At 37.9% G+C, this 72089-nt stretch overlaps 1 pseudogene; it reads left to right on the top strand.

Moving 5' to 3' along the window:
* The first annotated feature begins 25953 nt into the window (after positions 1 to 25953).
* LOC113923644 lies at positions 25954 to 55806 on the top strand (annotated as a pseudogene).
* Positions 55807 to 72089: the final 16283 nt, after the last annotated feature.

Below are 72089 nucleotides of genomic sequence, written 5' to 3'. Positions count from 1 at the left end.
GGTCTGTTCAGGGATTCTATTTCTCCTGGTTCAGTTTTGGTAGTTTATACCTCTCTAGGAATGCAGCCATTTCTTCCAGATTATCTAATTTGCTGGCATAGAGTTGCTCATAATATGTTCTTATAATTGTTTGTATGTCTTTGGTCTTGGTTGTGATCTCTCCTCTTTCATTCATTATTTCATTTACTTGGGTCATTTCTCTTTTCTTTTTGGTAAGTCTGGCCAGGGGTTTATCAATCTTTTAATTCTTTCAAAGAACCAGCTCCTAGTTTCGTGGATCTGTTCTACTGTTCTTTTGGTTTCTATTTCATTGATTTCTGCTCTGATCTTTATTACTTCTCTTCTCTTGCTGGATTTAGGCTTTATTTGCTGTTTTTTCTCTAGCTCCTTTAGGTGTAGGGTTAGGTTGTGTATTTGAGACCTTTCTTGTTTCTTGAAAAAGGCTTGTATTGCTATATACTTTACTCTTAGTACTGCCTTTGCTGCATCCCAAAGATTTTGAACAGTTGTGTTTTCATTTTCATTGGTTTCCATGAATTTTTTAAATTCTTCTTTAATTTCCTGGTTGACCCATTCACTCTTAGTAGGATGCTCTTTAGCCTCCATGTATTTGAGTTCTTTCTGACTTTCCTCTTGTGATTGAGTTCTAGTTTCAAAGAGCATTGTGGTCTGAACATATGCAGGGAATGATCCCAGTCTTTTGGTACTGGTTGAGACCTGATTTGTGACCTAGGATGTGGTTTATTTGGAGAATGCTTCATGGGCACTAGAGAAGAATGTGTATTCTGTTGCTTTGGGATGGAATGTTCTGAATATATCTGTGAAGTTCATTTGGTCCAGTGTGTCATTTAAAGTCTATTTCCTTGTTGATCTTTTGCTTAGATGATATGCCCATTTCTGTGGGGGGGGGTGTTAAAGTCCCCTGCTATTATTTTATTGTTGTCGATGTGTTTCTTTGATTTTGTGTTTAATTGGCTTATATAATTGGCTATTCCCATGTTAAGGGCATAGATATTTACAATTGTTAGATCTTCTTGTTGGATAGACCCTTTAAGTAGGATATAGTGTCCTTCCTCATCTCTTATTATAGACTTTGGTTTAAAATCTAATTTGTCTGATATAAGGATTGCCCCCCCAGCTTGCTTTTGGTGTCCATTTGCATGGTAAATGGTTTTCCATGCCCTCATTTTCAATCTGGAGGTATCGTTGGGACTAAAATGAGTTTCTTGCAGGCAGCATATCAACCAGTCTTGTTTTTTATCCAATATGATAGCCTGTGTCTTTTGATTGAGGCATTTAGCCCATTTACATTCAGGGTAACTATCAAAAGATATGAATTTAGTGCCATTGTATTGCCTGTAAAGTGACTGTTACTGTATATTGTCTCTATTCTTTTCTGGTCTATGTTACTTTTAAGCTTTCTCTTTGCTTAGAGGACCCCTTTCAATATTTCTTGTAAGACTGGCTTGGTGTTTGCAAATTCTTTTAGTTTTTGTTTGTCCTGGAAGGTTTTTATATCTCCTATTTTCAATGACAGTCTAGGTGGATATAATATATTTGGCTGCATATTTTTCTCGTTTAGTGTTCTGAATATATCATGCCAGTCCTTTCTGGCTTACCAGGTCTCTGAGGATAGGTCCTCTGTCAATCTAATATTTCTACCATTGTAAATTACAGTCCTCTTGTGCCAAGTTGCTTTCAGGATTTTCTCTTTGTCTCTGAGACTCGTAAGTTTTACTATTAGATTTCAGGGTGTTGACCTATTTTTATTGATTTTGAGGGGGAGTTCTCTGTGCCTTCTGGATTTTGATGCCTGTTTCCTTTCCCACATTAGGGAAGTTCTCTACTGTAATTTGCTCCAATATACCTTCTGGCCCTTTCTCTTTTGCTTCTTCTTCTGGGATCCCAATTATTCTAATGTTGTTTCGTCTTATGGTATCACTTATCTCTCGAATTCTGCCCTCGTGATCCTGTAGTTCTTTATCTCTTTTTCTCAGCTTCTTTATTTTACATAATTTGGTCTTCTATATCACCAATTCTCTCTTCTGCCTCATTTGTCCTAGCAGTTATAGCCTCCATTTTTTATTGCACCTCAATAATAGCCTTTTTGGCTTTTGACTTGGTTAGATTTTAGTTCTTTTATTTCTCCAGAAAGGGTTTCTCTAATAACTTCCATGCTTTTTTCAAGCCCAGCTGGTATCTTTATAATTGTCATTCTGAACTCTAGTTCTGACATCTTACTAATGTCTGTATTGATTAGGTCCCTCGCAGTCAGTAGTGCCTCTTGGTTTGTTTGTTTGTTTGTTTGTTTGTTTTTTTGAGGTGAGTTTTTCCGTCTTGTCATTTTGTCCAGAGGAGAATAGATGAATAAGAGAACAAAATGCTAACAGGATAAAAACAATTCCAGAAAAATATAAACAAATCAGAAGAGACCCAAAACCAGGGAGGGGTGGCAGGGGGGAGAAGAAAGGGAAAGAAAGGAAAAAAAAACAGAATATGATCAGGCTGGTGAATAGATCAGAGCCACACACTAGATTTTGGGCATATTTTGGTCTGTTAGAAGAAACTGCCTCCCAAAATTTTAAAGAAATAAAAACTTGTATATGTACAAATATAAGAGTAAATATGTAGAAGGGATCGAATATGACTGTAAAGATGAAACTTTGAAAGACTAAAGAAATATGAGGGAAAAAAGCCATGAATTCTACGTGCTGTATTCCCCTAGTGCTGGAGTTTTGTAGTTCTCATTGATGGATAAACTTGGTCTAGGCTGACTGTTCTTGCTGATCTTCTAGGGGGAGAGGCCTGTTGCAAAGATTCCCAGATGCCTGAGGCGGAACTGCCCCGCCCTTGTCAGGGGCCAGGCTAGGTAATCTGTTTGGGTTTGGAGGAGAATGAAAATGGCAGCCTCCCAATCTCCACCCCTGAGGAACCGAGAGCTGGGGACCCCACTCTTCAGTGAGCCCCCAGAGAAAAGCAGTCAATCACTCCTGTCTCCCTGGTCTCCCACTGCACTCCGTGCTCACTTGGCCTGTGACCAGGCATTTCTGTCTCTGGCACATGACCCCATTTGGAGTCTCCAAACCCAGCAGATTCCTCGTGCACACCCACGCTGCTCCTCCCAGGGGAGGAAGGGGAGTCTTCCTGGATCTGCCGCTTGTTGGGTCCTTGCTGAAAGAGCAGTGGCCCAACTGCACCATGGATCACAGTTTATGGCAACCCCAAGCCGCGAACCCATTCCTTGGCTCCATCTTTGCAGCTGGCTTCCCTGCTCCAATACCTGGGAATTCTGCTGCACTCAGGCACCCCTGGTCTTTCTGTGACACCAAGGTTCTTGAGACCACACTGTCCCAGCGAGTGTTCCACCCCCAGCTTAGCCACTGGAGCGACGTCCCTCAGCAGAGCCGACTTCTAAAAGTTCCAGTTTTGTGCCCCGCTGCTCTATCATTTGCGGGTAGCTGGCTGAAAGAGGCTCCCTCCTCCCGTGGTCTATCTTTCTGAATATCACCTCAGATTCACTTCTCCGCACATTCTACCTTCCAGAAAGTGGTCACTTTTCTGTTCATAGAGTTGCTGCTATGCTTTTCTTTGATCTCCTGTTGAGTTTGTAGGTGTTCAGAATGGTTTGATCCCTATGTAGCTGAATTCCTGGGACCAGATGAAATTTAGGTCTCCTACTCCTCCACCATCTTGCTCCTCGAAAATTATAATGAACTTCTTGATAATGTGAGACTTCCAAGGGCACAATTATGATGTCATGGCACAGAGATGTTTCTCAGAGTTCTCAAAACAGTTTGGTTACTATTTTTAAGAATTAGGATATTTTACATAGATGTCTACAGATTTTATGTTTTTCTTTAAAATTTTGCAGAGCTTGAGTTGACACATGGCAACAATCAGACTACTGGACAGAGCAGTTGTTGTTGTCTCAACAACAGCAGTGTCCCTTGACTCATTTTAGCTATCTTGACCTGTGGGCCCTAGTGTTCACTCCCCACTACAGCAAAATGTGTGTTATCATATCCAATGATGAAGATCACACTGGTGAATCATATTTTTTGGCTTAAGTGGCAAAATCCCAGAAATATTCCAATATTCCATCTCTGGATGACAAACCACCAACTCTACTTCAATAGGACCGAAGTCATAGTAAGTATGTACCATCACCCTTAAAACAGAATTGTTTAGTAACCAAGAGAGCATTATGTAAATTAGACTGTAAAGTGCAAATCAGTATGCATATATAAGGCATTATTACAGTGTTGTCATTAACAAGCATTCTGGAGTTGTGCCAAAGAATCTCGACTATTTGATGATAATGACTTTGGTACAGCAAATACAGCCCAGGAGACCCTAGATTAGGTACAAGCCATAATGGGAAAACTGAAAAAGCCTAAAGACATTCATTTAAAAATAGCATTTGGAACCGCTTGTAGTAGAGAGTATCCAGCCTTCCCAGCACATTGTTAAGTAAAAGCATTAATTTTGAAATATAGGTTTTTAATTTTAGTGCATGGATCTGTGTTTCACAATGGCTATGGATACTTTAAGTAAAATGATGTCTTCAGTCCTTCTGGCATCTCTGTTGATTTTGTGGTTTAAATGAACTCTCATTTTCACACAAGGTAAAATTGAAACAGAGGTATTAAGCAACTGGTTGAAGGTTACACAGTGACTTGATGCAGAGAAAAGATGAACTGTGTCTCTTGATTCCCACACCAATTTTATATTGTGACCTAATTCTTCCCAGGTACCAAGACCCAGCTAAATAACCTTTTCATTTTTCATTTTATAGGAATTGATTAAATAATGACTCAAGATTGTCACTGAACTTTTATTATTTTAATTGCATTGCTATCAATAGTTATGTAGAGAAGATTGTTCTTGATGTGATGTAAGAATCGATTTTCTTTCAGACAACTGATCACTCAGAATTTTGAATGTGGAAATCTTTTAGAACTGTACTTTGATTTCTTAATAGGATTATGTTTTATCTCTTGATGAATAGTAATGCAGAATCCTTTATTCTTGGCTTTATGTTAAATAGTTCACTTTGTTACACTCTCTTATGACATGTTTTCTCTGGCTCTGTCAATAACTACAAATATTGAACAGCCTGAAGATCTCTCTCACTGGCCTACTCTCTGACTGAAAAGTATTAGTACAAATAAAATGAACAGATAAAAACCATTTGCTATTTGGTATAAGATAAACTCACCCTAGGAGATAAAAGAGACAATTTACAAGATTAACGAAAAATCTACTTTCCTGGACATTTTTGGCCAGGGATAAGCTATAAAATAATTTATCATCTCTGAGTCTTGTAGGTTTTACAAAATCTGGTAAGAAACAAAAATGGGACAGTGGGAAACAATAATTGAGACAATGATAAAAACTGAAATTTGGAACTGTGTCTTGTCTTTGTTTCAGCTGAGACGCAGCTGAGATTTTCTGCTAAGTGTAGTGGGAAATAGGGAAAAGGAATTATTGCCAAAAAAGTAAATACAGTGATGGTTGAATATATATATTAAATTATTTTCCAAGGAGCTTTTGTGTGAAAGCCTGTCTGATAGTGCACTTCAATACATTTACATCTTGGAATTTTAAAGGGTCTCTCTATCAGTGTGCTTTCTGAATGGGTTTTCAATTGCACAAATGGTCTCTATCACATGAAAAGCAATACTGTTTTTTGAAAGGCAATGTACTTATTGTGCTACCCACATGGGACTATCAGTGCCTATTGGCTACCAACAATTACCTTTGAAATGAAAAATATTGTTTGTATCAAAGAACTGTTTGAGTCTAAAGAAAAAGCTTTGCAGCCTGCCAATCATCCCCATATCCTGAGGATTATATTGTTGGGATTTTTATACAATTTACATGCAGAACCTGAAAATGACACTCCAGTGAGTTATATAACCCCATGGGGTGTTTTCACTCTGGTTAGGTTGCATTTCCTGACACTGCTGACATCAGATTCTTTTTGTGAAAGTAGGAACCAATGTCCTTCTATTTTTAGATATCTGTAGTCTGTCCATCGGTGATTACTTGGAATGCCTTTTTCCTCCAGAAATTTCAGAAAATCGCCTTTATCAGTTCATCTGGGGATTAAGGAAAACAGTTATTATAAATGTCTCCCCAGATTACTGGTTTGGAAAAGCAGCAAATAGAATAGTGAGTGTCATCTAGATTACCAGAACAAGTTACCAGTGCTACTAAATTTCCAGTAACTAAAACAAGTTCAGGGATCTTTGTAAATCAGTATTTTAGAATTGTTTTTTTAACCAGAGTTTTTGAAAAAGTTTTATAATTCATTTTTTTAGATCATGGAGCAGAGCCAGGCTGTCATTCCAAAATTCATTCCTTGCTCAAAAAAAAAAAAAAAATGCATCTATAATTTTTTATCATGTGTGGATGCCATGGCAGGAAACTGCTCTAGAGACAGAAGACATGCCAATGTCATTAAACAATCCATATGTCTGCCTAATGCATGAGAGTGACTTATTGTAAAGCTTGATATAAACAGATATGTTATATGATAAATATATAATAGGATACTTAGTGAAGATTTAAGTGTTACCAGACACTCATGGGGTCTCCTAGGCATATTTCCAAAGGAACTCTAGTCTTAGCTCTGTCTGAAATTAATTCTGATTATTAACAGAAAGAGAATTTTTATTTTAATCAAAAACATACAATCTTTATATTTCAAAACCTAAAAAGCAAAAAGAGGTAAAGGGAAAATAATCATACATAATATATGTAGTATAATAGATATGTAGTATAAATATAGATAGTAGATATCTATTTGACATGTTATGTCATCATTTCATCATATTCCCAAATTATCAGGAGACCACAGTGCAACCATAAAAATCCCAAAAACCCTTTAGTCCTTGGGAACCTGCTTTTAATTTCATATAAATCCCAAACCACAAACATTGGTAAAGTCAAATCAATGAATATTTATTCACTGGCCTATTGAGTGCTTAGGATTTTGCTGTGTACTATGACTAAAAGAAGACATTAAAATGAGAAAATTCAATCCAGTCATTTAACTTTTGCTATAACAGAGAAAGATTCCCATTCTTTGTAGTTTGCAGTGGAACACCTGGGCACTAGTGAGAGAGAAGCAAAATATGAAAGCCATTGTGGTAAGTAATGAATTTTGTGGATTTTTATGTGGAGAGGATAGAAAATTATAAAAGCAGGTCTTTTTGATAGCAAGTGGGTATGGATGCTGCAGACCATGGGTGGTAGCCTAGAGAAAAGACAAGGTGGCTGGGAGGTCAAGTGTGGGTCAATGTCCAAAGCAGAATCAGTCAGGAGAGTAAGAATCAGCAACAAGTAGTTTAACTGAATCATCATGAATGCAAGAGAAACAGAGTCTGTCCCATTCTGTCTCCTTATTGACTTTTGTTTATTTATCTACATGTGACCTTCCTGATTTCTGAAGACCTTCCTGATTCCTGAAAGAGGTGTTTACAAAAGTAATGAGGTCAAGACAATTTTGGGATGCAAGAAAAGACTGGGAACATTTAACTTCCATGTTCAAGGTGATGAATGGGCAGGGAAATTTGGCATCTGGTCAGGATATTGGTAACCAAGTAGATGGCAAGAGTGGGAGGAACAGAGATGAACCAGAAAAGCCAGGGAGATTAGCCTGGCACTTAGAAACCCAGGAGGTGGACCCCAAGTGATCAGAAAGAAGACTGGACTACAAGAATGTGGCAACTCTCACTCCTACCTCTTCTTGGCAAGTAAGAAGTCTGAAGTTGAAGCAATGCGTTGGTTCAATCCAGAACATTTGATATGCTTCCTGCTATGTCATGGAAAGACCTTCAAGCCTGCTGGCATTACAGGCAAGACAAATAGATGTATCTGGATGAAATGGGAAAAAAAAAATGGGTACAGCAGTATTCCTAGAAGGAAGAATAGGTGGGAACAGGAAGAGATTGATGGCAAGGATACAGGCATAAACTGATGAGAGTATAAACCAAGAGGTGAGCAGTGAGAATGGAGTAGAAAGGAAAAGGAAATCTAAATGAGAACATGATATCAGCACTGAAATAGAATTCAATTAATCTAGAAAAGGTCAAGAATCAAGCTCGTCTCCATTTGATCTTTTGCTTACTTTTAACACCCTTGACTTTATTCTCATGAAGGTTGTCCTAGAACTAATTGTTCTGTTCCCTTCTCTTCTATCACTTTGTCCCCTTGTCCTACTGTTGCTTAGGACCTTCTGTGACAACTTCAGAGCCACTGGCATTTCAACATCTGAATACCTAAGGTGAAGTGTTTGTATATCACAACTGCTAGGGTTTATTAACAATGATAGTTTTTAAATCCTAAACATGAATCAATGTCTTACAGTTATTTACATAAGATGACATTAAAATATATATATTCTACACAGACCTGCCTTTTCTCCATTCTCCATCAATGTTGCTTCTTCATGGTGGTCCATAGCCTCAAGAATTTCTTTTCATGCTTTGCTATACATACAGCATGATTTGAATGAAACCAGAAAATTTTGAAGCTAATTAAAGGAAAAACAAACTTTTTCATGTTTTGAGTCACCTCAGATATTTAAATTGAAGGTATTTTCTCACTCTCCCCAACCATCATTCTTTTTTTTTTCAGTATTTATTAATTTTGTACATTTTTCCAGGTCCTCTGTGGGGTATAGGGGTAGTTTTTAAAAAAAAAAAATGCCTAGTATCTTCTCCCATTCAGTGTCCCATATATTTAGGAAGAAAGAAAATTAAACAGATCATTACAACTTAATAAAGTGCTATCAAAAGACAACGCTATGGTAGGGAGTTGGAGAGCAGAAAGATCAAGATAGACTTTCTCCAAAAAAGTGTTGTTTAAACCAAAAGTAGTAGACAATAATTTTACCAAGTTGGCATATTGGGAGAGAGTGAAGCTCAGAAGACCTTGCCAGGAAGAAGAAACATGTAGATGTGTGAAAGTAAATTTATCCAAAGAACGGAAGGAGATTCAAATAGAACAGGCTGTTGATTGTGATCATTAGGTGCTATTGTAAATGGAATCGATTCTCTAATTTCTCTTTCTACAGTAACATTGTTAGTGTATAAGAAAACAGCTGATTTCTGTGCATTGATTATGTATCCTGCCACATTACTGAATTGCTGTATGAGTTCTAGTAGTTTGGGGGTGGAGTTTTTTGAGTTTTCCACATAAAGTATTGTGTCATCTGCGAAGAGAGAGAGTTTGACTTCTTCTTTGCCAATTTGAATACATTTTATTTCTTTTTGTTGTCTGATTGCTGTTGCTAGGACTTCTAGTACTATGTTGAACAATAGTGGCAAGAGTGGGCATCTTTGTCGTGTTCCTTATCTTAAGGGAAAAGCTCTCAGCTTTTCCCCGTTGAGGATGATATTCGCTGTGGGTTTTCATAGATGGATTTTATGAAATTGAGGAATGTTCCTTCTATCCCTATACTCTGAAGAGTTTTAATCGGGAAAGGATGCTGTATTTTCTCAAACTCTTTTTCTCCATCAATTGAGAGGACTATATGGTTCTTCTCTCTCCTCTTATTAATGTGTTCTATCACATTGATTGATTTGCGAATGTTGAACCACCCTTGCATCCCGGGGATAAATCCCACTTGGTCGTGGTGGATGATCCTTTTCATGTACTGTTGGATCCTATTAGTTAGGATCTTGTTGACAATTTTTACATCCATATTCATCAGGGATACTGGTCTGAAATTCTCCTTTTTGATGGGGTCTTTGCCTGGTTTTGGGATCAAGGTAATGCTGGCCTCATAGAATGAGTCTAGAAGCTTTCTTTCTGTCTCTATTTTTTGAAACAGCTCCAGGGGAATAGGTATTATTTCTTCTTTGAATATTTGGTAAAATTCCCCAGGGAATACATCAGGCCCTGGACTCTTGTTTTTTGGGAGGTTTTTGATCACTGCTTCAATCTTGTTACAGGTTATTGGTCTATTCAGGTTATCAATTTCTTCCTGTTTCAGTCTTGGTAGTTTATAGGTTTCCAGAAATGCATCCATTTCTTCCAAGCTGCTTAATTTACTAGCATATAGTTGATAACAATTTCTGATAATTGTTTCTATTTCCTTGATGTTAGTCATGATCTCTCCCCTTTCACTCATAATTTTATTAATCTGGGTCCTTTCTCTTTCCTTTTGGATAAATCTAACCAGTGGTTTATTGGTCTTATTAATTCTTTCAAAGAACCAGCTTCTAGTTTCATTGATCTGCTCTACTGTATTTCTGGTTTCTGATTCACTGAATCTTTGCTCTCATCTTAATTATTTCTCTTCTAGTGCATGGCTTAGGCATCATTTGTTGTTTTTTTCTCCAGTTCTTTAAGGTGTAAAGTTTTAATTCATGAATTCAGGATTTTTCTATTTTTTGGGTAAGGCTTGGATGTCTATGTATTTCCCCCTTAGGACCGCCTTTGCAGTATCCCATACGTTTTGGACCGATGTGCTTTCATTCTCATTAGTTTCCATGAATTGTTTAAGTTCTTTGATTTCCTGATTGACCCAAACATTCTTAAGCAGAGTGGTCTTTAGTTTCCAAGTGTTTGAATTTCTTCCAAATTTTTTCTTGTGATTGAGTTCCAGTTTTAAAGCATTATGGTCTGAGAATATGCAGGGGATAATCTCAGTCTTTTGGTATTGGGTGAGACCTGATTTGTGACCCAGTATGAAGCCTATTCTGGAGAAAATTCCATGTGCATTCGAGAAGAATGAGTATTCTGTTGCTTTAGGGTGGAATGTTCTGTATATGTCATTAGGGTAATTGGCAAGAAGTGAGACTGGAGAAATAAGCGAGAGCCAGAATTACACCAGGAACATGAGGATGGTTTGATCTCCAAAGGTACATTAATATAATACACAATTTTTAACCATAAAAGAGAAAGCTCAGTATTAGATAAAGATATTAGATAAAAGTTAACACTCATTCAGGAAAATTTCTTAGCAAACTTGGGTTTTTCTCAATAAACCTAAAGAAACATCTTATGTGGTACTAAAACATAAGAAGCACTTCTTTAAAGTCAGAAAGAATGTGCTTTCTATCACCACTATTCTTTTACATTATAATGGCAATTGAAGCCAAACAATTCAAAATAAAAAAGAAGAAAGAAGTAAGAATCGGAAAAATAGAACAGACAATGCTTTGCTGCCTGCAAAATTTCCTTTCCAGCTACTAAACAACTGATTGTATTGTGAAGGATTAATCCAATTTTTCTATCAATTGAGATGCTAATTAAAGCAAATATTTCAACCCACCCAACACCCCAGTTGATAATACAACTTAAATGTGGCAATAGTTTTGTGTCAATGAATTACTAATCGAAGTAAATGGTCTGTGTTTGTTTTTCTTCAATATCTTTTACTATCCAATCTGTCTTCAATTTTCTTGCCAGTTGCATTTCAGTAGTTACTTGATGTGTGCATGCAAACTGTAAATGATTGCAGGAACATGCCTTGTTAGGGTCATTTTTTTCTTATAATGCACCCAGTATCTGGTTAAAAATTACAATGGGCATGAGATTTTTATATCAATAAAGCCTTTTAGGCATAACACAAGAAATTTTATAACAACTGTCCTTCCTTAGATGCAAATAACAACAAAACCCATCCTAAGCAATGGTTTTGAATATTAACAATTATCTTGAATATGTAAATACCACAAAGGATATTTCTCTAGGCATCGCTGGCCCTTTGGCCTCTAATTAGTTTTCTTCACCTTATTAACTCTGCTGGCATTTGTCACAGTGAGGCCAAACTTCACAGTAAATACTGTACATCTTAATGACACATGTACTTTACATTTTATATAAATAATGTTAGGTTTATAAAATTATATTATGAGAGCAAATGTAGTATTATATGAAACCATGGGGTTATGCATTTCAACTCCTTGCTATACTACTTATGAAATCTGTAATCTAAGCAAGATTTACTTAACTTCCTTAAGGCTTAGTTTATCTGTACAACATACATGATAACACCTACTTTATGTGAATCTTGTGAAGACTAAATGAGATAAGCACAGCCGAGGCCACAGTAGCTGCAACTTGGTGCTGAGTAAATGGAAGTCCCTTCCCTTTATTATTTCTGTCTATAATATCAAATGATAACTCATGCCGTGGCATCAGACCCTTAGCATGCTTTCTAACCTCTCAAACTATCCACTGACATAAAGAGAACAAAGCATAATACTCAAAACTGGGGTCATCATTAGGAAGAAAACCTCCAAAGATATATTTTCGTGAGGTTAGGGACCATGTCTTTTTGTTCATTATTTTGTCCTCAGAATAGAACACATTGCCTCTTACATAGTGAAGTCTTAATAGAAAATTACTGAATAAGTGAATGAATGAACAAACTGTGAGGGATCTTGAATATCATCTAACACAACAACCATATGTTTTGAGATAAAAAGCTCATAAAACAAAATTTACTACTTTATTTTGAAGTGTAGAATTCAGTATTTAGTACATTCACATTGTTATACAACCGATATCACTATATGATCCTGATCACTTTCATCACCTCCCCAAAATAGACCCTGTACCCAATGAACAGTTCCACTCCCCACTCTGCCAACTCCTAGCAATCACTACTCTGCTTTTCACCTCTATCAACCACTTTCTATTTAGATGAAGGAAAGCTGAGGTCTACAGACATCACATGACTTCCCAGGTTGCAGAGTCAGTAAACCTCAGAACTGGGGCATCAGTTAATTTCAATTTCCTCTCTAGAGCAACATTATGCATTACTTCACATACAGATCATTTGAGCAGCTTCTTCATTAAGTGTCACTCACTATCCCTCTCTTTTTCAGGGATGGAAAGACAATACTATTTATCCTGAATTTCTCTGCTTAACTGGATGATTGGAAGAAGGCTCTCCATTTTCTAAAATGAGTTCAAAGAGTACCTAAAACACTGTCCCAGGCACTATTCTTTTTCTTCATTTTTAATAATTTTTTTAAATTTTTTATTGTTGTGTTAATCACCATACATTACATCATTAGTTTTTGATGTAGTCTTCCATGATTCATTGTTTGTGCATAACACCCAGTGCTCCATGCAGAATGTGCCCTATTTAATACCCATCACCAGGCTAACCCATCGCCCCACCCTCTCCCCTCTAGAACCCTCAGTTTGTTTTTCAGAGTCCATCGTCTCTCATGGTTCGTCTCCCCCTCTGATTTACTCCCCTTCATTCTTCCCCTCCAGCTATCTTCTTCTTTTTTTTTTTCTTAACATATAATGCATTATTTGTTTCAGAAGTACAGATCTGTGCTTCAACAGTCTTGTACAATTCACAGCACTCACCATAGTACATACCCTCCCCAATGTCTATCACCCAGCCACCCCGTCCCTACCACCCCCCCACCACTCCAGTAACACTAAGTTTGTTTCCTGAGATTAAGAATTCCTCATATCAGTGCGGTCATAGGATACATGTCTTTCTCTGATTGACTTATTTCATTCAGCATAACACCCTCCAGTTCCATCCACGTCGTTGCAAATGGCAAGATCTCATTCCTTTTGATGGCTGCATAATATTCCATTGTGTCTATATACCACTTCTTCTTTATCCATTCATCTGTCGATGGACATCTTGGCTCTTTCCATAGTTTGGCTATTGTGGACATTGCTGCTATAAACATTGGGGTGCACGTACCCCTTTGGATCCCTACATTTGTATTTTTGGGGTAAATACCCAGTAGTGCAAATGCTGGATCATATGGTACCTCTATTTTTAACTGTTTGAGGAACCTCCATACTGTTTTCCAGAGGGGTTGCACCAGCTTGCATTCCCACCAACAGTGTAGGAGGGTTCCCCTTTCTCCGCATCCCCGCCAACATCTGTCGTTTCCCGACTTGTTAATTTTAGCCATTCTGACTTGTGTGAGGTAGTATCTCATTGAGGTTTTGATTTGGATTTCCCTGATGCCGAGCGATGTTGAGCACTTTTTCATGTGTCTGTTGGTCATTTGGATGTCTTCTTGGAAAAATGTCTGTTCATGTCTTCTGCCCATTTCTTGATTGGATTATTTGTTCTTTGGGTGTTGAGTTTGATAAGTTCTTTATAGATTTTGGATACTAGCCCTTTATCTGATATGTCATTTGCAAATATTTTCTCCCATTCTGTCGGTTGTCTTTTGGTTTTGTGGACTGTTTCTTTTGCTGTGCAAAAGGTTTTTATCTTGATGAAATCCCAATAGTTCATTTTTGCCCTTGCTTCCCTTGCCTTTGGCGATGCTTCTAGGAAAAAGTGGCTGCGGCTGAGATCAAAGAGGTTGCTGCCTGTGTTCTCCTTTAGGATTTGGATGGACTCCTGTCTCACGTTTAGGTCTTTCAACCATTTGGAGTCTATTTTTGTGTGTGGTGTAAGGAAATGGTCCAGTTTCTTTCTTCTGCATGTGGCTGTCCATTTTCCCAACACCATTTGTTGAAGAGACTGTCTTTTTTCCATTGGACCTTCTTTCCTGCTTTGTCAAAGATGAGATGACCATAGAGTTGAGGATCCATTTCTGGGCTCTCTATTCTGTTCCATTGATCTATGTGTCTGTTTTTGGGCCAGTACCATACTGTCTTGATGATGACAGCTTTGTAAGCGAGCTGGAAGTCCGGAATTGTGATGCCACCAGCTTTGCTTTTCTTTTTCAATATTCCTCTGGCTATTCGGGGCCTCCTAGTTCCATACAAATTTTGGGATTATTTGTTCCATTTCTTTGAAAAAAGTGGATGGTATTTTGATGGGGATTGCATTGAATGTGTAGATTGCTCTACGTAACATTGACATCTTCACAATGTTTGTTCTTCCAATCCATGAGCATGGAATATTTTTCCATTTCTTTGTGTCTTCTTCAATTTCTTTCATGAGTATTTTATAGTTTTCTGAGTACAGATCCTTTGCCTCTTTGGTTAAATTTATTCCTAGGTATCTTATGGTTTTGGGTGCAATTGTAAATGGGATCGACTCCTTGATTTGTCTCTCTTCTCTCTTGTTGTTGGTGTATAGGAATGCCACTGATTTCTGTGCATTGATTTGATATCCTGCTACTTTACTGAATTCCTGTATGCATTCTAACAGTTTTGGGGTGGAGTCTTTTGGGTCTTCCACATACAGTATCATATCATTTGCAAAGAATGAGAGTTTGACTTCCTCTTTGCCGATTTGGATGCCTTCGATTTCTTTTTGTTGTCTGATTGCTGTGGCTAGGACTTCTAATACGATGTTGAATAGCAGTGGTGATAGTGGACACCCCTGCCGCTTTCCTGATCTTAGGGGAAAAGCTCTCAGCGTTTCCCCATTGAGAATGATATTCGCTGTAGGTTTTTCATAGATGGCTTTTATGATATTGAGGTTTGTACCCCCTATTCCTATACTCTGAAGTGTTTTGATCAAGAAAGGATACTGTACTTTGTTAAATGCTTTTTCTGCATCTATTGAGAGGATCATATGGTTCTTGTTCTTTCTTTCGTTAATGTATTGTATCACGTTGATTGATTTGTGGATGTTGAACCAACCTCGCAGCCCAGGGATAAATCCCACTTGGTCATGGTGAATAATCCTTTTAATGTACTGTTGGAGCCTATTGGCTAGTATTTTGGTGAGAATTTTTGCATCCACGTTGATCAAGGATATTGGTCTGTAATTCTCCTTTTTGATGGGGTCTTTGTCTGGTTTTGGGATCAAGGTAATGCTGGCCTCATAAAATGAGTTTGGAAGCTTTCCTTCCATTTCTATTTTTTGGAACAGTTTCAGGAGAATAGGTATGAATTCTTCTTTGAATGTCTGATAGAATTCCCCCGGGAAGCCATCTGGCCCTGGGCTCTTGTTTCTTGGGAGATTTTTGATGACTGCTTCAATTTCCTTAGTGGTTTTGGCCTGCAGGTTTTCTATTTCTTCCTGGTTCAGTTTTGGTAGTTGATACATCTCTAGGAATGCACCCATTTCTTCCAGATTATCTAATTTGCTGGCATAGAGTTGCTCATAATATGTTCTTATAATTGTTTGTATTTCTTTGGTGTGGTTGTGATCTCTCCTCTTTCATTCATGATTTTGTTGATTTGGGTCATTTCTCTTTTCTTTTTGATAAGTCTGGCCAGGGGTTTATCAATCTTGTTAATTCTTTCAAAGAACCAGCTCCTAGTTTCATGGATCTGTTCTACTATTCTTTTGGTTTCTATTTCATTGATTTCTGTTCTGATCTTTATTATTTCTCTTCTCTTGCTGGTTTAGGCTTTATTTGCTGTTTTTTCTCTAGCTCCTTTCGTTGTAGGGTCAGGTTGTGTATTTGAGACCTTTCTTGTTTCTTGAGAAAGGCTTGTATTGCTATATACTTTCCTCTCAGGACAGCCTTTGTTGTATCCCAAAGATTTTGAAGAGTTGTGTTTTCATTTTCATTGGTTTCCATGAATTTTTTTAATTCTTTAATTTCCTGGTTGACCCGTTCATTCCTTAGTAGGATGCTCTTTAGCGTCCCTGTATTTGAGTTCTTTCCGACTTTCCTTTTGTGCTTGAGTTCTAGTTTCAAAGCATTGTGGTCTGAAAATATGCAGGGAATAATCCCAATCTTTTGGTATCGGTTGAGACCTGATTTGTGACCTAGGATGTGATCAATTCTGGAGAATGTTCCATGGGCACTAGAGAAGAATGTGTATTCCATTGCTTTGGGATGGAATGTTCTGAATATGTCTCTGAAGTCCATTTGGTCCAGTGTTTCATTTAAAGTCTTTATTTCCTTGTTGAACTTTTGTTTAGATGATCTGTCCATTTCAGTCAGGGGGGTGTTAAAGTCCCCCACTATTATTGTATTGTTGTCAATGTGTTTCTTTGCTTTTGTTATTAATTGGCTTATATAATTGGCTGCTCCCATGTTAGGGGCATAGATAATTACAATTGTTAGATCTTCTTGTTGGATAGACTCTTTAAGTAGGATATAGTGTCCTTCTTCATCTCTTATTACAGTCTTTCTTTAAAATCTAATTTGTCTGATATAAAGATTGCCACCCCAGCTTTCTTTTCGTGTCCATTAGCATGGTAAATGGTTTTCCACCCCTTCACTTTCAATCTGGGGGTGTCTTTGGGTCTAAAATGAGTCTCTTGCAGACAGCATATTGATGGGTCTTATTTTTTAATCCAATCTGATAGCCTGTGTCTTTTGATTGGGACATTTAGTCCATTTACATTCAGGGTAACTATTGAAAGGTATGAATTTAGTACCACTGTATTGCCAGTAAGGTGACTGTGATTGTATATTGTCTGTGTTCCTTTCTGATCTATGCTGCTTTTAGGCTCTCTGTTTGCTTAGAGGACCCCTTTCAATATTTCTTTTAGGGCTGGTTTTGTGTTGGCAAATTCCTTTAGTTTTTGTTTATCCTGGAAGCTTTTTATCTCTCCTTCTATTTTCAATGACAGCCTAGCTGGATATAGTATTCTTGGCTGCATATTTTTCTCGTTTAGTGCTCTGAAGATATCATGCCAGTCCTTTCTGGCCTGCCAGGTTTCTGTGGATAGGTCTGATGCCAATCTCATGTTTCTACCATTGTAGTTTACATATCTCTTCTCCCGAGCTGCTTTCAGGATTTTCTCTTTGTCTCTGAGACTCGTAAGTTTTACTATTAGATGTCGGGGTGTTGACCTATTTTTATTGATTCTGAGAGGGGTTCTGTGTGCCTCCTGGATTTTGATGCCTGTTTCCTTCCCCACACTAGGGAAGTTCTCTGCTATAATTTGCTCCAATATACCTTCTGCCCCTCTCTCTCTTTCTTCTTCTTCTGGGATCCCAATTATTCTAATGTGGTTTCATCTTATCGTATCGCTTATCTCTCGAATTCTGCTCTCGTGATCCTGTCGTTGTTTATCTCTCTTTTTCTCAGCCTCTTTATTTTCCATCAATTGGGATTCTATATCACTGATCCTCTCTTCTGCCTCATTTATCCTAGCAGTTAGTGCCCCCATTTTTTATTGCACCTCATCAATAGCCTTTTTGATTTCGACTTGGTTAGATTTTAGTTCTTTTATTTCTCCAGAAAGGGTTTCTGTAATAACTTCCACACTTTTTTCAAGCCCAGCTAGTATTTTTAAAGTCATGATTCTGAACTCTAGGTCCGACATCGTACTAATGTCAGTATTGTGTAAGTACCTGGCAGACGGTACTACCTCTTGTTCTTTTTGCTGAGGTGATTTTTTTCGTCTTGTCATTTTGTCCAGAGGAGAATAGATGAATGAGAGAACAGAATGCTAACAGCTTAACAATGTCTCCAGGAAATATACTCTATACAAATCAGAAAAGACCTGAAACCAGGGGACAAGAAAGGGAAAGAAAGATGAAAGAGGGAAAAAAAGGAAAAAGAAAAAGATAAAAACAAACAAAAACAGGACAAAACCAAAAAAACCAGAATATGATCAAATATGATCAGGCTAGTGCATAGATCAGTGCCACACACTAGATTTTGGGCGTATCTTGATCTCTTAGAAGAAAGTGCCTGCTAAGATTTTAAAGGAAGAAAGACATATATGTACAAAATAACGGTTGATACAATGAAGGGATGGAAGATGACTGTAATATGAAAATTATAAAAGATTTTATAAAAGGAATTGATAAGATAAGAAGTTGTTTTTAAAAAGAAAGAAGAAGATTTAAAAAATAAAAAGAGAAAAGAAAAAAAAGAAAAAAAGGGAAAGAATGTGATCAGGCAGGAGACTAGAACAAAGCTGTACACTAGTGATTTAGCGTATATTTTGATCTGTTAGAAGAAACTGTATCTCAAAATTTTAAAGAGAGAACAACTTATATATATATGCCAAAAATAAGGGTAACTACTATGAAGGGATAAAATATGACTCTAAAAATGAAAAATAAAAAATGATTTTTTAAAAAAGGGATTGATAAGATGTTGGTTGAAAAAGGGAAAAAGAAAAATAAAAAAAACAGTTAAAAAAATTAACTTTGAAAAACTAATGAATTATGGTAAAAAAAAAAGTCATGAATTCTATGTGCAGTATTCCCCTAGCACTGAAGTTCTCCCGTTCTCCTTGATCGGTAAACTTGGTCTTGGCTTGCTGGCTGTTCGTGCTGATCTTCTGGGGGAGGGGCCTGTTGCTGTGGTTCCCAAATGTCTTTGCCGGAGGCGGAATTGCCCCGCCCTTGTGAGTCCGGGCTAAGCAAGCTGCTCGGGTTTGCTCTCAGGAGCTTTTGTTCCCTGTAAGCTCTCCATACAGACTTGGAGGACCAGGGCAAAAATGGTGGTTTCCCAATCTCCACCCGGAGGAGCTGAGAACTCGGGGCCCCGCTCCTCAGTGCGCCCACAGAGAAAAGCGGTCACTCCCGTCTCCCCGGTCTCCGGCCGCACTCCGTGCTCACCCGGCCTGTGACCGAGCGTTTCTCTCTCTGGCACCCGACCCCGTGTGGAGTCTCCAAACCCAGCAGATCCCTGCGGTGCGCTTCCACGCTGCTCCTCCCGGGGGGAGGAAGGGGAGTCTCCCCAGCTCTGCCGCTTGTTGGGTCCCTGCTGGAGGAGCAGTGGCCCGACTGGGCCGCGGATCACAGTTTATGGCAACCCCGAGCTGAGAGCCCGCGCCTCGGCTCCGTCTCTGCAGCCAGCTTCCCCGCTCCGATACCTGGGAGCTCTGCTGCACTCAGGCACCCCCGGTCTTTCTGTGACCCCGAGGGTCCTGAGTCCACACTGTCCCGCGAGGGTTCCACCCCCCGCTTAGCCACTGCAGGGACGTCCCTCAGCGGAGCCGACTTCTAAAGGGTCCGATTTTGTGCTCCGCGGCTCTATCACTTGCCAGAAGCGGCCGACGGAGGCCCCCTCCCCCGCCGTCTATCCTCCGGAATATCGCCTCAGATTCACTTCTCCACACGTCCTACCTTCCAGAAAGTGGTCGCTTTTCTGTTCAGAGTGTTGTTACTATTCTTATCTCCGATCTCCTGTTGAGTTCGTAGGTGTTCAGAATGGTTTGATCCCTATTCAGCTGAATTCCTGAGACCAGACGATATCCAGGTCTCCTACTCCTCCGCCATCTTGCTCCGCCCCCCCAGCACTATTCTTAAGTGTATTACAAACATTAGCTCATTTCACCCTCACAACACCTATGAGATAGAGACTAATGTCCCATTTTTCAGGTGAGGAAATTTCAGTACAAAGAATATAAGTGACTCAACCATGATCACACAGCTACTAAACTGATAATCCAAGGGTGTTAATAAGATTTAATTTTTAAGATGGGAAGGATTGGAAGTAACACAGTTTCAGGGAATGTGGAAATCAACAGTTAATCAGTGCTCTACATGATAGGATTTCTTCTCTGAGCTTCTAATGATTCAATTGCCTCTCATGGATTAAGAGTCTTTAATTGATTAATTATGAATTTCTGAGAGGAGAAGATAGGATGAATTATTTCTCAAACATACTTGAGCAAAGGAGTATTTATTTATTTATTTATTTATTGAGGTATAATTGACATATTCTATTAGTTTCAGGTGTACAACATAATGCTTCAATATTTTATATATTACAAAATGATCGCGACAATAAGTCTAGTTACCATCCATCACCATACAAAGTTACAATTTTTTTTCTGTGATGAGAACTTTAGGATTTACTCTCTTGGCAGCTTTCAAGTATGTACCACAATATTACTGCCTTTAGTTATTAATGTGCGGTATATTACATCCCCAGGGCTTATTTATTTTATAATTGGAAGTTTCATCCATTTTGTGTACCCCCCCAACCCCCCTGTCATTCAACCCTGCCCTAGGATTTAGTTGTCTTGAACCTTTGTGATTGTCTGAACAGCCTGATTTATTCTTATAGGTCCCAGTTCTTTAGGGTGTGCCAAGATTTGACAGTGTTCCAAAGGAAGGGATCTCAGTCAGCCCCTAGTTTCAGGATGATTGGGAACCAGACCCTCAGGCAGTAGGTTTTAAAGTTTGCAAATATATATAGTCCTGTGGGACTGTAGTCATAGACCTTGATGCACTCCAAACCAGGTGATCTGGACAACAGTTGAAAAATTGAAGCTCTAGATGAGTGTATAAGCTCCTTTCTGGAAGGTACTGGCAAACTGGAGCCAGACCAGGAGAGAGTGCAAGGATGATGTCTCCTGGCCTACATCCCCTGAAAGCATTACCACAGTCTTTAGATGAGTGGCAAACCTGAAGTCTGTCCCTCAGGCTGAAGCTCCAGGACAAGTAAATAGGTCCTTTTCACAGGCGGTTGCAGGAACGTTGCCTTCTGCTTCTGTGCAGTGCCCTGGGGGTGGCAGTATGCCAAGAACTGACTTTCCAATTATTAGTCCTGTGGGACTCAGGAATACAAGTCCCCATGGCCACCAGAGCCAGGTACTCAAGGACAGCCTCCTGTATGATCTGTGTGTGCCCACCAGGCTTAACAAGGTAGCCAGAGAGTATAGGAATTGTGCATGCCTGCTGGCTTTAGTGAGGCCCTGAAGAACACATGGCAAGGTATGCCTGCTGGCTGTGGCAGGGTAGCTGAAGAGTGTGTATGCCTGCCTATGCTAGCAAGGTAGAGGGAGAGTACCAAAATGGTACCCACCAGTCCCTCCCTCTGGGAGAGAATCCCAGCAGGCATTTTCCCCTTGGGCAGACTTTTTCAAATTAACAGTTGGATCTTCTTCACAAATAGTCTAGGCACTTTCCAAAATGCTATTCTTGTGTTGGGCCCCAGAGAGTCTGCATGTGAGCCTTTTAAGAATGGTATCTCAATCCCCTCGAGCCCTTTGGTTCTCCCAGACGTAAGTCCCATCTAAGTCCCACTGTTTTCCAAAGCCAGACATTTTGGGGGTTTGTCTTTCTGATATAGGTCCCAAGGATTGGGGTGCCTGCTGTAGCTCTCCTCAGGGAGAAGCGCTGGTAGAGATCTCTCTTAATTGTGGGTTACTGCACTGGGGGTGGGGTTTTTGGCAAGACCTTATCTCTTCCTCTCCATCCCATCTTGATGTGGTCCTTTTATCCTTATGGAGGAGATGTTCAGCTACTTTTCAGAGGAAATTGTCCTATCGGTAGCTATGGATTCCTTATGTCTGCAGGAGGAAGTGAGTTCAGGATCTTCCAAAACAGCCAACTTAGATGCCCCTTCCAAAGAAGTTTTTAAAACCAACATACTGAGTTAAAATTTATGTGAAGTAAGTAAAGTCATTCTAAATGAACTGTTCAATGGGTTTTGACAAATAGAGCCACCACCATAATCAAGGTAGAGAAGCAAGCATTCCATCACCCTCTTCCCAGAGAAGTTTCCCACCTCCAGCCTTAGACAACTACTGCTCTGTTTTCAATCTATTTTCACAATAGATTAGACTTGCCCCTTCTACAGTTTTGTTTGCGGAATCATACAGTACTCTTTTGTCTGTCTTCCTTCACTTGGCATGATTTTAAGATTCTCTGGTGTTGCTGCATGTTATATCAGTAGACTGTTCCTTAAATCAGTAGTCTGTTCCTTTTATTGCATTGTATGGCAACATCATAATGTGTTTATCCATCCAGCTATTAATGAATATTTTTGTTTTGTTTTGTTCTGTTTTGTTTTGATGGAGCATCTTCCACTTTGGAAATCATTGATATGAATCCTGGCTAATGTGAAATTCTTAGATACTTATGGACTCCTTTGGAGAAGTACAAACCAGAGATGTCATATAGACAACGATTCACTTGATCATGTAGCAGCTGTGACATCAAAGAAAAAAAAACATCTGGCGAGTACCTTCTTCATGTCTGATATGTTGGACATTTCACATACCTTACCTAATTTAATCCTGGAATGTTTGGAATCACTCTGAGGACCACAATCAGATTATTTTGGGGAATGCATGTGTGTGTTCATATGTGTGTGTGTGTGTGTTCATGCATGTGTGTGTGTGTGTGTGTGTGTGCATGCACGCACATGCTATATTAAATACAACAGAGAAGTAAAAGAAATCTTAGCCTCTCTCTGGACAAATTGAGTGTGTTTTTGTGACAGAATATTAATCCAGCTTCAGTCTGTAGATTGATGGCAAGTGCTTTGTTGAATGTAATTAATAAATATGAAGGATTAGATGTTGAGTCTGATATCTGTTGACCTTGTAATTCTCCAGAACTCACAGGCAATAAAATGCCCCTGTATGTTGTACTGAATCTGTGTCTTGTTTTCACAATTATCTTTGTAACCAGTCTTACTCAGTTACCATTCCAGAGAGCTCCTCTTCCCTATTACAGCACTAATAAATTAGGGGTTCCATAAGTGCCTTTGTTCACATTCATTTTCTTCTTTCAGTTAATGAACAGCCATCTGCAGCTGCTCCTTGATCTTAATCCATCTGCATGGAGATGCCATTGTTATATACAGCATTCTATAAATATTGCTATGTTGACAAGCTGACTGCAGATGGGGGGGATATTTTTATTATTATTATCCCTGATTAAGAGAGAGGCCAGATTGACAACACAAGGGCTCTGAGGCCCCTTCTCTTCTGTAAATTGTCTATTCACATAATTATATTTCTAGTAACAATATTACGGTATGCATTACAATCATTATTGTAGCTGCTATTTGTTATTCGCCGAGTACCACTTCTGCATTCAGCAGTATATAAGGCACAGCGTGTAGGAAGCCAGAGTTCAGACTTGAAAGGATTAAATATTCTTACTGTAAAAAGGAATTTTATCAGCCTAACAGAACTGAGCTGTTAAAGTAGATATGGTGTCTTGGGCCACATTTATATGCCATGGACTATATAGTAAAGAAGTTGAGTTGCACCATCTATATGTCAACCCTTCTCTTACGCAATGAGATTAGTCTGAGGTTCCTAAAGTAAAGCAATGCACTAGAAGAGAAATATCTTCATTTAAATTCAGAATATGAATGCTTTTTTAATGAGACAGAGCTTGAGAGATGACAAGTTCACAATTAGTGGGAAGAACTTTCATTACCAATGACTTAGGCTATTTCTACCCAGCAAAGTGGGAGAAAAAGCAATGATCCAGTTGGCTTGAGAAAAAACAAACAAACTACTTTTCATGTGTTTAATCCATGTTGGGTAGTGGGAACAGAGCTGTGAACAAGACAGGTTTCCTACGTGTGGGGAGGTGTGCTTACCAACAATAGACCTTGAACAGATAATCAGAACTGTGATTCTGCTAAGGGCAAGGTGCTATGGAGCACATAATGGGAGACCCATGGGGTCCTGCATCCAAGCAGTTGACCTGTAGGGGGTTTGATGGTGGGTCTCAAAAGATATGTCCTGCTAATCCTCAGAACCTATGAATGTTACCTTATTTAGAAAAAGGGTCTTTCTATATGAATCTGGAGATAAGGAGATCATTCTGGATTATTAGGTGAACCCTAAATCCAATAACAAATGTCCTTATAAGAAAAAGGCAGAAGAAGATTTGAGACCAAAACAGAAGAGAAGAGGAGAAGGCACAGAAAAGAGGAAGAAGCAACATGTGACCATGGAGGCAGAGACTGGAGTATTGTGGCACAAGTCAAGGAGTGCTGACAACCACCAGAAGCTGAAATCAGCAAAGAACAGACTCCATCAGGTACTGAACTGTGCCTCTGTGAGATTCTTCCCTATTCTGCAAGTGACAGTGCAGCTCATCTGACACCTTGATTGCAGTCTGGTAAGACTCTGAGGAGAGGATCTAACTGCACCATGCCTGGAGTCTTGACCCACTGGAACTGTGAGATAATAAATGTGTGCTATTTTATGCTAACTTTGTGGTAATTTGTTACACAGCAATGAAAAACTAACACACCCATTGAAAGAGTATTGGGGTTGGGTAGAGTGTTCCAGCCAGAATGAGCTGGGAGTATAAGAACCTATTGCAAAAAGAGGCATGGAACAGTACAAGACTGTGCTGGCATGCATAACAGGCTATGCCAACTGAGGAGGAGAGCGTCTGCAGTGGAGGCTGAAGAGGGGGCACAGGCAAATTTTGCAGGGAATCATACCAAGGAAATAAATCTCTTCCTGCAGGGTTTTCTTGGATTGGCTTTGTCCCACTGTCTCTCAGACACCCCTCTCCATGCAGTTTTTATATGTTTTCTCTCCCTCCATCTCTCTCTCTCTCTCTCATTCTGGCTTCTTGTAACCACTTCCTTCCCTTGTCCTATGGATCTGGGAGCACTAATAGCTTCCTGCTGTTACTAGGCCTGTATCAACTTTTGTTGCTCTTCCTAAACATTTTCCACAATTTTGCAAATAGATCCTTTATTAAAACTTCTGTTTCCTGCCAGAAGAGTTCAGCTTTAGACATATTGATGACTGTAAGACATCCCAGTGGAAACTGACACAGATGAGTCTGGAGCTCAGAAGCAAAGTGTAAATTGGAAATATGAATGTGGACATCACTATGCTAGAGATAATAACTGGAACTTTGGCAATTGATCAGATCATTTAAGAAGGAACACAGAGTTAAAAGAAAAAAAAAATCTTAGAAGAGAGCACAGAGGAGTTCTAATACTTAAAGACTGGTGGAGAAGCAAAAGAGACTAAATAGAATTAGCCAGTGAGATAAAAGAGAAACCAAAGAGAAAACAGTGTCATAAGAAAGGACAAAAGGGATTTGTATTAACTGCTTGGCTGCCTTTACAAAAACCATAGACTAGGTGGCTTAAATGACATAAATTTACTTTTCACATTTCTAGAGACTGGGAAGTCCAAGATCAAGGTGACAGCGTGATCAGTTTCTCGTGCTCAGAGCTCTCTTCCTGTCTTGCAGATGGCTGCCTCCTCCCGGTATTCTCCCATGGTGCCGAGAGGTGAAGAGAGAGCTCTCTGGCATCGCTTCTTATAAAGGTACTAAGCCCATCATGGGGGCACAATCCTCATGACCTCATATAAAGCCAATTACCTCACAAAGGTCCCATTTCCAAATACCACCGCATTGGAGTTAGGCCTTCAACATAGGAATGGGGGTGGGGGGATACAGTGCAGTTCACGGCAGGATTTAAAATGGGGAAGTGGTGAACTGTGTCAAATGCTGCTGAGAAATTAGTTCAGGAAACACTGAAAAGGGCCCACTGGATCGTACAAGGCAGATTATGCATTTGATCAGTATGTATTTAATAGCTTAACTTTACACAATAATTTACTAGGTGGTAATGGCATCTAAAGTATAACTCAGTCCTTTGAGCTCATGAAGTTTCCCATAGAGCTGTAGAGTCAAGTCATAAATATATATCAATTTAAATACAGCAGTAAAATAATTAGCGCAGAGCTCTATGAAGGTCTGAAAGAAAGAAAATCATTTTAATTCTCATTTATTGGGGTATATTTAGATGTCAGACACTGTGCTAAGAACAACACACATATTATCTCATTCTAATCTTTGCAAAAATGCTATAAGATACGTATCATTATTATTCCCTTGATTATATTTTAACAGGAAAGGAAATTGAGAATTTGAGACAAAAAGTAATTTTCCATGACCTATGGTTAGTAAATGAAAAGGCTGAGTGAGATTGAAGCTTATTTGATTCCAAAACTCAGGCTCGTAACATGCATTTCAGGGTGTAAACTCATTAAAACAATGTTTTTCACCGTGTTAAGAATAATTAATACATAGTCTACGGATTCTACATAACACTTAGAAGCTTTTAAAGATAATTTTTATATCAGAATAATTATAGATTTACAAGAAGTTACAAAAGTACTGAAAGATCCCAGGCATGCTTCACCCTATTTCCTCCAATGGTTACATTTTATATAACTATAGTACAGAAAATATCAAAACCAGGTGTTACACTGACACAAATGTGTGTAAATTCTATATTATCTTATCACATCTGTACATTCATGTAATCACCGTGACAATCAAGACACACAGCTATTCCATCACCTCAAAGAGTTCCCTCATACTATCCCTTTATAGCCATATCCACCACCCATTCTCTTATCATCCCTAACCCCTAGCAGCCACTAATCTGTTATCCATCTCTATAACTGTGTCTTTCTGAAAGTGTTGTATAAACAGAATCATATGGTAGGGGACATTTGGGGACAGGCTTTTTTCATGAGGCATAGTGTCCTGGAATCCATACCAGTTCTTGCATATATCAACAATCCATTCCTTCTTATTGCTGAGTCGTATTCCATGTTGTGGATATACCACAGTTTGTTTAACCATTTACTTACTGAAGGACATTTTGTTTCCTGTTTTGAGCAGTTACAAATAAATTTTTGTGTGGACATAAGTTTTTATTTCTCTGACATAAATGCCCAAAAAAGCAATGGCTGGATTATGTGGTAAGCGTGTGTTTAGTTTTTTCAAGAAAATTCCCAAGTATTCCCCAAAGTGGTTGTACAATCTTACATTCCCATCAACAATGTGTAAGAAATCCAGTTTCTCAGCCTCTTCAGCAACATTTGGTATTCTCACAATTCTTCATCTGTTATAATAGGTATACAATGATATCCACTATGGATTCATTTGCATTTCCCTAATAGCTAGGGATGCTGAACATCTTTTCATAAGCTTAGTTGCTCTGCCATCTGTATATCTTGTTTGGTAAAATATCTTTTCATACATTTTACCCATTTTCTAATTGGATTGTTTGAGAGGGTTTGTTTTGTTTTGTTTTTGTTTTTTATTTCTTTTACTGTTGTGTTTGAGAGTTCTTTACACATTCTAAACACAGGTTCCTTATCAGACATATGATTTACAAATATTTTCTCCCAATCTGTATCTTGTCTTTTCATTCTCCTAACAAGGTCCTTCATAGAGCAAAAGTTTTTAATTAACTGCATATTATATATACCTATATATGAATGTATTATTTGTGTATATATATATATATATGTGGGTGTGGGTGTGTGTGATTTTTAATCTATAAAACTTTAGAGATATTGACTTGGAAGTCTTTCTCAATGACATTGTCATTTGGATCAGAAATTCTGCTAGTATTTACAAGTCGTGTCTTGGCAATAGCTCATGAAACAGCAAATGTGATGGCTTACTCTACGTCAAGCACTTTGGAATAATATGCACCCAAAATGAAGAGAAGCACGTGGGTAAGTTTCTACTAATCCATGTAAACTGCACGTTAAAATGGCTTATACTTTACAACATTTTCAAAACACTTCCGTTCAGGACAGTAACTGTTTCATAAGCAGCAAAAGAGGAATATTCAGTGTCTGTGATTAACAAAATTGGAAGGTGGCATTCAGGGAGATAGAAGTTGTACAATGTAATTAATACAATTTCTTTAGGTATCAAAGTTTGTAAAAAACAGCTTGTTGCATTTCATAGTTGATTAATTTAAATGCATATATTGGAAGGCAAAATCTAAATGCTCAAGGACTATATCCTGTAATATGCATTTGAGAAATATCATTTGAAAAGATAAATCCTGTGGGGTAACTAGATTTATTGTAGTAGTAAAGTGAAAATAAAGACAACTGTCTGGGTTTTTAAGTTGTCTATATATTATTTATTTTTCTTGATTGATTTAAATTTCTTCAGGAGTGTTAACATAAACAAGATGAGTATTTTTCCTTTTAAGTATTAGATTCTGTGTTATTAATTCTAGGTTTCAATCAATAGGTGAACTGTATATTGTAACTATATATGGTATTGCTTTAATTACTGTCTGGCTAGAGAAGTAAGTAATTTAAGTCCATGAAGGTCTAATCTCTTAATCTCTATTAGTTAAAGGGAAAGTTTTCCTTGGCATTTTTTTTTAATAATCACAAAGACTAGCTCCAGGAATAACAAAATACTCTAAATTCTGAATCAGTGTCTCTACAATATAAATTCAATATTCTATTTGAACTATGATCTCAATATGCATCTAAAAGAAATGTCTAAATTTTTAACTTAATAATATGTCCTAAAGTATTCAGAGCTCTATTGCCAGGAATTTGTTTTTTATAAGATGTTTGTTTGAACTGTGAAATAGAGGCAATTTAAAATTAATGGATTCGCAGCATATACAATATTCCACAAAACTGCTCTGCTTTTTCTCCCTCTTTTGGGCTGTCAGCTTTGGACAAAGAAACTTTTATGGCAGCAAGTGACTTGTAGAATCATCCAAGACCACCCGTTCCATGAGGAAGAGGTGATCAATTAGATAAGGTGAGGGTAGATTGACCTTAACACCAGGGGCTGTCCAGCTGGAGCTTAGTGTTCATTCCATCCTTTCAATTAAGTTCCTAACAGATTCTTGAGGAAATAAGGGGGAAAGGGCAAACTGGCTTGAAAATCAGAACATACAACAGAGGACAAAAAGCACAGGAACAAAAATGTATTCCAGATAAGTCTTTCTAAAATCAGCAAGCCAACCTGTCATGGAAAGGGCAGATTTATCAATGACAAAACAATATCCTCTCAGCCCAATGATATAATTATTTACTTTGGTTAGTGGCACTGAACTCCAGGAGTATATTTTATAAATTAAATACTTATAATAAAACTATAGCCCAATTTATCCTAAGAATGTCTGTAGAATCTCTCTTCTCTCTCTTTCATGGTGGGAGAATGAGGCTGATGGCAGTGTGCCATGGTTATGTGATATCCTGGCAAGAAAATGCCTCATTTTATATCACAAACATATGGTCTGGTAATGGTTTTATATTATATTCCTTCAGTGTTTTATTCCCATTTTTAGGAGACCTTTTCTAGACAAGAGCAATATGTTTTCTTGTCGACCTATCACATCAACAGTTAACACATGTCTCTACTTTTAGAGTTCACAATGGTTAAAAAGTTAACCTTATGTTACATATGACCTAAATTTTGATTATGCAGTAAAGTTGATCTCTGATGCTCACCTGTGTTGAAGTTACTGTTTCTCTGTTTACCTTTCAATTAAGGAATTCTCTCCCTTTTTTCAATGGTTAGCGCTCCTCAAGTTACAACTGACTAAATAAAAATGTGTACAAAATGTGGCAACCAGGATGGTAAAATGACTCTAAACTTAAGGTTTTAAACTAGCATTTCACAGACCAAATCTGGCCCACAGATGTGTTTTGTTTGGCTTACAGAGTGTTTAAACATTTTTTAAAAATTAGTTGCCAACATTTAAAAATTGGGAGATTTCAAATAGAAATCTTAATCCTTGGATTCTTTTAAAATCTCCCCAATAACCCTGGCCCAGACTTTCACACAACAATTGATGGATGCCAGGTAGCATCTGCCTCTTCCTTGGGGTTTTCCCTCTCTGGTCCACCTCAGTCCCATCCAACATGCTCTCAACTTGTTTACATTTGATCTCCCGCCCCTGTTGACATCTAAGTTTGAGATTCCTCAACTACCCTAGATGGGGAGTTTGGAAAGAATTGGTGGCATGTGGCCCTGGGAAATAAATAATCATGAAAGACAAGTAGCTATCCTCAAATATATGAAGGAAAATGATCAGAGTCAAAAGGACTGTTGCCTCAGTAGGCAGAAAAAAATCTAGAGTGAGGCAAATGTTGCCTATATGTAACAATAACGTCTTGAATGACAAGAGCCAACCAGAAAAAAAAAAGTGTTACTCTGGAGCAGAGACTCCGATTAGTGGAAATGTGCAAGCAGGTGTGGGCACGGTGGGATGTCCAATGGAAGCACTGGCTCCTGAGTTGACCAATGATCTCCAAGGCCCCCTCCAGCTCCATGAGTCTATGAACTGGTTTTTTAAAATTGTCCCTTGTAACTATAAAGTGAGGACTACACTAACTGCAAAACAAGTATGAATTTTTAAATGTTATATGAACATACAAGTCTTTGACATATTTTTGGATTCTCTGGGATAGGGTTTAGCGAATGCCACCTTGTCCTTATAAATCACAGGCAGTGTCCTGATGAGATTTGTTTCAGAGTGTTGGTTTCTAGTTATAAGGCATTTTATTTCCTTTTTAATAACACATGGCAATCAGAAATACAGTTTTTCTTCTGGGGAAAAACATTGATTATTTTAAAAACAATAACATCAGCACAACTGTCAGAAAAAAAAGCATAATGGTTTTGAAAATCACTCTGAAGTTTTTATTTGCTGAAGAGATTAAAGAAAATATATACTGCCCCTAAAGTATTTACAAACCACTGGAAAAAAATTACATTAATTGCTTTGCAAAGAAATAGTTATTGGGAAAGCATAAGATTGATGTGGGCATCAATAGATTTCAGCCTTTTCCATGTTAAGGTTTTTGACTTTTTACACAGATCAGGGATTGGCAAACCAACAGCCTGAAAGCCAAATCCAGCCCACACTCTGTATTTGTAAATAAAGTTTTATTGGAACAAACCACACTCATTGATTTTCACATTGTTTAAGGTTGTTTTTGTGCTACAATGACAGTTGGGTAGTTTCAAGATGGACCGTCTAACCCCCAAAGCCTAAAATATTTTACTGTTTGGCCCTTAACAGAAAAAGTTTGCTGACCCCCTGACACACACTAGCTAACATACTATTTATATCACTATTTCTTGTCAGTATAACAAAAAGGCAAACTAACCCTTAAATTGCTATAAAAGAAAATACCACATTCTCTTGCTTTGGTGGTAAACAAAAGAGCTTTTCTTTCAACCTCTGACGGCTATGTCTCTGTTTTCACCTTGCACCTACTGAGACACAAAAACTCAACATATTTTTCAGTTTCTAGCAAGTAATTCACTCATGCAGAAGTATCAGTGAACAATGTAGACTTCATTAAAGTGTTTGGGGGGAAGGACAGTGGAATAAAGGTGCTACCTTCCCCATAGTAAACAATTTTAAAATCCCTTTTTAGACTTTCTCTAGAGTTCTTTCTGCCTGAAATTTGTTGAAAACTTAGTGAATGAAAGTTTCTTCACAATTTGGATTATCCCCATGATAAGCGAGAGGAAGTAAGATAGAAAGCTTATTTTCTTAGCAGAATTGTCTTCATTTTCATTTTCTACTTCCTCTGGAGAAGAGCAGAGAACCACAACACTGTAGTTTAGAATCTTTTTGTAATCTCTGGTCAAAATGTGAAGATCACTGCTTTAGAGGACTAATCCAGGGCACTTGTGTGATATCTCCTAGTTCCCTTAATAGATTTTGCACATATTCTAGAAAAAGAAAAGAAACAATATTACTTGTGCTGCTGAGATTTACAACTCTTAACACATATCCTAGAAATTACAACCTTTTCTCTATTGCAAAGGATGATGACGGAAGGAGAACATACTGTTGCTAAATATAATTTGGATATACAGTATAGTGCGCGGCTATTGTTCACAATTTAAATATATCAAGGACTTCTGTTGCTGGTATTATGTCAAAGAGACATCATGGGAAAAAACACACCTGCTCCAACACTTGGAAATAATGTATCAGACACAAACATCTCTTTAAATAAGAAGCTGAGCTCAGGAGCAAAGGAAACCCACAAGGGCCAAAAGCTAAGAGAGAAGACCCAATAGTTTTCCTCTCCTATCTTTCTTCTATGCAGCACACAGCTTCTTGGACCCAGGGAATGTCAACTGTCTATTATGCAGAATGCTTCAGCTCTGATCCAGTCCTTACCATCGTAATTCCATACAAATTTTCCTCAGGAAGAAAGTTAGCTCTCTAATAAGATCTCACCTTCTTCAGAAGGTATTTTTGTGGCTTGTGCCCAATTGATAGCTTGCCATCTACCCAACACCATCCCAAGCTGTGACTTTAAAGTATTTGTCCAGACAAAAGCAGTGTTCACCCCAAGAAGAAATCTGTAACATGGGATTTCTCATTCAGTCACCCAAATTGGAAAAAGGATCACATGAATGGGCATTGGATAGTTTCCTGTGAGGCAAAGCAAATATTACATGGTCCCTCTCTTCCCTGAAAGAGGGAGGACTCTCAGAGAGGCAGCAAGCTGGGAGCAGAGCTGGTCAACACACATCCCAGGGCTCAGAAGCTTTTCTTTGCATCTCTACCCCTTCCAGATACTCATTAAAAAGTGCCACTGATGATGACATTGTAGACTGAAGTCTACCAATGAGCAGTGCAAAGCAGGAATCAGTCAATCTGAATGTAGAATGAAGGATCATGAAAGGGAAGTTTTGAGAACATATCAATACCACAGAATGCTATCAGAGTAAAGAGGGGGCCCTTCTGGAGTCCAAGTGAAGCATGAAATACCTTAAGGTACCAAAGTGAATTTAGGAAAATCAAATGCTATGTTAAAATATTTAAAGTTTCTGATACTGAGCTTATTTCATTCTGACTTATCTTTTCTTCTTTAAATTTTTTATTGTTATGTTAATCACCATGCATTACATCATTAGTTTGTGATGTAGTGTTCCATGATGCATTGTTTGTGCATAACACCCAGTGCTCCACACAGAACGTGCCCTATTTAATACCCATCACCAGGCTAACCCATTCCCCCACCCCCCTCCCCTCTAGAACCCTCTCTTTGTTTCTCAGAGTCCATAGTCTCTCATGGTTCGTCTCCCCCTCCAATTTCCCCACCTTCATTTTTCCCTTCCTACTAGCTTCTTCTTTTTTTTAACATATGTTGCATTATTTGTTTCAGAGGTACAGATCTGTGATTCAACAGTCTTGCACAATTCACAGCGCTCACCGTAGCACATACCCTCCCCAATGTCTATCACCCAGCCACCCCATCCCTCCCACCCCCCACCACTCCAGCAACCCTCAGTTTGTTTCCTGAGATTAAGAATTCCTCGTATCAGTGAGGTCATATGATACATGTCTTTCTCTGATTGACTTATTTCACTCAGCATAGCACCCTCCAGTTCCATCCACATCGTTGCAAATGGCAAGATCTCATTCCTTTTGATGGCTGCATAATATTCCATTGTGTATATATACCACATCTTCTTTATGCATTCATCTGTCGTGGACATCTTGGCTCTATCCACAGTTTGGCTATTGTGGACATTGCTGCTATAAATATTGGGGTGCACGTACCCCTTCGGAACCCTACATTTGTGTCTTTGGGATAAATACCCAGTAGTGTAATTGCTGGATTGTAAGGTAGCTCTATTTTCAACTGTTTGAGGAACCTCCATACTGTTTTCCAGAGTGGTTGCACAAGCTTGCATTCCCACCAACAGTGTAGGAGTGTTCCCCTTTTTCTGCATCCCCAGCAACATTTGTCACTTACTGACTTGTTAATTTTAGCCATTCTGACTGGTGTGAGGTGCTATCTCACTGAGGTTTGGTTTGGATTTCCCTGATGCTGAGCGATGTTGAGCACTTTTTCATGTGTCTGTTGGCCATTTGGATGTCTTCTTTGGAAAAATGTCTGTTCATGTCTTCTGCCCATTTCTTGATTGGATTATTTGTTCTTTGGGTGTTGAGTTTGATAAGTTCCTTATAGATTTTGGATACTAGCCTTTTATCTGATATGTCTTTTGCAAGTATCTTCTCCAATTTTATAGGTTGTATTTTGGTTGTGTTGAATGTTTCCTTTGCTGTGCAAAAGTTTTTATCTTGATGAGGTCCCAATAGTTCATTTTTGCCCTTGCTTCCCTTACCTTTGGCGATGTTTCTAGGAAGAAGTTGCTGCAGCAGAGGTCGAAGAGGTTGCTGCCTGTGTTCTCCTTTAGGATTTTGATGGACTCCTGTCTCACGTTTAGGTTTTTCACCATTTTGAGTCTATTTTTGTGTGTGGTGGAAGGAAATGGTCCAGTTTCATTCTTCTACATGTGGTTGTCCATTTTTCCCAACACCATTTGTGGAAGACACTGTCTGTTGTCCATTGGACATTCTTCCCTGCTTTGTCCCAGATTAGTTGACCATACAGTTGAGGGTCTATTTCTGGGCTCTCTATTCTGTTCCATTGATCTATGTGTCTGTTTTTGTGCCAGTACCATACTGTCTTGATGACGACAGCTTTGTAAGCGAGCTGGAAGTCCGGAATTGTGATGCCCCCAGCTTTGCTTTTCTTTTTCAACATTCCTCTGGCTATTCAGGGTCTTTTCTGATCCATACAAATTTTAGGATTATTTGTTCCATTTCTTTGAAAAGAGTGGATGGTATTTTGATGGGGATCGCACTGAATGTGTAGATTGCTCTAGGTAGCATTGACATCTTCACAACATTTGTTCTTCCAATCCATTGGCATGGAACATTTTTCCATTTCCTTGTGTCTTCCTCAATTTCTTTCATGCGTATTTTATGGCTTTCTGAGTACAGATCCTTTGCCTCTTTGGTTAGATTTATTCCTAGGTATCTTATGGTTTTCGGTGCCATTGTAAATGGGATCGACTCCTTAATTTCTCTTTCTTCTGTCCTGTTGTTGGTGTATAGGAATGCAACTGATTTCTGTGCATTGATTTGATATCCTGCCACTTTACTGAATTCCTGTATGAGTTCTAGCAGTTTTGGGGTAGAGTCTTTTGGGTTTTCCATATAAACTATCGTATCATCTGCAAAGAGTGTGAGTTTGACTTCTTTGCCGATTTGGATGCCTTTTTTTGTTGTTGTCTGATTGCTATGGCTAGGACTTCTAATTGTGAGAGTGGACATCCTTGCCACATTCCTGACCTTAGGGGGAAAGCTCTCAGGTTTTCCCCATTTAGAATGATATTCGCTGTAGGTTTTTCATAGATGGCTTTTATGATATTGAGGTATGTACCCTCTAACCCTATACTCTGAAGAGTTTTGATCAAGAAAGGATGCTGTACTTTGTCAAATGCTTTTTCTGCATCTCTTGAGAGGATCATATGGTTCTTGTTCTTTCGTTTGTTAATGTATTGGATCACGTTCAATGATTTCTGGATGTTGAACCAACCTTGCAGCCCAGGGATAAATCCCACTTGGTCGTGGTGAATAATCCTTTGAATGTACTGTTGGATCCTATTGGCTAGTGTTTTGGCGAGAATTTTTACATCCATGTTCATCAAGGATATTGGTCTATAATTCTCCTTTGTGATAGGGACTTTGTTTGGTTTGGGGATCAAGGTAATGGTGGCCTCATAAAACGAGTCTGGAAGTTTTCCTTCCATTTCTATTTTTTGGAACAGTCTCAGGAGAATAGGTATGAATTCTTCTTTAAATGTTTGGTAGAATTCCCCTGGGAAGCCATCTGGCCCTGGGCTTTTGTTTCCTGGGAGATTTTTGATGACGGCTTCAATTTCCTTAATGGTTATAAGTCTGTTCAGGTTTTCTATTTCTTCCTGGTTCAGTTTTGGTAGTTGATACATCTCTAGGAATGCACCATTTCTTCCAGGTTATCTAATTTGCTGGCATAGAGTTGCTCATAAGATGTTCTTATAATTGTATTTCTTTGGTGTTGGTTGTGATCTCTCCTCTTTCATTCATGATTTTGTTGATTTGGGTCATTTCTCTTTTCTTTTTGATAAGTCTGGCCAGGGGTTTATCAATCTTGTTAATTCTTTCAAAGAACCAGGTCCTAGTTTCGTTGATCTGTTCTACTGTTCTTTTGGTTTCTATTTCATTGATTTCTGCTCTGATCTTTATCATTTCTCTTCTCCTGCTGGTTTAGGCTTTATTTGCTGTTTTTTCTCTAGCTCCTTTAGGTGTAGGGTTAGGTTGTATATTTGAGACCTTTCTTGTTTCTTGAGAAAGGCTTGTATTGCTTTATTCTTTCCTCTTAGGACTGCCTTTGCTGCATCCCAAAGATTTTGAACAGTTGTGTTTTCATTTTCATTTGTTTCCATGAATTGTTTTAAATTCTTCTTTAAATTCCTCGTTGACCAATTCATTCTTTAGTAGGATGCTCTTTAGCCTCCATGTATTTGAGTTCTTTCCGACTTTCCTCTTGTGATTGATTTCCAGTTTCAAAGCATTGTGGTCTGAAAATATGCAGGGAATAATCCCAATCTTTTGTTACCGGTTGAGACCTGATTTGTGACCTAGGATGTGATCTATTCTGGAGAATGTTCCATGGGCACTAGAGAAGAATGTGTATTCTGTTGCTTTGGGATGGAATGTTCTGAATATATCTGTGAAGTCCATTTGGTCCAGTGTGTCATTTAAAGTCTTTATTTCCTTGTTGATCTTTTGCTTAGATGATCTGTCCATTTCAGTGAGGGGGTGTTAAAGTCCCCCACTATTATTGTATTGTTGTTGATGTGTTTCTTTGCTTTGTTATTAATTGACTTATATAATTGGCTGCTCCCATGTTAGGGGCATAGATATTTACAATTGTTAGATCTTCTTGTTGGATAGACCCTTTAAGTAGGATATAGTGTCCTTCCTCATCTCTTATTACAGTCTTTGGTTTAAAATCTAATTTGTCTGATATAAGGATTTCCAGCCCAGCTTTCTTTTGGTGTCCATTAGCATGACAAATGGTTTTCCATGCCCTCACTTTCAATCTGGGGATGTCTTTGGGTCTAAAATGAGTCTCTTGCAGACATTATATCGATGGGTCTTATTTTTAATCCAATCTGATAGCCTGTGTCTTTTGATTGGGGCATTTAGCCCATTTACATTCAGGGTAACTATTGAAAGATATGAATTTAGTGCCATTGTATTGCCTGTAAGGTGACTGTGACTCTATGTTGTCTGTGTTCCTTTCTGATCTATGCTGCTTTTAGGCTCTCTGTTTGCTTAGAGGACCCCTTTCAATATTTCTTTTAGGGCTGGTTTTGTGTTGGCAAATTCCTTTAGTTTTTGTTTGTTCTGGAAGCTTTTTATCTCTCCTTCTATTTTCAATGACAGCCTAGCTGGATATAGTATTCTTGGCTGCATATTTTTCTCGTTTAGTGCTCTGAAGATATCATGCCAGTCCTTTCTGGTCTGCCAGGCCTCCTTTAATAGGTCTGTTGCCAATCTAATATTTCTACCATTATAGGTTACATATCTCTTCCCCCTAGCTGCTTTCAGGGTTTTCTCTTTGTCTCTGAGACTCGTAAGTTTTACTATTAGATGTCAGGGTGTTGATCTATTTTTATTGATTTTGAGAGGGGTTCTCTGTGCCTCCTGGATTTTGATGCTGTTTCCTTCCCCACATTATGGAATTTCTCTGCTATAATTTGCTCCAATATGCCTTCTGCCCCTCTCTCTCTTCTTCTTCTTCTGGGATCCGAATTATTCTAATGTTGTTTTGTCTTATGGTATCACTTATCTCTCAATTCTGCCTTCGTGATCCAGTAGTTGTTTATCTCTCTTTTTCTCAGCTTCTTTATTTTCCATCATTTGGACTTCTATATTGATGATTCTCTCTTCTGCCTCATTTATCCTAGCAGTTAGTGCCCCCGTTTTTGATTGCACCTCATTAATAGCCTTTTTGATTTCAACTTGGTTAGATTTTAGTTTTTTTATTTCTCCAGAAAGTGTTTCTCTAATAACTTCCATGTTTTTTTCAAGCCCAGCTAGTATCTTTAAAATCATGATTCTGAACTCTAGGTCCAACATCGTACTAATGTCCATATTGGGTACGTCCCTGGCAGACGCACTACCTCTTGTTCTTTTTGTTGAGGTGATTTTTTCCATCTCGTCATTTTGTCTGGAGGAGAATAGATGAATGAGAGAACAAAATGCTAACAGGGTAACAACATCCCCAGAAAACATACTCTAAACAAATAGAAAAGACCTGAAACCAGGGGAAAAGAAAGGGAAAGAAAGAAAAAAGAGAAAAAAAGATAAAAAACAAAACAAAAATAAAACACAATATGATCAAATATGATCAGGCTGGTGCATAGATCACAGCCACACACTAGATTTTTGGTGTATTTTGGTCTGTTAGAAGAAAGTACCTCCCAAAATTTTAAAGAAAGAAAGACTTATATATGTACAAAATAAGGGTTGATACAACAAAGGGATGGAAAATGACTGTAAAGATGAAAATTATAAAAAATTTTATAAAAGGAATTGATAAGAAGTTTGAAAAAAGAAGAGGATTAAAAGAAAAAAAAGGGGGGGGAGAGATTGTGATCAAGCAGGAGACTAGAACAAAGCCATACACTAGAGATTTAGGGTATATTTTGATCTGTTAGAAGAAACTGTATCTCAAAATTTTAAAGAGAGAACAACTTATATATATATATGCCAAAAATAAGGGAAACCAGTATGAAGGGATAGAATATGACTGTAAAAATGAAAAATAAAAAAGTTTTTTTAAAAAAGGGATTGATAAGATGTTGGTTGAAAAAGGGAAAAAGAAAATTTCAAAAAAAAAGTTAAAAAAATTAACTTTGAAAGACTAAAGAATAATGGTAAAAAAGCCATGAATTCTATGTGCAGTATTCCCCTAGCGAAGGAGTTCTGCCATTCTCATTGATCGGTAAACTAGGTCTTGGCTGGCTGTTCGTGCTGATCTTCTGGGGGAGGGGCCTGTTGCCGCGGTTCCCAAATGTCTTTGCCGGAGGTGGAATTGCCCCGCCCTTGAGGGTCCGGGCTAAGTTATCCGCTGGGGTTTGCTCTTGGGAGCTTTTGTTCCCTGCAAGCTCTTCATACAGCTTTGGAGGACGAGAGTGAAAATGGCGGCCTGCCAATCTCCACCCCGGAGGAGCCGAGAACAAGGGGCCCCGCTCCTCAGTGCGCCCCCAGAGAAAAGCAGTCAGTCACTCCCGTCTCCCCGGTCTCCCGCCGCACTCTGTGCTCACCCGGCCTGCGACCGCGTGTCTCTATCTCTGGCTCATGACCCCGTGTGTAGTCTCCAAACCCAGCAGATCCCCCCAGTGTGCTCCCATGCTGCTTCTCCTGGGGGAGGAAGGGGAGTCTCCGTGGATCTGCCACTTGTTGGGTCCCTGCTGGAGGAGCAGTGGCCAGACTGTGTCGCCAATCACAGTTTATGGCAACCTCAAGTGAGAGCCTCGCCTCGGCTCCGTCTCTGCAGCCGGCTTCCCCGCTCTGACACCTGGGAGCTCTGTCACACTCAGGCAACCCCGGTCTTTCTGTGACCCCGAGGGTCCTGAGACCACACTGTCCCACGAGGGTTCCACCCCCCGCTTAGCACTGGAGCAATGTCCCTAAGCAGAGCCGACTTCTAAAAGTTCCGATTTTGGGGGCACCTGGGTGGCTCAGTTGGTTAAGCAGCTGCCTTCGGCTCAGGTCATGATTGCGGGGTCCTGGGATTGAGGCCCGCATCGGGATCCCTGCTCGGCGGAGAGCCTGCTTCTCCCTCTCCCTCTGTCTGCCGCTCTGCCTACTTGTGCTCTCTCTCTCTTAAATAAATTAAATAAATAAATAAATAAATAAATAAATAAATAAATAAATAAATAAAAGTTCCAATTTCGTGCTCCGCTGCTCTATCACTTGCCAGAAGCGCCGACGGAGGCCCCCTCCCCCGCCGTCTATCCTCCCAAGTATTGCCTCAGATTCACCTCTCTGCACGTCCTACCTTCCAGAAAGTGGTCTCTTTTCTGTTCAGAGAGTTGTTGCTATTCTTCTCTTCGATCTCCTGTTGAGTTCGTAGGTGTTCAGAATGGTTTGATCCCTATCCAACATGAATTCCTGAAACTGACGAAATCCAGGTCTCCTACTCCTCGCCATCTTGATCCTGACTGACTCATCTTTTAGATATGAGCTCAAAGATCACTTCTTTCCAGAATGATTTCCTGACACTATCCTAAATTTCTCTCAGATCCTTCTGATATTCAGTCTTGTCATCCCTGAATTTGTTTCCTAGTGTCACTGTGACCATTATAATGCCATAATTAATTAGTTGTGCAATTCATCTCCTCTCTAAATGCAAGTTCCATGAACACCTTATTCACTGTTTTAGTTTCAGCGCCTAGCTCTTGCCAGGCATGGAACTGCTTTTGCTAAATGAAGAAGCTATAAAATGACTGCAATGATATGGTTTTGGTCATTATAATATCTGTTTATGATGCACCTTTGAGCAGTTCTTTTCAAACTTTTAAAAACTGCCATCCAGTAAAAACATATTATACATCTTGACGTACATACATACATGCACACAAAATGAAACAATCAAAAATGTTGCTTGCTGTACAATTCATGTACAATTCATTCTAAAATTTTCTAATCTCTTCTTTTTCCATTTTTGAAAGTGCTAGACTTGACCCCCAAATTGATTTCGTAAACTTCTTTTGAATTATAACCTACAGACCTACAGTTCAAAAAACCCTGCCCTATGGCACTTCATAATCATAAGATGCAATTGAATATTAAATGTGTTTAAACTTTGCCTTCATTCATCTGTCTGTATATATTTCATAAGATTTAGATAAAATAAATATTCTTTACAGGGTAGGGGTAGAGGGAGAGGGAGAGAGAGAATCTTAATGGAGCCCAACATTAGGGCTTGATCTCACAACCCTGATATCATGACCTGAGACAAAATCAAGAGTCAGACACTTAACTTACTGAGCCACCTAGGCACCCCTAGATAAAATATTCTTTGCAGATGCAGCAACATAGCTGTCAAGGGGTCCAAAATTCCTTAAATTAACCTCCAGTTGGCAGTACCACTCTGTGGGTACTTACAGGCAGAGGGCAGTATGGGAAGATGGCCAAACATACCAAAGTCCACTGTGTCTTAAGATAATAACTTACTTGCAGAAAGTATAATTTACCTAACATTCTGGTCGTACATTTATTATTAGATTTGTATTTCTTGCCCAGTTTTACTACATCAGACTAACATATGCTGTGCTACAGGTGGAAGTCCCAGGTTATTCAGCATCAGGGACCCTAGGGTCTTGTGATTCCAAATTAAACTTGGGTGTGCACATAAACCATGCAGATTAGGCTATGGCCACATGCTCAACACTGCTGAAAAGAAATCAGGCAATGTCTAGAAACAAAATGCACTGAAGGCTGCCTCCTCTTGCTGGAAAAGTTTTTATTATGCTTGGTGATTGAAGAGGTTGGTGATTGAAGAGGTTTGCAAATAAACACTCAACTCAAATTGCCATGACTAGATGCACATGTTTCCTTGACCACCAACACAGGCTGGGTGGCTTGGCATGCTTTACAATGCTCATCCATGGCTACTGAATGGACTTCAACTTCGTGAACTGACCACAGTTTTTGTGGAATCAGTATTTAGAAAATGTTTTCACATGTGGATGACTGGAGTTGTATTCTTCCATGGGTGATGCACATCAGTTGGAGGAAGACTGTGTTCTTCTCCCTCTTTTCTGGGTGACACACTAGTTGTCTAAGACATCTCTCCCAGATGTTATCCCAAGACTGAGCTCATTTGAAAAAGTTCATGCTTTCATAGCTTGGAACTGGGTTGCAGGGAGATCAGCAGAGCCCTAGCACCTGGTGGCTGGATGTCTCTCCCTATGGTAGACTGGCTTCATTTTCCTCTTCCCGAGAATGTTATGCCTTAAATCTGTGAGAGTAAACTTTGTACTGAAAAGTAAATTTTGTAAGTAAACTTTGTATAGCAAAGTACAGAAATCATAAGCACAGCTCAGTAAATTTTACAAATGGATTATACCCATATAATTAACACTCATATCAAGAAACAAAACATTCCTAGTTATACTAGAAGCACAATCCATTCCAATCATTATCTGTTCCCCAAAGGTAACCATTATCTCTCCATCTAATAGGATGGATGACTTTTTCTTATTTTTTTAAATTTTTTATAAATAGACTCTTGCAGAATGTACTTCTTTAAATCTGGATTCTGACATTTCACTATCTGTTTATGAGATTAATCCGTGTGGTTGATTGTAGTTTGTTCATTTTTACGCCTGTGTGGCACTTCAATGGATGAATATAAAACAATTTTTATACCCATTCTATTATTAATAGACATTCTGGTTGTTTCCATTTTGTAGCAATTCTAAATAATGCTACTATGAACATCCTTGCACATGTCATTTGGTAAATTTATATACACATTTCTGTTGTTATATCTAGCAGTAGAATTGTGAGAACATAAGACATAAGGATATCCAGCTTTAATTGAAATCTCAACAATTCTCCAAAGTGATTGTACATTCCCACCAGCAGGGTATGCAAAGCCCAGTTGCTCCATATTCTCATATTGTCCATCTTTTTAATTTAATTTAATTTAATTTAATTTATTTATTAGAGAAGGAGAGGCGGGAGGGGCAGAAAGAGAGGGAGAGAGAGAATCTTAAGCAGGCTCCATGTCCAGGATGGAGCTTGACATGGGGCTCAATCTCACAATCCTGAGATCATGACCTGAGCCGAAATCAAGAGTTGGACACTTAACTGACTGAGCCACCCAGGCACCCCCTGTCCATCTTTTTAATTTTAGTCACTCTGATGGGTATTTTTAATTGGAAGAGCATGGACTTTGGAATTAGACAGACATGACTTTTATTCTTGTTGTGTCACATTCTAGCAGTTTATGTGGTCTCAAGCAAGTCATGTTTCCTCTCCGAATCTTGTGTTCCTCATCTGCAACATGGCAATAAAAATATTTATCATTTAGGAGAGTTGCAAATTATAAATAATATGTGCAAATAATAACTATTATTTTTTAAGCATCAACCATATACTGCTATGCTAAGTACTTATCTATACCAGTGGGCTTGAGACATAGTATTTATGAACATCACCAATAATAATAGTTATCTTCCCCACCATCAGACTTTTAAATACCCGGCTTTCTATAGAGACTCTGAGTTAGTCTTGCCATTATGCCCAGAAGATTGGACTGCTCTATCTCCCAAGACAAAGGAGGCGGAACCTAGTGCTTTATAGTTGTCCAAAAAGTGTGTCAGGATGTCACTGGGGCAGCAGCGATTTTATTATTTCTATCTGTTATTTCATTTCAAAGTCCCCAAATAATACCACAATGTCATGATGGAAATGGCTTATAGTAGACCAAGGAACCAGCAGGTTAAGACATAAACTCTTATTTTTCCCCAAATTAAGAACAAGAAATGACTGGGGGCATATTTGTGTTTTCCAAATGCTTTTACTATAGAGTCTGCATATGAATGTATTCATTTGTCAAAACTTTGCCACATCTTTTTCTGCAAAGAGGTGTCATGTTGCCTTAAGAATTGAAAAGTAAAGTTATTTATTGTCTGTCTTCTGGCCCAATTTATGGAAGCTTAAAAAGCCTTCAGTTTTAGAAGAATGAGTCCATGATTTTCAGAAGACATGAAGAAACCTTTAGGTTTGGCAGATCTCTTTCAACAATTGGTATCAATCCAACAGCTCTTCAATTGCCAGGGCTCTGTCTACACAATAGGAAATTAAACATTTAAGCAGAAAATAAAACATCACAGAGAATTCTTAGTTGCAAATTGAAAGTATACCGCATGTTCTCCCTCTGTTACTGCTGTATTATTTGGGTGGGGAGGGAGATGGTGATTTCTCACTTTGGTTGTTAGGGACCCACTCCCTCTTGGGTTCACAAACATAAGCCTCTGGGTTCTTACTGAACCGTGTTCTCTATGTTCTGTGTTCTCACTTGTCTTTAGGTTTAAGAAATAATCATAGTGTACCCCCAATACAAGGCTGTTTAGAAACCATGGAAGAATGATTCCTAAGTTAATAAACCTAAAACACATTTGCCCAACATAGTTCCTTTAATTTTTAAAGGCTTGTATAATTTAAGGGAATTTAAATCCATGTGTTTTTTATTCACTTGCACTGACATCATCAAAATAGCCTTTAAACAGCTGGTTGAGCCTTTTTTAATAAAGTTCTCTTATGACCTGTTTCTTTTTGAAAACAAGATTTTTTTTTTTTTGCCAAAGGCAAATGAACTTAAATGCCAAAAGATTTGGATTTCAATCAAGACTCCAAACCTGTATATTTTGAGGTTGAAAATTTTGCAAATGGGCTCCTGACTCCACTGAAATTAGCTGCAAGGAAGGAAAAAGTACCATCTGAGTGAAGTTTATGGTCAAATCTGGTGTCAGAAGACTAAAGAAACGTCTATATTTGCTGCTTAATTTTGTGCCAAATCTGAAATGAATCAATATACAATGTGTATTGGATTATTACAGAAATGTGATCCACTGCCAAGTGGTTAACTTTTCCACCATCTCTGGTTATCATGAGTAAACCACAATGCTGTACTCTCCAGAGGTTAGAAACCCAGCACACAGCGGCTGTCTGAGATTTGTGAGAAGTGATTGTTTTAACAGAGTCATTTTGGAAAAAAAAAATCTTTCACTCGATATTGTAGATGCTTATAATACATATGCGTGCTCATGCATGTGTGTTAAGAAATACATATATACATGTGTGCATAGGAATATATATATGCATTTATAGTAAATATATATATATATATATTCCCCTGTATATGAAGGAAGTTTTCTTTTTAGTAAGAATACTCTTCTCTAAAGATATGCTTAATGATTTAGCAAGTGAAATTATAATCTGAGCATAAAATATGTAAAGGAGTTCAGCCTTTATAAACATATCCACATGCTGTAGTCAAAACAAAACTCTTAAAGCTTTTTGGTACTAACAATTCAAGACTGTTTTTCTCTTTGTCAAAATGTATATAGCTACGCAGTAATCTGAGAGATGTATGACTGGGAATAGTTGAATTTACAGGAATCTGTGAAGCAAATGGGCATTCTGATCCCCCTCCAGCCCGCCAGCACAACTGCAAAAACCAATGCTCCATTTGACAAACAAATTTGTTTGCCATCATGAAACTCCTCAAAGGATAATTCCCCTGTAATAGAAAAATTAAAAGTGAGAAAAAAAGAAGAAGAAACGGACAAGTTCCCTGATTCTATTTTACAATTGAGATTTTTTTAAAAGAGGAGCTTGACATATACACACTCACATGAAGGTGCATAAATATTAATAGAGCCAGGCTTCTGATAAAAATAGAAACCAGAGTCTTTATCATTGTATTACTGCTAACAGATTTGATTGTATCATTCTTTTTTAAGGATAGCTCTACATTTCCTTATAGGGTGGAATTTGTTTGCTGTCAAAATCTCTGGAATCGTCAAAACCAGTTTTCAAAATCCAGCGGGTATGATATTAAAAGCATATTCATGAGTTTACAAAATTGTCTTCTTTAAGAAATTTTAATTAGCAAAAGTTCATATTTACAAATGAGATGATGATTCTTATGTACTTTCTCTTGTCCAAGGTTTGTCACAAGATATCTCATTAAAATTTTAAAACCTTGACAAGGAGAAGACCATTGTCCCCCACTGATAAATATAGAAACTTTGACATTAGAGCTATAGCAGAATGCATGAATTTCATTATGAATATGTAGTCACAGAATTTTTAGTGGATTCACCACAGGGTCCATTTAAATATGAACTTCCATTGTGCTTTGAATAACTGGATGAAGGTTGGAGACAAAGTATAGAAATAAAGCAGGAGAAAAATCTGAAGGAGATACCACCCTTTGAAGATCAAACTGAAATTAAATAGTTGTCAGTGACAAGTAGGATTTGATTTAAAGACATTTGATTTGTATCTTTCAAATAACTCTTTGACTGCATAACGTGAAGTACATCACTATTTGCATTATTAAGCAATAGAAGTTTTCAGAAGTGTTTTATATATTGACTTTTCAGCCTAATCCAGAGAATGCTGTTTCATATTGGCAGTAAAATTGCTAGATTCTATGACTTAGCTATGTGACCTTGGCAAATCACAAACTTTCCATATTGCAATTTCCTCATTTATAAAATGACAGTGATGATATATAGACATATTGTACAAGAATGAATGTACTGAAATATCTGAAAGTCTTTTGACTTCATTATAAGTTACAAAGATGTCACTGTGTTCAATTATAGTTATACACCAAACTCTCTCATCTCTTCCTCTCTGTCTCTCTTTTCTCTTCCCCTTCTCCCTCACCCCTTACCCCCCTGCCAATATATTCTCTCCTAGAATCGTAGGTTGTCAGAACTGAAAAAAAGTGAGAGAGATCAGGCAGTTCTATTAAAAGAGAAAACAAAGTTCCCCAAAAAATGAAATAATTTATCCCAAGTCACAAAGCTAACAAAGCTAATTAATGGCATGAGTAGGTTTAGGTCCCAAGTCACTGGAACTCCCAATCCTTACCTCCTAGGGAGGCACTCTAGCAGAGTAATTAAGAGCATAAGATTGGGTAACAGATAAACAGGTTCAGCCTCTCTCACTGACCAACTCTCTGTATCTGTAAAATGGGATTAAAAACAATATAACACCTGGCATTACTGTGAGATATTTAAACACTTTCCAGAATGCCTGGAATTTACTAGCACTGAATGAACATTATGGATTTTTATCATTTTCTCACTGCATTTTGATATTTCTCACTGCATTTCATTGTGAAGAACTTCACTTTCACAGTGTAGGCTGCATTCACCTCCATTTTTCTGAGGTGGACCTGGGTCAGGAATTGCCTTCTCAATGGCCCAGATGATTCTACTTCAGAGTATTAACAGCTAACTTGAGTTCTTGCTACACAAGACTTTGAGATAGGTAGTAGCAAGAAAACTTTATTACAGATGAGAAAACTGAGGCAACAGAAGTAACTTATTCAAAAAGCACCTGACTACTTAGCGGCTCCAGAGCTCACATTTTGTATCACTGTGATACACTGAAGGTAAAGCAGTGGAGGGCATTCAGCATCAATCACCAAGTCCTGGTGATCAAGGATAGGAAGTCAGGAAATATGCCTCCTTCTCCATTCACTATGAACTTCTAAAGAGAACTGCCTTCTGGAGAATTATGTGCACATAACTGTCAGTCTGCAAAGGAAATGGGCTCCACAATTATGACATGGCAGAATCACAGTTGGCTGGGAGACCTAAGCCAAATCCCCCAAGAGTGAAAACAAATGGGATGCTACATCCAAGTCCCCATGGATGCTTGTCCAAGACCGACATACTTGGGACACTCTTTCTGCTGGCGCCAATCCTGACATTTATACATTGGAGATGCTGCAGCTCAAGGTTAAAATGGTAGATTGTTGGGGAAAATGTGCCCACTGACATCATCATTCTTAGAAGTTGTGTTCATCTCTCATTTCTGGGAGCATTAGATTCATGAGCACATTGGTGTTAAAAATCTAATTTAAAAACCAAGTCGGATATTTAATTATTGTTTGATATGGGGTTACAGCCTTTCATTTTTCAAACATCTTAAGAGCAGAGAATGAAAATTGTTACCTAAGAAACTATTGAAATTCTCTTAACTCTTCTGGGTATGTATTATGTATTCCACGAGTTCTCTGCCAGGGATGTAAGTCAGAAACTCTCCTGCTGGTTTTGATTACAGCTGCAAAGTCACAGATTTGAACAGCTCTAGACAATCATTCTTCTGAACCTGCATATAAATATAAAACATTTTCTTTATCCTTATCACATAAACCTTCAATGAGGTTTGCTTCAAAGTAAATTCCAGTTTTCTTCCATTTTTTTCTCATTTATCATTTTAATAATTAGCAAACTACTTTTTTTTGCAAAAGGTACTCCATTTGCATATTCAAAGGTCACTGTGCAGGTTCAAGCTATTTAATATCAAAGCAATGATAATTTAACAATCTCTTCTTCTGGAGTCAGATAAAACACAAAATTACCTCTGGCTTTTTAATTTTGCACATTTACAGACACATGATAAAAATATGAGATTAAGATAATGGCAGGAGAAATATAATGAACCATCAGTTAAGCTATGGTAAACTTTCTTCATATCTAGCTTCGGGTCTTTGCATTGTCACTTTATTATTTAAAATGGAGCCATCACATTTCAGTAAGTGATATCAAGAACATAATTTGCTAAGACACCTCTTTATTTGAGGCGCTGTCAGGATTGGCAATGAGAAATGACACAATCCCTCAGTTGTAAGCGACAGGCGCCACTATATTAGTCCAGCACTTGTGTATTTCTCTGCTGTTTTTGAAAAATTGCATTTCCTTTGTGTAAGCAGAACAAAAAGAAATAGAAATCGGTTCCATGTGAATTCTGTGGTCCTCTATATTAAACTGTAATTGTTTCCTGGTAAAAAAAAAAACCAAGCCTGCAGGATTTCCTGAAAAATAATTTACAAGGATGGGTACCGGGTCCAGCTTGCTTTTTTCCCTGTGCTTCTGTGATTGATGACACTGCGAGGAGCTGATAGATTTGCTGCTGCTGGATCTCCAGAAAGTTCTTTTGCTTTAAACAAACTGCAATCTTCCAAAAAAAAAAAAAAAAAAAAGTCTTTACATGGCATTCACTTTCCTGGCTTTTTGGTTCCTAGTTGCTTTTCAATTCTTGGCACTGCTCTGAGGGACCCAGCTAATGGACCCCGTTGCATCAATACAACCATGAAGACAGCTTGAATGAATTATTTAAGGTAATGGCTAGGCACAAACTTGTAATTCAATCTAGGTAGTTGAATATGAGCTATGATCTTTAGAGAGGTAATATGCAAAGAATGCTGGCTTGGGGTCCTACACACCTGAGTTCAGATCCTTCCTTTCCTACAGCATAACTTGTACATGTCACTTAAACTATGTGAGCTATAATTTCCTCTTATGCAAAACTGGGGAATGATGAAGCCTATTTTCAAAAGAGGAAGGAACAAGCTTCTTATGAAAGCCCAGCAAGTTGGAAAACAGTTTGTAAATCATAGATGGTTTTACAATTAATAAAACCCTAAAAATGGTAAATCAGAGACTCAGGCCCCATTCTTTGAGGACACCCATATTATTTTAATAACAAGCACTAAGGAAGAAAAGCTAACTATCCTTAGGCCTTACAATATGCTGGGCATTATGCCAGGCCCATAATACACATTCTCATTTATACCTCACAAAAGTCTTGTAAGGAATGTGTCATTCTTCTCTTTTATAGTAATAATTATGTCAAATAATTATTGGCTACACGATATATACCATATACTGTGCTAAGTAATTTACACACAAAATTTCATGTAATCCTTAAAATAATCCTATGAAGAAGGTGCAGTGCTATCCCTACTGAAGAAATGGAGGCTCAGGGAAATTAACTTGCCCAAAGTCATATAGATGATCAGTGGGACTCATTAAACCACCTCCCAGCAAAAACATCAGCCCCATCTCTACTTATATACTCTCCGTTTTTTGACCTTTTGATCTCTTCACATCTAGCATGCATTTTAATCTGACTTTATTTGTAAAAGCATGCGGTGGGACTGGGAGTTGGGCATAGGATGACTTGTCATGTGACTTGTTCTGGGGTCCTCAGATCTTCGTTCACATCTCATGTCACTGTAGCCCTGCATACTCTGCAGGATCAGGTAAAAGCCCTCAGGCCTATAGGTTTCCTCTCTTATGTCCCTTGGTATGCTTTTAGGCCAGGGTTGGCAGCATAAAAGGACTAAAATCCAAACATACTATGTCATATGAAATGAGCTTAGAATAATGACATAAGCTTTCTAATAAACTACACTTGTGATAGCCTGGCTATATATCCAGCAAGGATAGTCACGTGGTCATTTGTTATTGAAAATAATATGCTTTAGAAGGAAATACCAATTAAGTTCCATAAAGGCCCCTTCCGTTCATTCCTAATATTTGAGTCCCCGGCACAAATAATAGAGCTTTGGAGGTACTGCATCATAAGAAGGAGAATCATAATCCTTCAAACCTGCTTGTGCTGGGGCAGATGGATGGGTGAAACGTTTGACAAATTCTCTATCATTTTAGAGGAGACTGAGAAGCAGAGCAGAGCACCAAATGAGAACCTGAGGGCCTCGGAGGCCTGCCAAAAATCAGACCAAGTTAACATTCACACCCAGGAGTTAAATCAACAGAAGTACCTAGTAGCCAACAACTTTTGCTATTGTTCCATCCCAGGAATCTTTCTCACCCCCACATGCTAGATGGCTTCTTCACAAACACTAAGCTTTGTTACTTGCCATGTATACAGTGTGGTGAACAAAGAAGGAAGCAGGATGACATTTCTGTTCCAGTGAGGTAATTACTTGCATTAGCTCTTTAATCCTTGTCCTGAGAATTAAAATAAAATGATATGTGCCAAGCACACAAAGCAGGACTGCACCTGGCACATGGTAAGCAGTCAAGAGGTGCTGGTTGTTGTTGGTGTTGCCATTGTTTCCATCATACTTTCCTCTTTTCTTTCTAGACATTCCTCACCAACTCAAGCCATGTCCTACCCATTTATCTACCATTTTGTAGACAAAGAGAAGACATAACTAAGAAGAAGAAATAAAGAAGTACTCAGGAATAGAAGAATAGAGATAGTTGCTCTCCAATATTCTGCCTGAGTTCATGAGCTCAGGCAGAATACTCTACGTCAGTGTGCTTATCTACAAAATGGGAGGATGGGAAGACCTGCTGTTTGACAAGCCATAGGGTAATTTAACATCAATATAGAGCCAAGGAGCAAAGAACCTAGATTTCTGCTGAATCCCTGGATGCTAGTTGGGGCAGGGGGGGCCATCGTATGGATCCCATTCACTACACTTCCTTCTTTGCCAAAAATAGAAGCAAAATTTGCCTTAAATATAGCTGTTTTATTGGGTATTGTCTGCTGTGAATAAGGAAGTTTTTAAGAGTCCTGTGAGGACAATGCAACATGTGACGTGTTCATCTTAACTTCCCAATATAAGGAGACACAATGCATAATGTAGGCATTTCCCTCTCTCTCTATGTGTGTGTATATGTGTGTGTATGAATATGCATATACACATATTACATGTATACATTATATGTCTATGTTATATGCACACACACATATACACATATGTACACATACTTAGACATGCAAACTATTGTGCTTAAAATGTTTTTGTTCATGGCACACTCTTACTGTTGACTATATATTAAACCACAAAAAACCTTCCCCCTCATGGAAACTAGAACATTGACAATTACTTATATACACTTCATTGGTATTACCTCATCCCTTCTCTATTCCCCCCTGAAAATAACCATATCCTAGATTTTGTGTCCATCATCAGCTTGCTTTCCATTTATATCATTTTATCATGTCTAAAAAATTATATTCTCATTTTAGTCATTTTTAACTATAAGAATGCTGTATGTAACAAAATATCCTGGGACTTACTGTTTTTATCTAAAATGATTGCTAAAATCAATCCACTTGGTTGTGTGTAGCTATACTTCAATTTTTTTGACACTTACATTGTAATACACCACATTTTATTTATTCATTCCTCTGTCAATGGGCATTTGAATTATTTCCACATTATACAATTTGAAATGTATGTGAATCAGTACTAATTCAATGAGCACCCAATGCTTTTCTTTAAACACTTTGCCACTCAGACACAGTCATGAAACCAGTCAAAGGGGAAGGAATAAGGGTTGAATGCATTTTAGTAAGGCCTGCTTTTTGGGGTGGGGGAATTCCCTTTAGTAAGGACTGGTGCTTGCCTGTTAACGCCAGTGGATGCATTTTTATAAAGATTTATTTACTCTTGAGCCAGCCATTTCCAATCAACAATAGCTTTGCTACTTTAAACTGTGCTTCAGTTTCTTTCTCTTTGAAAATAACCAGGCTGATTTTAAAACACTGTAAGATTCCTCTCACCCCCTGAGAGTCTAAGCCCTGAAGGGGAGAGAGGGACCTATCTACAGTAGGACAACCTCACATTTGTTGTGCAATTATGAAGCACATGATACTCTATATTTTATATACATTATTTTATTTAATGTTCGCAATGACCTGATGAAGTAGTTTCTATTATCTTCATTTTAGAGATAAAGAAACTGAGGCAGAGATTAAAGAAAAAACCACACACACATCTAAGGCTTTTAAAAGCTAGCTAGTGAGTCATGGAATGAAGATGGAAATCCATCCAGCCTAAAGCAAAAACCCACCCTGTTGGCCAAGCACTCTGGATCTCAGCCAGCTGAGCCATCTTCTGAATTCCCTAGAGTTCTAAGAGCAATCATTGTCAAATTCAAGCATGCAACTTGCATCTCAAGCTAGAAGACCTTCCTCCCACAAACCAAACAATGAAATTGTTTTTGGAATAGAAGATTTTTCTTCTTGGAATAGAAGATTTTTTCATCAGCACCTGGTTAAAAAAAAATCACTTACGCATTTTTTTGGTTCATTATCATGACCATTCACTCATAAGTGAAGAGAGCAGACTTGAAGTTGCTAAGACTGAAGATGTCACAATGAATTCTGATGGAGAACTTTTGTGTCACCAGCATTCCAAACTGTGATATGATAGCATATTCTTATAATGTTTTATATACTTTTTTAAAAAGATTTATTTATCTATTTGAGAAGGTGAGTGAATGAGAGAGAGAGAGAGAGATGGGGGGGCAGAGGGAGAGGGAGAATCTCAAACAGACTTCCCACCAAGTGGGGAGCCTGACATGGAGCTCAATCCCATGACCCTGGGATCATGACCTAAGCCAAAATCACGACCTGAGACACTTAACCAACTGAGCCACCCAAGCAGTCCTATCTTACTTCTTAGACATTTCCCCGCAGTGTGACTGCAGCACCATGGGAAATTCAATTCAGAATGTAGAAATTAGTGCAATATTTGAATATTTTTGCCAATATGCAAAGTTGCAGAATTTTCAGTTTATTAAATATTATCAATGTATGAAAGCTTCAGTTCATTAGGAGGCTGAAAGAATACCGCGTTGCCAACTTATAATCATCAGCCAGTGAACATTCATCTTGTGTCATGTGCAGAATACTGAATGAGGCAGTTGGGGCACAATAAAAGAAGTAGAAGACTGCATCAAATGATTTTATAATTTAATTGAGAAAATTATCTAAACTTAAGAGCAGCTTATTAAATATCAAATACAAATTTAAATGGTATGAATTAAATTGGTGTATACTTAGGGAACACAGAGTAAGAGACGATTTACAAATTAATCAGAGACCAGTTTTAAGGAAATTACATGTGCTCTAAAAGTCGTAACTCCTCTTGAATACTACTGTGTGCAAGCCTCTATGCTTTAGCCCTGCCCAAGCAGTATCTCATTTTATCTTCACAACACCTTTTAACAAAGCATTGGTTTTGCTCCCATTTAAAAAATAAAGATGAGGAAACCAAGTACTAGAAAGCCAAGACAACATACCTAATGTCACCCAGCTAACTGGGTCAGGATTTAAACCCAAGTCGGTCTGACACTGAAGTTGATGTGCTAACCATTATGTGTACTGTATTTAAAGAAACTGCACGGGGCGCCTGGGTGGCTCAGTTGGTTAAGCGACTGCCTTCGGCTCAGGTCATGATCCTGGAGTCCCAGGATCGAGTCCTGCATCGGGCTCCCTGCTCGGCAGGGAGTCTGCTTCTCCCTCTGACTCTATCCCCTCTGATGTGCTCTCTCTCTCTCATTCTCTCTCTCAAATAAATAAATAAAATCTTTAAAAAAAATAAAGAAACTGCACAAAGGTGGATGTTGGCTCTGAAGAGATGGACAAAGAGAGATGAGTACATTCTTAGAGAACAGCACAAGCACAAAGGCAGGTATCATGTGGAAGACCAGAGATAGATCAGCTTTTTTTTTTTTTAACCTTTGAAGTAACTTTAAACTTACAAACAAGTTACAAAAACAGTAAGAAGAGTTCTCTTGTATGCCTCAACTTCCTTTCCCTGGCTGTTAACATCTTACACAACAATGTTCAAGAACAAGCAATTAACATTGGCACAATATAACTAACGAGACTTTAGGTCTTATTTAAAATTCCAATTTTCCCATTAGTGTTCTTTTTCTGCTCCAGGACCCTATCCAGGATCCCATATTGCACTTAGCTGCCATTTCTCCTTAGGCTCCTCTTGTCCATCACAGTCCTCCGGTCTTTCCTGGTCTTTCATGGTTTTGACACTTTTGAAAACTACCGATCTGTTATTTTTGTAGACTATCTCCCAATTTGCATTTGTTCAGTATTTTCCCATAATGGAATGAGGCTATACATTTTTGTCTAGAGTATCACAACAATGATGTTTCTGTCCTTATTAAATATCAAATACAAATTTAAATGGTATGAATTAAATTGGTGTATACTTAGGGAACACAGAGTAAGAGATGATTTACAAATTAATCAGAGGTTAAATATCTCGAGGTTGAAAATATCAATGTATCTTATTACTGGTGTCTGCTAGGTTTACCCACTGTAAAATTACTATCTTTTCCTTTGTAGTTAATAAGTATTTGGGGGTGGGGGAGATTGCTTGAGACTAGGCAATTATTTTTCTCAAATAATTGCCCCCTAATTTTAGTATCCATTGGTAGATCTTGTCTGACATTATTGGTGCAGTGTTTGCCTAATGATGGTTCTCTATTTCTCTCTTTTCTTCTACATTTGTTGATTGGAATACCATTGTGAGAAAGAGCTGTCTTTTCTCCTTTATTTATTTATTTATGTATATACGCATGGATTATGGATATTGGTTTATTCCATGGGTTAAATCCAATATTATTATTATTATTATTAATTTTGTGGCTTGAATTATTCCACCTTTGACCACTGGGAGATCCCTCAGGTTGGATCCTGTATTCTTTTGACAACGTTCATTTATTTAAATAATTTCCTTGTTTTCTGGCATAACATGCTATTCTAGGTTCATCTTGTATATTTCTTGCCCTAGCCCTGGAATCAAACACTTCTTCAAGAAGATATGATTCCTGAGAATGGTGGCAGCCACGGAGGCTCTGGCAGCTCGGGACTGAGTGCAAGTAACAAAGTCACCATGATTCTTCAGAGGCTCTTCAGGTTCTCCTCTCTCATTCGGTCTGCAGTCTCAGTTCATTTGAGGAGGAACATTGGTGTTACAGAAGTGGCATTTAATAAGGAACTTGATCCTGTACAGAAACTCTTCGTGGACAAGATTAGAGAATACAGAACTAAGTGACAGGCATCTGGAGGACCCATTGATACTGGCCCAGAGTACCAGCAAGACCTAAAGAGGGAGCTTTTTAAGCTTAAGCAAATGTATGGTAAAGCAGGCATGAATACGTTGCTGGACTTCAAATTTGAAGATCCTAAATTTGAAGTCATCGAAAAACCCCGGTCCTGAAGAAAGAATGTAAAATTTATTTGGTAATTTGTCCTAGATTAGGTGTACAACTGTATCAGAATAAACATACATTTCTCAGCTGTCAAGTGTTCTTTTAATTCTGATTCCAAATAAATTATTTGGTGATGTTGGGTGTGCAAAAAAAAAAAGATATGATTCCTTCTATTGAAGAACAGCGATTAGAGACTAAGATTTAGGTGCTAGGTATGCTCAGATTAGATTTTATTACCATCTTCAGATTTTTCTTTCTCATTTATGAGAACTAATCTTGGTGATTTGGGAATGAAGAGAACCACTGGGTAAGCCTTTAAAGTATTTTACATGCAAACCTAAAGATTTGGGATTTGATATCATTGACAGTAGAGAGAAATTGTGTAAAGCTAAGCAAGGGAGTAAGTGATGGAATTGTGTTACAGGACAATTCTAATACTCAGGTGCAGGATATAACAGGTGAGTGGGCAAATGCCTGGATGATTAAGAAAAACTAGGTAAGGTTACCTTTGCACTGAGTGACAGAGGCCTGGTAGTAGAATAAAAGTGTAGGAAGAAGAAAGAAAAGGAAGAAGCAGAAATATTAGAGAAAAATAATTGGCTAGAGATGGTGATAGACACAACAGAAGGTTGGGGAAAGTGTAAAATTATTCTGTTTGGTACTTCAGAGAGCTGAATATATAGAGGTGTCACTGGTAATATCAGGAATGATTGATTCTGTGTCAAGAAAGCACATATTTCAGTTTTGACATATTTAGCTTAAGAATTATTGAGACATGTTAATGGAAATATCTCCAGTAGGAATGGGGGATATTATACTAAAGATAGATATTATATTTTTGAACTCCAAATACCTACCTCTGTATGTCCTTTTAGTAGGTATTTAGAATAATAATAGCTAACATTTTTAAGTGCTTACCTTGTGTCAGGCTTATGTCAGGCATTTTTATATACATCAAGCATTTATATATATTTATATTTATATATATATGGTCTTATATAATCCTCATAATAGTCATATTCATATCATTTCCATATTTTTTATGGAGAAGCTGAGATTCAAAGAGACTGAATAGCTTGACCAAAGAGACACAGCTGGTAATTTATGAAATCAAGATTTGACTCCAGCTCATATGATTCCAATGCCCCTACTCTTCATCAATGCACTGTTTTTAAGAGAAAAGTAGGTAAACATGTAGAGTGATCAAACGAAAAGCATGCCTTACAGAAATAGATTTGAGACTTATTTGTGCAAATGAATTCACTAGAAGAGTAAGGCTAAAGGAATAAAAACACCCTAAGACAGAATCTCAATAAAATAGATCTGAAACAAGGAAGACAAAGTCAAAGATGATTAAAAGGAATTAAACAGAGAAGGAAATAGAAAATACTGTTAGCATATCAGAGAAAAACAAAATGCTATGGTAAGAGATTTCTACCAGTAATGGTAGGTAAGCTTATTGCAGACCAACACCCCTGCCAAGGACAATTATAAAATGCAGAAAATGTCTCAAACCATTTGTTTTAAGGTATCAGAAAGCTTACCAAATTAGCAAAGACCTCAAGAGACAAGATCCCAGAGTAAAGTGAAGCTCCTAGGTAAACTTAACATTAATGCCCTTTGCCTGTGCAGCATTTGTCAGTTTTGAAGAGACTTTACAAAGCTTCTGGAAGTCGTAGTGGGACTCGGGGTAAGAAATTGGAATTCAGAGTCTATCAAGGAGAGGCCTTAGTAAATAATCTATACTTTCAGCTGGGATCACAAATGACTACATTTTAGAAATTCACCATCCCTCACATAGAATAAAGCCCACCTCTAATTGACTCTATCCAAGATTCAATTAAGACAATCTGCCCAACACTAAATGCCTTCCAGTAGAAAAAGTAAATCCTTTTTGGAGGAAGATAACACTTTACAAATTTTCATACACTGTGTACAGGATTCAGTAAAAAATTAGCCAATATCCAAGAGACAAGAATAAATGCCCCAAATTCAAGACAAAAAGAAGAAAACAGACACAGACCTATACAAGATCCAGATATTATCATCAGACTTGGATATTAAAATATATGCGATTAATATAATTCAAAAAATAAAAAGACAAAAAGAAAGATTTCAGAAGAGAAATGGAAACTATAAAAAGGAATCAAATGGGAACTACAGAATTGAAAAATATAATTGAAATTACATCTTTTTTTTTTTTTTTTTTTTTTTTTTTTTTTTTAATGTTTTATTTATTTATTCATGAGAGACAGACAGAGAGAGAGAGAGAGAGAGGCAGAGGGAGAAGCAGGCTCCCAAGGAGCAGGGAGCCCGATGCGGGACTCGATCCCAGGACCCTGGGATCATGACCTGAGCCGAAGGCAGACGCTTAGCCATCTGAGCCACCCAGGCGCCCGAAATTACATCTTAATAGCTTCAAGAGCAAATTAGATAGAACTAAAGAAAATATTACTAAACTAAAATTTGTGTCAGAATAAAATATTCAAGCTGAATCAGAGGGAGAGAAATAGTGAATACCACATTTTTAAAAGTGTGGTAGACATATAGGACATGGTAAAAGGTAGAGTACATGTATAATTGGAATCCTAGGAGAAGAAGAAGAATAAGGTAAAAGTAATACTCAAAAAGATAAGGGCTGAGAACCTCCCAAATGGATGAAAATATACCAAGTCCTAGGTTGAGGAAGTGCTACAAACACTACCCATGAAGAAACAACCATACTGAGGTATTTCAGGAGCTTTCCAAGAAAAAAAAAAGGGACAGGAGTAAGATAGTAGCTAAAGTCTCAACAGAAACATATGAAGCCAGAAGATAATGGGATTATATTTTCAAATTGCAAAGGAAAAGAAAAAATGGAAAATATTCCAACTTCGATTTGTTTGTCTGATGGTAATCCTTCAAAAGGGAAAAGAAAAATGAGATGCTCTCAGACCAAAATGGAGATTTTATCACACTGAAGGAAATACAGGAAAACCCTTCTTTAGTCCAAAGTGAGATGATCCCTGATGAACGCACTGAAATGCTGGAAGAAATGAAGAACAAGGAAAAAAGATAAACATACAGGGAAAACCTAGATGAATATTGACCATACACAAGAATACCCATAATGTCTTGTAGAGCTAATATATACACACACACACATAGGATTAAAATACATGACAACAAAAGCACAAAAGAAAGAAGGAAAAAGGCTATTAAAGTGTTCTAAGACCCTTACATGTCTTGGGTAGTGGCAAAAATAATTTAAATTTAAATTTAATATGTCAAAGATATTTACAGTGATGTCTTAGAGTAGCCACTGAAAGAATAACAAAAAGGAATAATAAAAAGTTATGATAAAAATAGTAACTAGTGCTTCAAAAGAAGCCAAGAAAGGAAAGAAAAGGGAGGGACAAGTAGATGACAAATTAGAGAACAAATTTAAATCCAAACATACTAATAGCACAAAATGTAAGCATACTGAACACTGTAATTTTTTTAATCACCAAATAGTATTAAAAAAAAAAAACACAGACTGCTTAAAGGGATGTACTTTAAATATAAGGAAATAAATATAAGGAAAATAAAATAATGGGGAAATACACAATGCAAAATGAATCAAAACAAAGCTGGGATAGTTATGTCACTATTGGAAAACAGGCTGGAAGTATAGCTAGAGATAAAACTGGGATTTGTTTCATAATTATAAAATGGTCTATTAATAGGAAATTGAATAAAAACAAAGTATATGCCCTTAAAAAAATATCCCCAAAATATATTGAAAAAAAGTTGACAGAAATAAAGTGAGAGAAAAATCAACAATTATAGGTGAAAGTTTTAACACAACTTTCTCTAATACAGTAGACTAAAACAATAAGTAGACTAAAACAACAAAAAAACACAATAAGAATATAATGATATGAACCACATGATTAATATGCTTGACCTCTATAGAACTCTGCATTCAAAGACTGCTTTTTTTTCAAAAGAATAGAGAACATTTACCAAAATTAACAAGACACTGGACCATAAAGCAAATCTTAACAAATTTTCAAAAGATTGAGGGAAAAGAAGAGCCATACGTACCCCAATGTTCATAGCAGCAATGTCCGCAATTGCCAAACTGTGGAAAGAGCCAAGATGCCCTTCAACAGATGAATGGATAAAGAAGATGTGGTCCCTATATACAATGGAATATTACTCAGCCATCAGAAATGATGAATACTCAACATGGATGGGACTGGAGGAGATTATGCTAAGTGAAATAAGTCAAGCAGAGAAAGTCAATTATCATATGGTTTCACTTATTTGTGGAACATAAAGAATAGCATGGAGGACATTAGGGGAAGGAAGGGAAAAATGAAGGAAGGGAAATCGGGGGGGAAGACAAACCATGAGAGACTATGGACTCCGAGAAACAGACTGAAGGTTTTGGAGGGGAGGAGTGTAAGGGGATGGGTTGGCCCAGTGATGGGTATTAGGAGGGCATGTACAGCATGGAGCACTGGGTGTTAGACAAAAACAATGAATCATGGATCACTACATCAAAAACTAATGATGTATTGTATGGTGATTAACATAACATAATACAGGGATGCCCGGGTGGCTCAGTTGGTTAAGCGACTGCCTTCAGCTCAGGTCATGATCCTGGAATCCCTGGAGTCTGCTTCTCCCTCTGACCCTCCCCCCTCTCATGTGCACTCTCTCTCTCTCTCTCATTCTCTCTCTCTCAAATAAATAAAATCTTTAAAAAAACACATAATACAATAAAATTAAATTAAAAATAAAAAAAAAGGTTGATGTCACATGGAATAGATTCCCAAACTAGAGTGGAATAAAGCTAAAATTAATCCCCAAAAGACAACATGAAAAAATCTACAAATATGCAAAGTAACCAATACACTTGTAAAAACACACATATCAAACAATGAATCACAATGAAATAAAAACTATTTTGAACCAAATGGCATGAAACTACGGTATGTCAAAACTTGGGTGATGCAGCTATGGCTGCTTTGAGGAAAAATGATAGTCTTAAGAATAAATATTAGGAAAGAAAAGAAGCTGAAAGTCAGGTTTCTAATTATTCATCTCAGAACTTGCAAAAAGAAGAACAAATTAAAGCTAAATAAATTTAAAGAAGGAAATAGTACAAGGAAGAAATAACACAATGTAATGTAAAAAGACAAAAGTAAATTTTTAGAATTATTCCTTAAATAAACTGAGTATCAATAGTAGAGAGAAGTCACAAATTGCCAATATAGAAACAATAGGGGGCTTATAACTTCAAATCCTACAGGCCTTAAAAAGTTAAGAAGATATTGTAAACAACAGTATTCTAATAAATTTGAAAATTTAGATACAATGCACACATTCCTTGAAAAACACAAATCGCCAGATCTGACCAAGAAGAGATAAGAAATCTGAATAGTCCTATATCTGCCAAAGAATTTGGTTCTGTAATTAGAAAACTTGCAAGAGAACACTATACACAGATTTCCCTGTTGAATTTTTCCAACCATTTAAAGCAAAGATAACACAAATCTTACACAAACCCTTCCAAAAAATAGAAAATGTAAACTTAGAAACTCATTTTATGAGGTTGTCATAACTTTGACACAAAACCTGACAAGGGCATTCCAAGAAAATAAAATCACTTTCTCTCAAGAATTTAGATGTGTGTCTTAAAATTATTACTCACTAAATCAAAACTAAGGTAGAAGTGTTCTACAAATATAAGGTTGGTTCACCTTGACCACTTAATATAATTCACTATGTTCACAGAATAAGAGAAAAATCATGATTAATCAAAAAAATGCAGTGACTGGTAAAAAAATTAATACCCATTTATGACAATCTTAGTACATTAGGAAAAGAAGGAAATTATCTTAATCTGTTAAGAGAATCTCTAAAACACTTGCTTCAAATACTGCATTTAATAGTCACTGGCTGAAGGATTTCCACCTGAGATGAGTGGACAATGGTACCCATCGTCATTATTTCTATTAATCCTTGTGCAGAGCAATCCCCAATACCATCCAACACTCTCTGATCCCTTTCCCTGCATATTCTCTATACCAACCATGACCTTCAAATAAATTGTGTATTTTACTTACTTACTTACTTTCTACGATGTGAGCTTTGTGGGCAGGGATTTGTAACTTATTTGCTCATTGTTCTATCATGTCTATAACAGTGTCTGGCATGTGGCAAGCCCTTGATAAATATTAGCCAGATGAATTAAACAAATAAATAAAGTTTAAAGATGACTTCACAGAAAAAGCCATTATAGTATTTCAATCAGCATTGGTATTTTTCTCACTGGAGTCCACACTTAGACCTTCAGGGGCACATAGAGGCCACATGTCACAGCCTGGCTGGAATGTTCCATGCCTCGCACAGTGAAAAGAAGGAAAAGCGCATAATTCTGCTGTGAGAGTAGAGCATTTTAATGTTGGCTTCAATATTTTTTAGTACATTCATAAAATGTTTAATGAAAGTGTGATAAAAAAGAAGAGTGGTTTTATTAAAAGAAAAATAAAAAGTTCTGTGTTGTTCCAAGGGACCATCTTTTGGTTTGATACTCAAAATGAACTGAAGTGAGGGAACAAAAATATGCTTGAAAATAATGGATTCAGTGTGTTATTTATAATATATAATGGAACATGTTCCTGAGAAAGTAGGTTACTTCTTTATGCACATATAAATTTGAAATTAATACAATAAAAAGTTGAACATCTTTGGTTAAGGACAGTAAGGTCAGATGTCAAACTCATAATAAAAACATTGCTGTAGCCAGACCAGAAAGTGACTCTCTGATCTTTTTAGAGTTTTTCAATAAGTTTTTCTGATGATTTTTTTCCTTCTTTCACCATTTTTATAGTCTCACTCTTAAAAGACTCATTTTCTTTCAAGAATAATCACTCCAGCAAGAAAGAAAATCTCCACATTTCAATAATAGTTGGGTTTGTTAAATTTTCAGCTTTAAAAAAAAGAAGATAAATAAGACAGTGCTTTGGAGAAAAATGACCAATTTGGAGCTCCTTAACTATTTCCAGAGCATCTATGAGTAGTTTTGGCATACCACCTTGCAAAATTTTGCTATGCCTTGAATTAATATTCACCTAAGAATAGCTATAACTTTTTAAAAAATTATGTAAGACTGGTCAGCTTCTAGCAGCCAATGTTCTTTCACCTCTCTCCACCTGAAAAAGAGAGTCTTTACTATCAAGCAAGGAAAAAATATTACCCAGCTTCCAACATTCTTTTAAAAGTTTCCTTCATGGGGAAGTATCTTGAGAGTTGGTATCAGTACATCTGAGGCTCTTAAAAATAGATCTCTGAGAGTGTAAAATGACATAGGTAAACTTTTAATACACATAAATAATATAATTTTGATACACATAAATAAATAAATTTCTCAGACATACCTTCCTTACTCCTCAGATTGTTCCCTGCCCCTTACCTTCATCCCAACTGCAAGGCAACGTGACATCCTGAATAAATAAAATGGATTCTGAAGTCAGTCAAATACAGATTCAAATCCCAGCTCTATCACTTACAGTGTGAATTTGGGCCAACCACTAACCTCTCTGGACCTCAATTTACTTGTCAGTAAAATGAGGTTGGTGATGCTTCAGGAAGGGCAGCTATAAGGACTAAATGAGATAATTTATGAACACAACTGGCATGTAGTAGGCACTTTGGGAAACAGTAAAATGTTCTTCATCTGATCCATTTTTCTTCACTTCTATTTTATGTAGAACTGTGCTATGTCCTTTTCACACCCAATATATCTAAACACCATTATTCTTTAATCTGTCTTTCCACTCTGGTCTACCAGGTGTATAATCTTGAAAAAAAAAAATGGTTCATATATCTGGAGCTCATTTGCTCATACGTTCTCTCTCTCTAGGAAATCTGACAATTAGAAATAATAGCTACAAAATAAATAGTGCTTAATATGTGCTAGCATTGTCCTAATTAGTAATGCATTTCTTTTTCCCATCAACCCTAGGAGATATGTGCTCCTATCTGCATTCAACAGATGTAGAGAATAAGGAAGGAAGAGTTGAAGTTACTTGCCCAGTTTACACACAGCAGGTGTTAGCAGAGACAAGAGTCAAACCCAGAGCCTCTATCTGAAATCATTATGCTAGAATACCCATCACTTTATGTTAATTTAACTCCAGAATTTAATCCAAGATGATGTCTGTCTCAAGACTCTCACCCTTTGAACCTAGGATTGAAAAAGACAATACAAAAGAAAGGAAGCTAAATGGTTCTCAGCAAGAGAAAACCATGAAATATGTCCCCAGAAAGTGGAGTGCCACTATTATATAATGGCCCTGTGATGGGATAGACTGTTCTCTCCCTGGCTTCCTTTAAATAGAGGAAGGTCGGGTGGGACTCAAACAGGAAAGCTGACATGAAAAATAAGATTGCTAGAAACAATGTCTTCTGAATAACTTCCAACATCTATTGCCTTCTTATCAAAATTAATCAAAATTGTACTTCTTGAAAGCCAAATAATAGATGACATTTATTGAATACCTACTTTATGGCAGCCATCCTGCTAAATTGGCTTTAGATAATCTCAATTAATCATTACAGCAACTTTTTCAGAAAAATACTATTACCTGCCTATTTTATAAATATGGAAACTGATCTTGCAAAAGACTAATGAATTTGTCTATGATCATATAGGTGATAAATAGTGGGAATGGAGAAAGAACTAGCTCAATGGCTTTCAGGGACTGAGTGAAGGCAGAAAACTTAGATCATAGGATGTCATAGTTGAATTCCTTGGTTTAAGATTCTGTGGTTCATTCTACTCTGTATGGATAAAAACAAACAAACAAATAAACAAAAACAGCTGAGGCCAAGTCCAATACAGTGACTTGCCCAAGGTCCTCAGATCATTAATGGCAGTGCCAAACTTAGAGCCCTACTTCCCTATTAGCCTGCTCCTGTATTTTTTCTGCCATACTACACTGCCTCCTGCTTCTTGGGGGAAAAGAGTGATTACAGAATCCATGGACATAAATTTCAAAAACTCCCATGTTTGTTTTCTGCAGTTTATTTGAAAGAAGTGAAAGTGAGGGAGTTAGAGTCAGGAAGGCTAAGGAAGCTTTGGAGGTGGGTCAAAGAGAGTCAAATATGGAGAGAAAAGTCCTAAAAAGTGTCCTTAGCTGGCCCCTGGTGAACACTGGAGTGCTTTGTTCAAAAGAACTCATAACTAAAAATAAGCTGGGAAAAGTGCCCCTATAGGAAAAACAACATTTCATGCAAAAGTATGATTTCAATAAGTCAACCGAGTCCAAGTTTAGACTGTGATTCATTTTACAAATGAAGTTACACCCCCAGATCATGTATGCATCCAATTTCAGCCTTTGGCCATATTCTTCATCACTCTTGTGGGACATGTGTTTATTAAATTATAGCCCATGCCCTGTTCTGTGGTGTGGACTGTTTATCTTGTAGATCTGAAATAACATAATAATTTAAAGCAAGTTTGAATGGCATATTGTTAAATTCCTTTTTTTCTTTTCTACCAGCAGAAAGTGTTCTCATTTTCTAAATTTAAAATATTTATCTCTTTAAATTTTGATACAATATCTTTGATACATACACAATAACATTAAAAGTTGTGTGTGTAATTATACTGTCAAATGGTTCCGTCTTCCCTCTTAATCTTCCTCCAGCTATTCAGTTTCCAAGACCTGGTGCTGTCCGACCATAATAAATCATCCCTGCAGGCCTCAAATACTGTGCCATAGAAGAGAAATTTGGGAAGGATAACACATTTCTTTAAGTGAACACATATAGGCATATTGTATTTGTACACATGACTACATATTGTTGGCACTTGGATTTAATTGCCTGGCTTTTGAATTAAAGAATAGATAGTTAACAACAGGTCATTCTGCATAAGGCTCCGTCAAGGTGGTGCTCAGTATCTATCGGCTGATTTGACTATTTTATGCTGGATTAAGTCAATGAAAAATTGAGTAGACATAACAGCACCAATTATCAAATGCCCATTGTATGCTAGGCCTATCATCTGTAAAACTCGCAGCCTCTCGGCAAAATAAGTTGTATCAACACTTTTTATTAGATGAAAAAACTCTAGGGGCTGAGAGAGTTTAAACAATTGAAGGAGGTCAAACAGTAAGTGGCAGAGATTGGGACCTAATTAACATGGGCTGGAAAAGACTTTGGGAAAGGTTGACCTAAATAATTTGTACAATGCCAACCCTGCAATTCTTCATTTTAAAGAGCATGGGTGGTGCGGAGGAGCAAGATGGTGGAGGAGTAGGAGATCTAAATTTCTTCTGGTCCCAGGAATTCAGCTAGATAGGAATCAAACCATTCTGAACACTTATAAACTCAATAGGAGATCAAAGAAAAGAGTAGCAACAACTCTCTGAACAGAAAAGCAACCACTTTCTGGAGGGTAGGACGTGTGGAGAAGTAAATCTGAGGCGATACTCGGGAGGATAGACAGTGGAGGAAGGGGCCTCTGTCGGCTGTTTCTGGCAAGTGATAGAGCCAGGGAGCACAAAATTGGAACTTTTAGAAGTCGGCTCCACTGAGGGACGTCGCTCCAGTAGCTAAGCGGGGGGAGGGGGGGGGGGCTGGGGGGGAGCCATCACAGGAGAATGTGGTCTCAGGACCCTCAGGGTCACAGAAAGACCGGGGGTGCCTGAGTGCGCCAGAGCTCCCAGGTATCGGAGCGGGGAAGCCAGCTGCAGAGAAGGAGCAGAGGAGCGGGCTTGCAGCTCGGGATTGCCATAAACTGTGATCCGTAGCACAGTTGGGCCACTGCTCCTGCAGCAAGGACCCAACAAGTGGCAGATCCGGGGAGACTCCCCTTCCTCCCCCGGGGAGGAGCGGCGTGGGAGCGCACCGCAGGGATCTGCTGGGTTTGGAGACTCCACATGGGGTCGTGTGCCAGAGATAAAAACGCTCGGTCACAGGCTGGGTGAGCAAGAAGTGCGGCTGGAGATGGGGAGACAGGAGTGATTGACTGTCTTTCTCTGGGGGCGCACTGAGGAGTGGGGCCCTGAGTTCTCGGCTCCTCAGGGGCGGAGATTGGGAGGCCGCCATTTTCTCTCTCGTCCTCCAAAGCTGTACCGAGAGCTTGCAGGGAACAAAAGCTCCCAAGAACAAACCGGAGCAAATTACTTGCCCGGACAGGAAAGGGCGGGGCAATTCCGCCTCCCGCAAAGACATTTGGGAACCATGGCAACAGAACCCTCCCCCAGAAGATCAGCAAGAACAGCCAGGCAAGACCAAGTTTACCAATCAATGAGAACGGCAGAACTCCTTCGTTAGGGGAATACTGCACATAGAATTCATGGCTTTTTCCTCATGATTCTTAAGTTTTTCAAAGTTAATTTTTTTTAACTTTTTCTTTTTCCCTGTTTCAACCAACACCTTATCAATGCCTTTTTTAAAATCTTTTTTTATTTTTCATTTTTAGAGTCCTATTCTATCCCTTCATAGTAGTTAAGCTTATTTTTGGTATATATATATATATATATATATACGTTGTTCTCTCTTTAAAATTTTGGGGTACAGTTTCTTATAACAGACCAAAATATAATCTAAATCTCTAGTTTATGGCTTTGTACTAGTCTCCTGCCTGATCACATTCTCTCCCTTTTTTTAAATTTTTTTAAAATCCTCTTCTTTCTATTTTCAACCTACTTCTTATCTTATCAATTCCTTTTATAAAATCTTTTATAATTTTCATCTTTACACCCATATTCCACCCTTTCATCATATTAACCCTTTTTTTTGTGCATATGTAAGTTTTTCTTTTTTTAAAATTTTGGGAGGCAGTTTATTCTAACAGACAAAAATATGCCCATAATCTAGTGTGTGGCACTGATCTATGCACCAGCCTGATCATATTTGATCATATTCTGTTTTTGTTTGTTTTTATCTTTTTCTCTTTTTTTTGCTCTCTCTTTTTTCTTTCTTTCCTTTTCATTTCCCCCAGTTTCAGGTCTCTTCTGATTTGTTTAGTGTATATTTTTCTGGTCTCATTTTTACCCTGTTAGCATTTTGTTTCTTCATTTATCTATTCTTTTCTGGACAAAATGACAAGATGGAAAAAATCACCTCAAAAAAAGGAACAAGAGGCAGAACCAACTGCCAAGGACCTAATTAATATGGACATTAGTAAGATGTTGGAACTAGAGTTCAGAATGATGATTTTAAAGATACTAGCTGGGCTTGAAAAAAGCATGGGAGATATTAAAAAAACCCTTTCTAGAAAAATAAAAGAACTAAAATCTAACCAAGTTGAAATCAAAAAGGCTATTAATGAGGTGCAATCAAAAATAGAGGGTCTAACTGCTAGGATAAATGAGGCAGAAGAGAGAATTAGTAATACAGAAGACCAAATGATGAAAAATAAAAAAGCTGAGAAAAAGATAAACAACTACTGGATCAGGAGGGCAGAATTCGAGAGATAAGTGATACCATAAGATGAAACAATATTAGAATAATTGGGATCCCAGAAGAAGAAAAGAGAGAGGGGCAGAAGGCATATTGGAGCAAATTATAGCAGAGAACTTCCCTAATTTGGGGAACGAAACAGGTATCAAAATCCAGGAGGCACAGAAGAGCCCCCTCAAAATTGATAAAAATAGGTAAACACCCCAACATCTAATAGTAAAACTTACGAGTCTCAGAGACAAAGAGAAAACCCTGAAAACACCTCAGGAGAAGAGATCTGTAACCTACAATGGTAGAAACATTAGACTGGCAACACACCTATACACAGAGACCTGGCAGGCCAGAAAGGACTGGCATGACCTATTCAGAGCACTAAATGAGAAAAATATGCAGCCAAGAATACTATATCCAGCTAGGCTGTCATTGAAAATAGAAGGAGAGATAAAAAGCTTCCAGGACAAACAAAAACTAAAGGAATTTGCAAACACAAAACCAGCCCTACAAGAAATATTGAAAGTGATCCTCTAAGCAAAGAGAGCCTAAAAGTAACATAGACCAGAAAGGAACACAGACAATATACAGTCACAGTCACCTTACAGGCAATAAAATGGCACTAAATTCATATCTTTCAATAGTTACCCTGAATGTAAATGGGCTCAATGCCCCAATCAAAAGACACAAGCTATCAGATTGGATAAGAAAACAAGACCCATCGATATGCTGTCTGCAAGAGACTCATGTTAGACCCAAAGACAACTCCAGATTGAAAGTGAGGGGGTGAAAAACCATTTACCATGCTAATGGACACAAAAAGAAAGCTGGGGTGGCAATCCTTTTATCAGACAAATTAGATTTTAAACCAAAGACTGTAATAAGAGATGAGGAAGGACACTATATCCTACTTAAAGGGTCTATCTAACAAGAAGAACTAATAATTGTAAATATCTATTCCCCTAACATGGGAGCAGCCAATTATATAAGCCAATTAATAACAAACGCAAAGAAACACATCGACAACAATATAATAATAGTGGGTGACATTAACACCCCCCTCACTGAAATGGACAGATCATCTAAGCAAAAGATCAACAAGGAAATAAAGACTTTAAATGACACACTGGACCAAATGAACTTCACAGATACATTCAGAACATTCCATCCCAAAGCAACGGAATACACATTCTTCTCTAGTGCCCATGGAACATTCTCCAGAATTGATCACATCCTAGGTCACAAATCAGGTCTCAACTGGTACCAAAAGACTAGGATCATTCCCTGCATATTTTCAGACCACAGTGCTTTGAAACTAGAACCCAATCACAAGAGGAAAGTCAGAAAGAACTCAAATACATGGAGGCAAATAAGCATCCTACTAAAGAATGAATGGGTCAACCAGGAAATTAGGAAGAATTTAAAAAATTCATGGAAACCAATGAAAATGAAAACACAACTGTTCAAAATCTTTGAGATGCAACAAAGGCGGTACTGAGAGGAAAGTATATAGCAATACAAGCCTTTCTCAAGAAACAAGAAAGGTCTCAAATACACAACCTAATCCTACACCTAAAGGAGCTGGAGAAAGAAGAGCAAATAAAGCCTAAACCCAGCAGGAGAAGAGAAATAATAAAGATCAGAGCAGAAATCAATGAAATAGAAACCAAAAGAACAGTAGAACAGACCAACAATACTAGGAGCTGGTTCCTTGAAAGAATTAATAAGATTGATAAACCCCTGGTCAGACTTATCAAAAAGAAAAGAGAAGGGACCCAAATAAATAAAATCATTTTGAAAGAGGAGAGATCACAACCAAGACCAAAGAAATACAAACAATCATAAGAACATATTATGAGCAACTCTATGCCAGCAAATTAGATAATCTGGAAGAAATGGATGCATTCCTAGAGAGGTATAAACTACCAAAACTGAACCAGGAAGAAATAGAATCCCTGAACAGAACTATAACCACTAAGGAAATTGAAGCAGTCATCAAAAATCTCCCAACAAACAAGAGCCCAGGGCCAGATGGCTTCCCAGGGGAATTCTACCAAACATTTAAAGAAGAATTCATACTATACTTCTGAAACTCTTCCAAAAAAATAGAAATGGAAGGAAAACTTCCAAACTCGTTTTATGAGGCCACCATTACCTTGATCCAAAACCAAAGACCCCATCAAAAATGAGTATTACAGATGAATATTCCTGATGAACATGGATGCAAAAATTCTCACCAAAATACCAGCCAATAGGCTCCAACAGTACATTAAAAGGATTATTCACCATGACCAAGTGGGATTTATCCCTGGGCTGCAAGGTTGGTTCAACAGCTGCAAATCAATCAATGTGATACTTTAATAAAAGAAAGAACAAGAATCATATGATCCTCTCAATAGATGCAGAAAAAGCATTTGACAAAGCACAGCATCCTTTCTTGATCAAAACTCTTCACAGTGTAGGGATAGAGGGTACATACCTCAAGATCATAAAAGCCATTTATGAAAAACCCACAGTGAATATCATTCACAATGGGGAAAACCTGAAAGCTTTCCCCCTAAGGTCAGGAACATGGCAGGGATGTCCACTATCACCACTGTTATTCAACATAGTATTAGAAGTCCTAGCCACAGCAATCATAGAACAAAAAGAAATAAAAGGCATCCAAATCGGCAAAGAAGAAGTCAAACTCTCACTCTTTGCAGATGATATGATAGTTTATGTGGAAAACCCAAAAGACTCCACCCCAAAACTGCTAGAACTCATACAGGAATTCAGTAAAGTGGCAGGATATAAAATCAATGCACAGAAATCAGTTGCATTTCTAAACACCAACAACAAGACAGAAGAAAGAGAAATTAAGGAGTCAATCCCATTTATAATTGCACCCAAAACCATAAGATACCCAGGAATAAATCTAACCAAAGAGGCAAAGGATCTGTACTCAGAAAACTATAAAATACGCATGAAAGAAATTGAGGAAGACACAAAGAAATGGAAAAATGTTCCATGCTCATGGATTGGAAGAACAAATATTGTGAAGATGTCAATGTTACCTAGAGCAATCTACACATTCAATGCAATCCCCATCAAAATACCATCCACTTTTTTGAAAGATATGGAACAAATAATCCTAGAATTTTTATGGAACCAGAAAAGACCCTGTATAGCCAGAGGAGTACTGAAAAAGAAGAGCAAAGCTGGTGGCCTCCCAGTTCCCAACTTCAAGCTCTATGACAAAGCTGTCATCATCAAGACAGTATGGTACTGGCACAAAAACAGACACATAGATCAATGGAACAGAATCGAGAGCCCAGAAATGGACCCTCAATTGTATGGTCAACTAATCTTTGACAAAGCAGGAAAGAATGTCCAATGGAAAAAAGACAGTCTCTTCAACAAATGGTGTTGGGAAATTTGGACAGCCACATGCAGAAAATGAAACTGGACCATTTCCTTACACCACACACAAAAACAGACTCCAAATGGTTGAAAGACCTCAATGTGAGACAGGAGTCCATCAACATCCTAAAGGAGAACACAGGCAGCAACCTCTTCGACCTCAGCCGCAGCAAATTTTTCCTAGAAACATCGCCAAAGGCAAGGGAAGCAAGGGCAAAAATGAACTATTGGGACTTCACCAAGATAAGAAGATTTGCACAGCAAAAGAAACAGTCAACAAAACCAAAAGACAATCAACAGAATGGGAGAAGATATTTGCAAATGACATATCAGATAAAGGGCTAGTATCCAAAATCTATAAAGAACTTACCAAACTCAACACCCAAAGAACAAATAATCCAATCAAGAAATGGGCAGAAGACATGAACAGACATTTCTCCAAAGAAGACATCCAAATGGCCAACAGAC

Source organism: Zalophus californianus, chromosome 15, assembly GCF_009762305.2.
Source record: "Zalophus californianus isolate mZalCal1 chromosome 15, mZalCal1.pri.v2, whole genome shotgun sequence".
Lineage (NCBI taxonomy): Eukaryota > Metazoa > Chordata > Mammalia > Carnivora > Otariidae > Zalophus > Zalophus californianus.
This window is presented reverse-complemented; position numbering and strand designations above follow the sequence as displayed.